Consider the following 72,089-nt stretch of genomic DNA (forward strand, 5'->3'; position numbering starts at 1 on the left):
GGAGACAGAGAGAGACAAGTATCATATGATATCACTTCTAGGTGTAGTCTAAAGATGGATAGAAGTGAACCTCTCTCCCAGAGAGACACAGTCTCACAGACTTAGAAAAGAACTTCCAGTCACCAAGAAAGTAAGATGTGGGCAGGGAGAAGTGAGATGTTTCAGACTAACGTATGCACGCTACGATTTATGAAATAAGTCACTAGGACCCAGTGTGTAACACAAGGAAACTTACACAACACAGGCTAATAACCTATACAGAGTAAGAGCTCCCCTCCAAAAACAAAAACATGTATACATCTATGTGGAAATGAACCAGTTGCAGGAGATTGAAAAGGAAAACCAAAGATGCCAACAAGATAGTAATTCACCTATATACTCCAGTTCTATGATAGGATAAAAAAAGGAAAAAAAAAGGAACAGGCTGACTCTCTTCCCCTCAAGCCACAGTGACCAGGGCTGGCATCACGTCCCTGAAGCCAGATTGGCTTGGGTCCCAAGGCTGGAGTGTCCTGGGGCTGAGGGAGCTGGGAGCACGTGGCTGGTAGTGTAAAGAACCTGAAGTGCCTGTTGCCCCCTGCAGAGCCCCCAACCTAGAGACAGAGGTGGGAGAAATTAAGAGCTTGGAATTAACATATACACATGATTCCTGGGTTGGGAAGATCTGCTGGAGAAGCGATAGGCTGCCCACTCCAGTATTCTTGGGCTTCCCTTGTGGCTCAGCTGGTAAAGAATCTGCCTGCAATGTGGGAGTCCTGGGTTCTGATCCCTGGGTTGGAAAGATCCCCTGGAGAAGGGAAAGGCTACCCACTCCAGTATCCTGGCCTGGAGAATTTCATGGACCAGTCCATGGGGTCGCAAAGAGTTGGACAATACTGAGCGACTTTCACTTTCACATTAATATATATCAAATAGATGATCCAAAACTAATTACTGAAAAGCAGAGGGAAGTGTATCAAAAAAAACACACTGTAAACTCCTATAAATGAAAAACAACCAGAAAGAGGATTGATTAATGCCTATGTACAGCTGACTCAAGTTCCTGTACACTGAAACAAACATCAGAAACTGATTCTATTCCAATGCGAAATAAAGAGGAATTTACAGAAAAACAAAAAACCAAGTGTGGCATGAAGAAGTGCTGCCACCATGTGGCCATTTTCTGTAATAACAACATTTAGCTCTCTGTTGCAGGGCATTTAATATTCACAAGGATTCAAGATCTGTAAGAAAAAACAAATACCCTCACGGAATGTCTTAGGGGTTGTCATCGAAAAAGAATTCAGAACGAGGCAGGTGTTAATGAAACCAATTTCAAGACCTAAGTTTAACTCATACCCTTTAAAAAAAAATCACAAGAAAAGATGTCAACATTGCTAAATATTAGAGAAACGCAAAGCTAAACTACAGTGAAGTATCACTTCACACCGGTCAGAATGGCCATTGTCAAACACTCAAACAATAAGTGCTGGAGGCAAGGGGACCCTCCTACTGGTGCTTGGGTTGTAAATTGGTAGCATTCACTGTGGAGGACATTGTGAAGTTTCCTTTGACCATGAGAATGAAATTAGAAAATTCCTTAACATCATACACAAATATAAAGTCCAAATTGATTAAATATCTAAATGTAAGGATGGTTACTGTGAAGTTCTTGAGAAAAATATAAACAGGACCCAATTTAACATAAATGCAGCAAGTTCTTTGTGGATTCTCCTTGATGGATGAACGCTTACCGTGTTCCACCAGATTCGTGGTCTCCGAAGGATAAGGTTTAACTCAGGGACCAAAGACAGTCTCAGTCACTCAGAGCTTTGTGTAGTAGAATTTTTATTAAAGTGATAATGGCAGAGAAAATCTTCTGACATAGACATCAGAAGGGGGTAGATTACCGCCTTGTGAGTTTTAAGCAGGGCATTATATACTTTTCTGTTAGCTGTTGAGAATAGGGAAAAAAGAAAACTCATGGCTGTGAAAATTTTTCCGACACCCTTTCCTGTAACATACATCCTAGGATGAGATGATATTAGCACGAGATTAGCCAGAAGGAATGGGTTAACCCAGAGCTCAAGGCTGTGGAAGTTTTACCTGGCCCTTCTCCCATAACATACATTCTGAGCTCAAAAAAAGCATGTCCTTGAACAAGAGATACCACAAGGCCTACATGTCTAAGTCAAAAGAATGTGAAAAAGAATGTTCACCTCCTCCTTAAAAGGACATTAGGCTTGGGCTCCTTATCAACCTGCCTAAGTTAACTCTCTCAACCTCCTAGAATAATGAAAAATAAACCACAAACCAGAAAATGGGACAGAATTGACCTTAAAAGTATTTGCATACCAAAAGAAAACTCTTAAGGAAAGCCAAGGACAATCCTCAGAACAGGAAGAAATATTTTCAAAGGAAGATACCCACAAGGGATTCATCTCCAAAACATACAAACAGCTTGTGCAACATAATATAAAAAATACATACAACCAAGGACAAAATGGGTCAAAGATCAAAATGGATATTTCTCCAGCAAAGGCCTACAGGTTGCATTTCAGTTCAGTTCAGTTGCTTAGTCGTGTCCGACTCTTTGTGACCCCATGAATCGCAGCACGCCAGGCCTCCCTGTCCATCACCATCTCCCAGAGTTCACTCAGACTCACGTCCATCGCCTTCATTCTTTCTGGAGTCATTTCTCCACTGATCTCCAGTAGCATATTGGGCACCTAATGACCTGGGGAGTTCCTCTTTTGGTATCCTATCATTTTACCTTTTCATACTGTTCATGGGGTTCTCAAGGCAAGAATACTGAAGTGGCTTGCCATTCCCTTCTCCAGTGGACCACATTCTGTCAGACCTCTCCACCATGACCTGCCGGTCTTGGGTTGCCCCACAGGCATGGCTTGGTTTCATTGAGTTAGACAAGGCTGTGGTCCTAGTGTGATTAGATTGACTAGTTTTCTGTGAGTATGGTTTCAGTGTGTCTGCCCTCTGATGCCCTCTTGCAACACCTACCATCTTACTTGGGTTTCTCTTACCTTGGGCACAGGTTGCATTTAGGTACATGAAAATGTGCTCAGCATCACTAACAGAGAAATGCAAATTGAAAGTCCAATGAGGTAAGCACTCACATAGTTCAGATGGGCCACCTCAAAACGTCTTAGAGAAAAAATGCTTGAAAAGGTGTGGAGAAAAGGGAACCTTCCTGCACTATGTTCACAATACACATTGATACATCCATTAGGGAAAACAGTATGGAGGTTCATTTACAAATAACAGAGAAGTACCTGAGGACCCAGTAATCCCACTGCTGCTGCTGCTAAGTCACTTCAGTCATGTCCGACTCTGTGCAACCCCATAGACAGCAGCCCACCAGGCTCCGCCGTCCCTGGGATTCTCCAGGCAAGAACACTGGAGTGGGTTGCCATTTCCTTCTCCAATGCATGAAAGAGAAAATTGAAAGTGAAGTCGCTCAGTTGTGTCTGACTCCCAGCGACCCCACGGACTGCAGCCTACCAGGCTCCTCCATCCATGGGATTTTCCAGGCAAGACTACTGGAGTGGGGTGCCATTGCCTTCTCCTAGGCACACCTTGGCATAAATCCCACACCTGGGCATAAACCCAGAGAAAACCTAAAATTTAAAAGACATGAGTAACCCTTGATTTTGGCCCCACTAGGTACAACAGCCAGGCCTGGGAAGCAAGCTAATTATAGAAATCACAGATGAATGAATACAGATGATGGGTACATATACACAGTGCAAAATTTATCCATCATAAAGAAAGTGAAGTGAAAGTGAAGTCGCTCATTCGTGTCCGACTCTTTGCGACCCCATGGACTGTAGCCTATCAGGCTCCTCCGTCCATGGGATTTTTCCAGGCAAGAGTGCCTGGAATGGATTGCCATTTCCTTCTCCAGGGGATCTTCCTGACCCAGGAATTGAACCCTGGTCTCCCGCACTGCAGGCAGACGCTTTACCGTCTGAGCCACCAGGCATAAAGAAGGAGGAAATAATTCCAAATCTAGCCAGAGGAAAGAAAGTAGAGATCATCATTCCAAGTTAAGTAAGGGAGACAGGGACAGACAAGTATCACTTGACGTCACTTCTAGGTATAATCTAAAAGTGGATACAAATGAAGTTCTTTATCAAAAGAGACATAGCCTCAGACTTAGAAAAGAAACTCCAACCACCAAGAATACAAGATGTTGGCAGGGAGAAAATGAGCTGCTTCAAACTAACGTATGTGCATTACTATTTATAAAGACATCACCAGGACCCTGTGTGTAACACAAAGGAACTTACTCAATACTGTGTAATAACCTACATAGAAAAAGAAACCAAATATATATATACATATACACACATATATATATATTTGCTTCTATGAGGAAGTAAAGCAAGTTGTAGTAGATTGAAAAGGAAAAAATAACCCACAAGATTGTAATTCACCTATATTATTTGATAAAAACAGAAGAAAAAAAAAAAAGGCTGACTTTATCCCCCTCAGGCCATAGTGATGTAGGCTGGTATCACATACCTGGAGCCTGAGTGGCTTGGGTATCAAGGCTTGAGTGTCCTGGAGCTGAGTGACCTAAGAGCATGGGGCAGGCAGTGTGCCTCCACAAAGAACCTGGAGTGCCTCTTCCCTTCAGAGTCCCCAACTCCAATACAGGCGGGAGAAACTAACAATTTGAAACTAACAGATACACATTAATATATATCAAATAGATGATCAAAAGTAACTACTGAATGGCATAGGGAAGTTTATGCACACACTGTAATCACCTATATGGGAATAAGAACCCACAAGAGAATAAACAAACATCTATGTATAACTGAATCACATATCTCTACAACTGAAACAAACACCATGTCAGAAATCAACTATATGCCAACATACAACTACAGGAAATTATAGGAAAATAAGACTGAAGCCTGAAAAAGTGCTGCTCCCTTGTGGCCTTTTTCTGTAACAACACCATGAAAAGCAGTTCAGTTCAGTTCAGTTGCTCAGTCGTGTCCAACTCTTTACGACCCCATGAATTGCAGCACGCCAGACCTCCCTGTCCATCACCAACTCCTGGAGTTCACCCAGACTCATGTCCATCGAGTCGGTGATGCCATCCAGCCATCTCATCCTCTGTTGTTCCCTTTTCCTCCCACCTTCAATCTTTCCCAGCATCAAGGTCTTTTCCAATGAGTTGGTTCTTCACATCAGGTGGCCAAAGTATTGGAGTCAGCTTCATTATCAGTCCTTCCAATGAATATTCAGGGCTGATTTCCTTGAGGATGGACTGGTTGGATCTCCTTGCAGTCTAAGGGACTCTCAAGAGTCTCCTCCAACACCACAGTTCAAAAGCATCAATTCTTCGGTGCTCAGCATTGTTTATGGTCCAACTCCCACATCCATACATGAGTACTGGAAAAACCATAGCTGTGACTGGATGGACCTTTGTTGGTAAAGTAATGTCTCTGCTTTCGAATATGCTCTCTAGGTTGGTCATAGCTTTTCTTCCAAGGAGCAAGCATCTTTTAATTTCATGGCTGCAGTCACCATCTGCAGTGATTTTGGAGCCCAAGAAAATAAAGTCTCTCACTGTTTCCATTGTTTCCCCATCTATTTGCTGTGAAGTGATGGGACCGGATGCCATGATGTTAGTTTTCTGACTTTTAATCCAACTTTTTGACTCTCCTCTTTCACTGTCATTAGGAGGTCTTTAGTTCTTCACTTTCTGCCATAAGGGTGGTGTCATCTGTGTATCTAAGGTTATTAATGTTCCTTCCAACAATCCTGATTCCAGCTTGTGCTTCATCCAGCCTGGCATTTCGCATGATGTTCACTGCGTATAAGTTAAATAAGCAGGGTGACAATATGCAGCCTTGACGTACTCCTTTCCCAATTTGAACCAGCCTGTTGTTCCATGTCCAGTTCTAACTGTTGCTTCTTGACCTGCATACAGATTTCTCAGGAAGCAGGTTAAGGTAGTGTTGTAGGTAAAAAACACCTGCCCTTGAGATATGTCCTAGGGGTTGTCATTGAAAAAGAATTCAAAACAAGGCAAGGTGTTCAAGTCGCCAATTTCAGGTGGTAAGTTTAACTCACACCCATTTAAAAAAATCACATGAAAAGATGTCAACTTTTTAAATATTAAAGAAAATGCAAGTCAAAACTGCAATGAGGTATTTCCTCGCATGATTCATAATCACCATTGTACAAACAATGTATAAACAATAAATGCTGGAGAAAGTATGGAAAAAAGGGAACACTCCTACACAGTTGCTAAAAAAGGTAAATTAGTAATAGCCACTATGGAGAATGGTGTGCAGGCTTTTAAAATGATAATAGGACTGAAATTAGAAATGAATGAAATATGTCTAATGAAATTAGAAATTAAGAAATGATAATAGGAATTAAATTAAAATATTCCCTAACAGCATACACAAAATTAAACTCCAATTAAATTAAAGATCTAAATAAAAGTATATATACAATGAAACTCTTGAGGAAAAGAGTATATAACGTGCTTTGACATAAAATGCAGCAAGTTCTTTTTGGACCCACCTTTTGGAATCATGAAAAACAAAACAAAAATAAATGGGAACTAATTCCCCTTAAAAGTGCTGGCACAGCAGCTGCCGCTGCTGCTAAGTCGTTTCAGTCGTGTCCGACTCTGTGCAACCGCATAGATGGCAGCCCACCAGGCTCCCCCATCCCTGGGATTCTCCAGGCAAGAACATTGGAGTGGGTTGTCATTTGCCTTCTCCAATGCATGAAAGCGAAAAGTGAAAGTGAAGTCGCTCATTCGTGTCCAACTCGTAGTGACCCTATGGACTGCACCCCACCAGGCTCCTCCATCCATGGGATTTTCCAGGCAAGAGTGCTGGAGTGGGGTGCCATTTCCTTCTCCGCTGGCACAGCAGAGGAAACCATAAACACAACAAAAAGACAACCCTCATAATGGAACTATATTTGCAAACAAAGACACCAACGAGGAATTCATCTCCAAGACATACATACAAATAGCTTATGCACCTCGATATCAAGAAACAACCCACAAGATTTAAATGGACATTTATCCAAAGAAGACATAGAGATGGCCATAAAGCACACAAAAAGATGCTCAGCATCTGTGAGTATTAGAGAACGGCGAATCAGAAATACAATGTGGTATCAACTCACGCAGGTCAGAATGGTCAGCATCAAAAAAATCTACAGCGATAACTGCTGGAGAGAGTATGGAGAAAAAACAACCCTCCTCCCTATTGGTGGGAATGAAAGTCAGTAAATCCACGAAGGAGAACAGAGCAAAGATTCATTAAAAACAAAATAGAGAAGTACCAAAGGACCCAGCAATCCCATTTTTGGGCATAGATCCAGAGAAAACCATACTTTGAAAAGACAGGCACATTCCAGTGTTCATGGCAGCGCTATGAACAGCAGCCAAGGCATGGAAGCAACCTAAGTGGGTAAGGACACATGAATGGGGAAACAAGACTGGGTACACAGAGCAGTATCACTCAGCCACTAAGAGGGTGACATCATGCCCTGTCAGCAACAAGGAAGGAAGTAGAGAGGGTCATAATGAGTGAAGTGAGACAAAGAAAGACAAGTATCATATGATATGACTTAGAGGTGAATTCTAAAAATGGATACACAAGAACTTCTTTCCAAATAGAAACGGCCTCACACCACAGCAAAGCAACCTCATGGTTGCTGAAGGGGAAAGGTGATGGGCAGTGAGAAATGAGCAGGTGGAGATGAACATACAAGAATAATCAACAAGGACCCCTAATCAACACTGCATAATAAACTATATGGGAAGGGAACCCAAAAAAGGACATGTCCACATCTATGCAAAGGGAATCATGTCGCTGTAGTAAACACACCCTATGACATTATAAGTCACCTATTCACAAATACAAATTATGAAAAGAGAATGCCTACTCCGTTCCCCTCAGGCCCTGGTGCCCTGGGCTGCTGGCACATCCCTGAAGCCTGGGCAGGCTTGGTTCCCAGGGATGGACTGTCATGGGGCTGACGGAGCTGGGGAGGATGTGCCAGCCAGTGAGCCCTGCCCCATGGATCTGGCGTGCCTGCTCCCCTATGCAGGGGCCCACAACCTCCAGATCCAGGAGGTCCTCCTGCAGTGAAACTATGCCTACTGCACCTGAAGGATGTCGGGCCTCTGGGCTGGAAGAGCTTTGAAAAGCCCCAAGGGCTCCATGTCTCCTGGTGTTGGGGTTCCCACCTCCAGCCTCCTTCCTTGGGGTTCCCCCACCTATGGATGAAACCACCCTCCACAGAGTGGGTGTTAAAGCAACTGGGATTTGTCCAGGGGATGGGGGAAGGAAGAATGAATGGGACACAGGCCTTGGGTGTTTCTCCTGGCACTTCCCCCTCCGACAATCCAGGAACAGGACTTTCCCTAAGTCTCTGGTTTCCCCAGTAAGCAGGGTTGGGCATCATGTCATGCTGCCCTGTGGCCATTTCCACAACAACTTTGAAACCATTGCTGATGGGCACTGAATACTCACAAGGCCTCTGGTGCTGTAAGTAAAACACACCTGCCCTCAAGAACTGTCCTAGGGGAGGTCTTCAGAAAAATATTCAAAACAGGGCAGATGTTCAAAAAGCCAATTTGAATAAGTATGTTAATTCACATTGTTTATAAAAACATCACCATGTAAAGATATCAACATCACTAAATGTGAGAGAAACATAAATCGAAACTTGAGTGAGTTATTATCTCACACTGTCAGAATGGCCATAGGCAGAAACTCTATAAACAACAAGTGCTGGAGAGGGTGTAGAGAAAAGGAACCTTCCTGTACTGATGCTGTAAATGGAAACTGAGAATAGCCACTCTGGAGGACATCAGGCAGGTTTCTTAGCAATGAAAATGAGGGGAATTAGAATACTTCCTAACACCATACTCAAAAAGAAACTCCAAATAGATTAAAGATCTAAATGAAAGGACAGCCATTATGAAACTCTTGAGGAAAAAAGCAGAACACGCTTCGACATAAAATTCAGCCTTTGTGCTCCACCTCTTAGATTCATGAAAAGTAAAACAAATGTAAACAAATGGGATCTAATAAACATTAAAAGCATTTGCACAGCAAAGGAAACCATCACTGAAAGAAAAAGACAACCCTCAGAATGGAAAGTATTTTTGCAACCAAAGATACTCATAGGGAATTTATCTCTAACACATACAAAACACTCCTACAGCTCCACAGCAAAACAAAGCAAAACAAAAAAACACCTAATAAAAAATTGTCCAAATATCTAAATTCACATTTTCCTAAAGAAGTCATAGAGATGGCCATAAAACACATGAAAAGATGCTCAGCATCACTACTTCTTAGAGAAAGGCAAATCAGATATCCAATGAGGTATCACCTTACAATGATCAGAATGACCATCTCAGAAAACCTACAAGTATAAATTCTAAAGAGGGTGTGGAGAGAATTGAACCCTCCTACACTGTTGGTGGGAATGTAAACCGGTGCACCTACTGGGGAGAACATTATGGAAGTTTGAAAAAAAAAAAGTAGAAGTACCACCTGACACAGCAATTTCATACCTGGGGTAGATCCAGAGAAAACCAAAATTTATAAACAACACCTGCACCCAAAGATCATGGCACCACTGGGTACAATAGCCAAGAAGTGGAAGCAACTTAAGTATTCATGGGTGGATGAATGGATACATAAGATGGGATATATACACACAATCAATATTACTCAGACATAAAGGAGGATGAAATAATGCCATTTCTAGTTACAGAGAAGAAACTACAGGTGATCATAGTAAGTGAAGTTGAGACAGGGAATGACAGGTGTCATATCATGCCACTTCTGGTGGAATCTAAAAATGGATACGAATGAACTTCATTATAAACAGAAACAGATTCACAGACTTAGAAAAGAAACTTACGGTTACCCAAAAAGAAATACAGCAGAGGGCAGAGAGGAATTAGCTGGTTCTGATCAACATGTACACCTCAAAACAGGTGCTGCTGTTGTTCAGCCACTCAGTTGTGTCTGACTCTTGGCATCCCATGCGCTGTAGCCCCACCAGGCTCCTCTGTCCGTGGAATTTCCCAGGCAGGAATATTGGAGTGAGTTGCCATTTCTGTCTCTGGGTGATCTTCCCAACCCAAGGATCAAACCCGCATCTCCTGCAAGTCTCTTGCAAGGCAGGCAGTTTCTTTACCACTGAGCCAGCAGGGAGGCCATCAAACAGATGCTGAAGGGCTTCTAATAGTCACTAGTCCAACAGGGCTTTAAATGACACCTGCCCTCAAGAAATGTCCCTGAGTAAATCATCGCAAAAGAATTCCAAACAGGGCCAAGTTTCAAGAAGTAAATTGCACTCACAAGGTGAAAAAGAATAAAAGCACATGGAAACGTGGAAAGACACTCCACACCAATAATTATTAAATCAACATCAATCAAAACTACAATAAGGTATACCTCACACTGGTCACAATGACCATCATCAAAAAGATCTACAGAGAATAAATACTGCAGGGGACGCACAGAAAAGGGAATCCCCCTGCAATCTTGGTGGGAATGCAAAAGGTGAAGCCACTGTGGAAAACAGCACGGAGCCTCCTTGAAACACTAAGCATAGAGATAGCGTATGACCCTGCAATCCCATTCCTGGGCTTGGATACAGAGAAAATCACCATTCAGAATGACATGTGCACCTCAATTTTTAGGGGAGCACTATTTACAATAGCCAAGACATAGAATCCACCAAAAAGTCCATTGACAGAAAAATGAAGACTAAGTGGTACGTCTGTACACTCGAATACTGTGCGTGCGTGCGCAGTGACTTCAGTCGTGTCTGACTCTTCGCAGCCCTACGGATTGCTGCCCACCAGGCTCCTCGGTCCACGGGATTCTCCAGGCAAGAATACTGAAGTGGGTTGCCGTGCCCTCCTCCAGGATCTTCCTGACCCAGGGATAGAACCCACGTCTCCTTCATTGTAGGCCGATTCTTACTGATAAGCCACAAGGGAAGCCTTACACTGGAATAATACTCAGCCATAAACCAAAATGAAATAATGATACTGGCAGCACCACTGATGGATTGAGACGTTTTCATACTAAGTGAAGTAAGTCAGAGAGGAAAAGACAAATATCCTAAGATATCACATACTGGTGGAATCTATAAAGTCATACCAATGAACTAATTTACAAAACAAAAACAGGCTCACAGCCTGAGAAAACCAAATTATGATTATCAAAAGAAAGTTAGCGGGAGGAATAAATACGATTTCAGGATGAAAAATGCACACTAATATATATCAAATTGATCATGAAAAAGGACCTACTGAATAGAACAGGGAGCTCCATGGGAAAAAAAGAAAAAACTGTAGCATCCTATATAAGGAAAAAAACAGAAGAATAGATATGCTTCTGTGTATATCTGGATCAAGTTCATGTACACCTAAAACAGACAAAACATTGGAATTGGAAATCAACTCTATTCCAATATAAAATAACAATAAATTACAAATTAAATTACATGAACTCAGTCTAGAGGAAACCAGACCGTGGCGACGCTATGAATTAGATATGTGATATGCTATGCTATGATATGAGGTTTTCACTCAGCAGAACACAGAGCAGCAACTCACTCAAAAGTGCCTGACCTCAAATGAATGCGATAGGATGACGAGAAGAAAAAGGACCACATGTCAATCAGGGCAACAGCCTCAATTCAGACGCTGGGAATCTCAGAGGGGATAAGACACACTGCAGGTAGAGAGCAGACGTGGGGTCTCCAGGTTCCTGACCCATGTAGCTGGGATGAGACCCACACAATCCCCAGACCTAGCACCTGGGGACACGTGTCCACAGTCTCCAAGGTGACACCTCCTCCCCAGGCCCTGCACCTAGGGTGGCATGACCCTTGGATAGGACACCAGTTTCTGCTGGTTGGGTCCTTAAGATAGAAATGAGTGGGTTGCAGTAACCTTCTGGGATGGTGGAAAGAAGTGCAGGGTCGGTCCCCTCTCCCCACACTTTTACAGAGAAGTCCTCCTCTGTTCCCTTTGGTTCTGTGTGATATTAACTGCTTTTACAGCTGTCATGATAATGCTGAACACACTACTTACTTCTGGCAAGCTTGGTCCTTTCTTTTCCCACTGAAATGCTGAGAAAACACAACATATGCAAGGCAGGAAGACGAGGGGCAGGTCTGGTTTCTGTTGAGTAGAAATAGTCAGTCTGATGAAGATCACAGCAGCAACTTCACCTGCTGCCCATTGACTTCTTGCCCGATCCATGTGCCCTGCAATCAATTCATCAGGTGAACCTGCCTCGCTACTAAATGTGAAGGTGCTGGAAAATTGGAATAATTACCAGGTAGCCCATCTGAGGAGTCTCCATGAGCCCCAGGGAGGGGGAACCTAGCAGGGGGAGAGACTCAGAGCCCACCACAGCCCCAACCCTGGGAGGGCCACAGAGCCCCCTCGGAGAAGAGCACGCTGCCCAGAGCAGCCACCTCAGCTCCAGACCCCAGACATCTGAGCGCTGACATTCAGACGCAGGCGCGGAGTTTTCCAGGACAGAGGCAGGCCAGGTCCTACCCAGGTCTCCAGTCCTAGCGCACAAACAGGGGCAGGTGTAAATGTTCTCATTGTAGAAAGCCCATGGTCTCATCTACACATTGTCAGTGTAGACAGGACTTAGGGGTGTAAACCCACCATGTAGACTGAACTTGGTCAGGTTTTAACTAGCTTAAAGGTGCTCTCCCAGGAGGCACAGGTCACACACAGGCAGAATCACTCATTGTTGGAGGGGGTTCACCTTCATGTGGGAAATAGGATGTACATTTCTTGAAGAAGGAATCGTCACTGGGCTCCACACTTCACCTACACCAGGGAACTGAAAGAATCCGTGTCATTGCAACAGGCAAAAGAAAAATGTCACCAATTCCTCTGACCATGTGATGGTCAGGATCCAGGGGAGAGCCAGGAACGTCTTACAGTGCAGCCCAGTGTCCTGTAAAGACAGGAAGTGACCTGATGCCAACATTCCAGGCTTCCAGCAAGAGGCAACCACACTGGAAGCCTTCTGGATATTCTTTATCAGAATTAAAATATATTGTTGAGATTACAGGTATACTAGCTATCATTTGCAAACCTAAAATATTCTTAAAAGCTTGCCACCCTGATCTTTGTGGTTCCCATTGGTTCCTTGGTATTCAGATTTTCTAGGTAGAAGCAAACCATCATTTCAAATTAGTTTCTTCTATTTATGTTATTTCTTATCAATAGAAAGCCACACTTGAAAAAAAATAAGAAAATTCCTGGAAACAATTAGTGATTCAAAGAGTCTGTAAGCTGTGTATACTTCATCTTCTAACAGTTTCATTTTCTCCCTGAAGAAACCTGAAAAAATAGGCCCTCTGATTTTTTGCTTCTCTATTCAAACTGAGCTAAAATGAAACATAGTCATATCAACAAGTAAGAGTTTCTGAGGTTTGAGATGTCATACCAGGGTAACAGTGCCTGGAGAAAAGGGAATGCTCTTACGTTATTGGTAGGCAAGCCACATCCTAAAAATAAAGCTTTTGGGTGCAACGTGATTCCTTTAGGATCTGTTATGGGCTGAACCATGTCCCCCTGCGACCCAAATTCTTATCTTGAAGCCCTCACCCTCAGCACTTCAAAATGTGACAATATGTGGAGATAGGGTCTGTAAAGAGATAAGTTAAAATGAGGCCAATCTGACTGGTGTTCTTAAGAACACAAGGGATGATGTGTGTGCAGAGGAAATATCATGCAAAGACACAGTAAGAAGGTGGTCATATGCAAGCCACGGAGAAGCCTCAGAAGAAATCAACTCTGCCAACATCTTGGTCTTGAATAGCTACCCTCCACAACTGTGAGAAAAACATTTCTGTTGTTTAAGCCACTTAGCCTGATGCTGCAAGAACACTGGAGTGGGGTGCCATTGCCTTCTCCAATGCATGAAAGTGAAAAGTGAAAGTGAAGTCGCTCAGTCGTGTCCGACTCAGCCACCCCATGGACTGAAGCCTACCAGGCTCCTCTGTCCATGGGATTTTCCAGTAAGTGGGACTGACAAGTGTTTTCAACCCAGAAGAACTATGTGATCTTTCCAGGACAGAGGACTGGTCAGTCTTGGGCTTAAAAGTTTCATTTTCAAAGCTCTTCCATATGCCAAAGCTATGCACTAACAAGAAATCTGGGCACTATTTTTAATATTCCTACTGAGTCTCTGTGTGATTTTGTAGCCCTCACTTTTTCCAACTGTAAAATATTGTCAGAATATTTCACCAATTGTTATTACTGTTTAGTCACTAAATCATGTCTAACTCTTTTGCAACCCCATGGACTGTGCCCACCAGGCTCCTCTGTCCATGGGATTTCCCGGACAAGAATACTGGAGTGGGGGGCCATTTCCTTCTCCAAGGGATCTTCTCGACCCAGGGATTGAATCTGACTCTCCTGCTGGCAGGCAGATTTTTACTTCTGAGCCACCTGGAAAGCCCATTTCACCAATAATTGATAATAAATAAACACGTAGAAGAGGAGTCATTTATTATCATCGTTATCATTATATTTTCTTTATAGGGACAAACATCCTTTTAGTGGCCCAAGAACATTAAGTTTCCAATTTAATGGCTCTAACCCTGAGATTGGAAATTATATTAACCCTGGATACCATGAATGGAATAGTATGAATGAGAATCCTAAGAAAATTCAATGTCTGAGAAAGGAGGATGTGAGGCAGGCTGAAAAAGGAAAAGGAAGGGAAGAAGGGGAGCAAGAGGAACTGAAAAGGAGAGGTCTGAGAGGCAGCAAAAAAAAGAAAACATCAAAGTGATGATTCCTGACTTTACACCAAATGCAGAAATTCTAAACTTTTGAGCATCAACATATGCTCACACTCAGCTGGCAAAGGCTGTTGGTCTTTTGGCTCAGTGGTGTTTACACCCAGCTGGAGGTCAGATCAGTTCTGAAGATGCACACACGGAGTCCACTCCTGGGTGGCCTGTCTCTGAAAGTGAGCAGAGATGACAAAGGATTTAGGAAACCCTACAGAATGGCATGTCCAACTACGTTAAGGAGAAAACCTGACCTCAAAGTGGTCTGTTCTCCAGCTGATAATAATTACAAAAATATATCAGCTTGGTGCTGAGCCAAAGCTAAATCCCAGGAGGGAAATCTTTTTTTTTCCCCTTTCTTCTTTCTTTTCCTGTAAATAACACCCAAAAGGCTCTGATTTTATTTTTACAAGCAAAGACCACCACCACTTGGCTCACTGTGAGAGTCAATATGTGCTTTCTGCCTGGAGGAAGCTCATACTAACCTACCAGCCACGCCGCCCACACACCAAGGCGGGAGGGCCAGGTTAGGAGCTGAGGGCACAGGCCAGCATCACGGGCCTACCTTCCTGTTCTTGTCCTCTGTGACCTTCTTCATATTATTCTAGGAGCAGCAGTGGTCATTCCATTCTCCACGGGGCCTAATTGCTCGAAAAATATTTAATTCATATCTCCAGAGGCATCATGCTTTGAATTGGCTTATTACAATGGCATTCTTTCTCATTCTTGAAACCAAGTCCATCAGAGGTGGCACAGGCCAGGGCTGGGGACAGAGGTGAGGATGACTCTGACCCCTTCCTCAGTTCACCCTTTAAGACGGTGATGGTGAGTGGTGTCTCCAGGCTATGGAGCAGCAGCGAGGGACTGGCCTTCGCGAGGATGAAGCTTGTCCTGAGACTCCGAGTCCAGCACTCTTTCCACCTCACTGTATTTCTACAGTTTCTTCTTGTCCCCACGACTCCGTCAAAGAATTTTTAAAATGTGGCTGGTTTTATATGTGGTGCACGTGTGACAGGAAATGTGGCAGATGATGGAAAAGTCTCAGAATTCTTCCTCTACAATTGAACCACTTATTTCCCTGCTGCTGCTGCTGCTGCTGCTGCTAAGTCACTTCAGTCGTGTCCGACTCTGTGCGACCCCATAGACGGCAGCCCACCAGGCTCCCCCGTCCCTGGGATTCTCCAGGCAAGAATACTGGAGTGGGGTGCCATTTCCTTCTCCAATGCATGAAAGTGAAAAGTGAAAGTGAAGTCGCTCAGTCGTGTCCGACTCGTAGCGACCCCATGGACGGCAGCCCACCAGGCTCCTCCATCCATGGGATTTTCCAGGCAACAGTACTGGAGTGGGGTGCCATCCCCTTCTCCTTCCCTGATGCTAAAGGACACCAAAATGGTCCCCTAAAGGCAAGGCTATTCCATGACGTGTCAGGGGCAGGCTCCATGGTGCCGACCACAGCATGTTACTAGAGCACCACGGGCACCCACCTCTTCTCTGTAAGGCTGACAAAGTATAAGCAGCAGGACTTGGGGAGGAAGAGGCAAAGCCAAAACTCAGACAGGTCACACATGGACACGCCCGGCCACGAGCAGCGGTGTCTGGCACAGGTCTTCCCATAGGGAGAACTGACCAAGGCTGAATGAGCCACCTCCACCGCGTGTCTCAGACCACGTGGCAGTGCCCTTGATGAATCTGGGTGCTGAGTCAGGGAGTCAAGGTGCTACTGTGAGGGAGGGGGCCAGCTTGGGATCCCACCTGGAGAGTTCAGACAGGCCCCCAGCCAGGAGGTCTGCACTCAGACACAGAGGACAGAATCCTACACACAGGGATCTGTGGGGCCCGAGAGCCCAGCCTTAGCCGGAAGCCGACAGAGAGATGGCAGTGGGGCGAGCATGGAGGCGTTTCACTGCACGAGTCACCCCTTGGACACCCTCCTTTGCACCTTGGCTGGGGCGCCAGCTCAGCAGACGCAGAGTAGGAGCCAGAGGGCCAGGTCAGTGTCTAAGTCCCAGTGTCATCTGGCTAGGAGACCAAGCTCCAGAAGGACAAGGACCCCACCCATCTAGACAGTGGTCTGCAAGGGAAACGGGTATTCTTCCTAAGAGACTGGGGTGGGCGGCGGTAAGGCTGCCAGTTGGAGAATGCATGTCAGGGTCAGCAAGGGAAGGCGCAAGGCCTGGACACGCACCAGCAGCAAGCGTGGGGTCGGGGCTGCTTGTGGCTCAACCATCACCTGCTGAGGAGGAGAACTGAACTGCTGGGGTTTTTCTCAGAACAGGACTGACGCCCAGCCTGCTGAGGAAAGAGCCAAGCAGAGGGGCGGGAAGGCCTGGGTGCTGCCGGGGTTTCACCCTGTGGGTTGGCTCCAGCACCTTCTGAACGCACTGCCCCATCCCAGATCCCATCGGGGGTGGGGTGACCATGCGCCCAGCTGGTTCACATCTACATCTGTGTTTATGTCCAAGAGGTACGGCCCCTGGACTTGACAGGCCTCCTGGTTCCAGGAGAGGGTGCCGCCCACATGGGGGCCGGTGGGCAAGGGGAATCGGGGCCGCGCAGGCCCAAGTCCCCGCCAGGCTGCCCCACAGGGCAAATCCCGGTGCCCACACTTGAACCAGCATCACTGCGCACACAGGACTCAGAGCATTCTGAGGTTAATCTCATCAGTAGAAGGAAACAGCTGTACCTGGAATCCAAAACAAATACCTTAAAGGCAGTTTTGCTGACTTAGAAAGGCCTCACAGAATGTTTAAGTGGATTTAGCCCAGCTGAAGACTCAAGAGATCTAGGGCAAAGAGATGAAGTCTCAGGGGACGCAGAGCCCCCTGCCGACCCCCGGGGAGACAGCAAATCAACAGAAAACTAGAACACATGCAGAGTGCTCAACCAGAGGCAGCAATCCAGTGCTGCAGCAGAGAGGCCTTGAGGAAGAGCCGGCCTCAGAAGTAAAGCAACAGAGGAAGGAGAGGCCCCCAGTCTGAACCAGGACGGTGTCCGGCTGAGCCTAGGGGCCCGGGTCGCATGAGAAAGAGGCAGAGACACAGCCCTGAAGGGTGATGAGCCTCACCTGACCACTGGCCAGCCCTGCGGTGAGGCCTCCCCAGCACCCCACAGGTCCCTTGACATAAGTCAGTACAGCCTCTCACTAAGCTGGATGGTAGGCCTTCCTGGAGACTTGCGGCTCTATCCTCTGCCGCACTCTCTGCTCCCTGGCCGGCCTCCCTCCCTCATCTATGCAGCCCCCACTAAGCTCAGGCCCTCAAGTCCCCACCTCCATCTCCCCCCACCCCTCCACCACGGACACATGACCTCAGGGCAGGTGTTGGAGGTGGAGGTCTCCAGCAACCCTGGGCCTCCTCTGCTTCCTCCCAAGGCTCGAGTCTCCTGCTCCCGCATCTGGAGGCACACAGGACTCACCCCCAGCACAATCTGATGTGAAACTGCTCTAGAGAAAGACAAGGGAACCTACATTTTTTATAACCCCCCCTGTCCCTGAGTGCCCATTGTCAATGAAGGGCAGTGGGCGCCCCCAGCCCCTGCAGCTGCTGGTGACCACTCTCCCACAGCTGTGTTCCCACCAGCGTCCTCTCCGGGGCTGGCCTCAGCACTGGGGGTGCCTCCTGCCCCTTCCAGGACCACTTTTACAAGGCCGGCAACCCACCAGGTCTTTGAACCTTCAGTGGTTCCCCTCGGCTTCCGAAGAGTGGTGGTCTTCTCCAAAAGCTGAGCTCTGCAGTCACATGTGGGACCGGTGTCTCAGTTCACCACCGAGAGTCTAAGTATCATGGGCCAGTTGGTTAACCTTGTAAAGCCTCAGTTGCTTAGGTCAAATGGGGGTTCTAAACTCTCCTTCCCTGGCATTTGTGAAGATTAATTTAGTACCTGCATCAGCTGTTACCAAACCAAACTTGGGTCTGCTGGGGTAGGGGTGGGGGGTGGGGGGTGGGGGAATCAATAAAGCCACATTGGGAGCTCAACTCGGTACTCTGTGACAACCTAGAGGGGTGGGATAGGGGTTCAAGAGGGATGGGACGTAGGTATACTTGTGGTTGATTCATGTTGCTGTATTGCAGAAACCAATACAACACTGTAAAGCAATTATTCTCTAATTTTAAAAAAAGCCAACCTATTGATGCCAGGTTGTTGGAAGAAAAGCTCAGCATTTATTGTAGGACCTGGCCAGAATTTCAGGCAGCTTGTGCTTAAAGGACTCAGAGGCCCCAAAGCCTTTTTTTTTTTTTTTTCTGATTTTTTTTTTAATTGAAGGATAATTGCTTTACAGATTTTAGTTGTTTTCCTCCAAATGTTCCCCAAAGGCTTTTAGTTCAGTTCAGTCGCTCAGTCGTTTCTGGCTCGTTACCCAATGGACTGCAGCACACCAGTCTTCCCTGTCCATCACCAACTCCCAGAGCTTACTCAAACTCATGTCCATGGAGTCGGTGATGCCATCCAACCGTCTCATCCTCTGTCGTCCCCTTCTCCTCCTGCCCTCAATCTTTCCCAGCATCAGGGTTTTTTCAAATGAGTCAGTTCTTCACATCAGGTGGCCAAAGTATTGGAGTTTCAGCTTCAGCATCAGTCCTTCCAATGAATATTCTGGACTGATTTCCTTTAGGATGGACTGGTTGGATCTCCTTGCAGTCCAAGGGACTCTCAAGTCTTCTCCAACACCACAGTTCAAAAGTATCAATTCTTTGGTGCTCAGCTTTCTTTATAGTCCAGCTCTTACATTCATACATGACTACTGGAAAAGCCATAGCTTTGACTAGATGGCCCTGTGTTGGCAAAGTAATGTCTCTGCTTTTTAATATGCTGTCTAGGTTGGTCATAACTTTTCTTCCAACCAGTCCATCCTAAAGGAGATCAGTCCTGGGTGTTCATTGGAAGGACTGATGCTGAAGCTGAAGCTCCAGTACTTTGGCCACCTCATGCGAAGAGTTGACTCATTGGAAAAGACTCTGATGCTGGGAGGGATTGGGGGCAGGAGGAAAAGAGGACAACAGAGGATGAGATAGCTGGATGGCATCAATGACTCGATGGACATTAGTTTGGGTAAACTCCAGGAGTTGGTGATGGACAGGGAGGCCTGGCGTGCTGCAGTTCACAGGGTCGCAAAGAGTCGGACACGACTGAGACTGAACAGAACTGAAAATAAAGTCTGTCACTGTTTCCATTATTTCCCCATCTGTTCGCCATGAAGTGATAGGACCGGATGCCATGATCTTAGTTTTCTGAATGTTGAACTTTTAGCCAACTTTTTCACTGCTTTCCACCAAATATTCCCCAAAGGCTTTCAGGGGACATTTTAAAGACCAGGTGATGGAAGGGGGTCAAGAGGCATGTGGAACCAGGTTGCAGACATTCTTCTGACTGGTGAAGTAATCAGGAACCAATATCCTCAACCTGGTTCCAACCCACCCAGGTGCTTGTGAGCAGTATACAGTTAACTTCTTCCACTTGGTGGGGGTTCGGTCTCTGAAAAACAGCTCAAAGGACATGGCTCAGGGTATTATCTGTAGCACCTGAGGAGGAGCTAAAGTCCTTGACTTTGTTTAATGGTTAAACTGTGATTTTGTTTCGGTTGACTTTCTGCATTTTCTCACCTCATTACATTTATCCTTTGACTAAAGTTTTCTACGGACGAAAGACAGGCGGAGGGTATGGAGCAGGGGTGCGTTCTGGGAAGGCCCTGTAGGGTCCTGCTGTTACACTAACTGCTAGATAAATGCTAACCGCTCACCCTTCACTGGTGAGCTCAGTGCTGTTACTGTTGCGTTGGTTTCTAAGCAGACAACGCCCTGTTTTCTCCCTAGACCCCATCGGTCACAGTTCAGGGGGCGCATGGAGCCTGGCCGTCTGGTGGGCATGGTGACAGAGGTAGTGGGACGAGGTGGGGGCATCCAGGGGCACTGGTACCCGCTCTCAGGTGGAGCCCAGGTGGAGGGGCGAGCCCTCTGAGCACAAGTGGATTTGGACACAGATGCCTTTGGTGATGAGGGAGCCCCACCAGCACATGGCAGTCGTGGCTCTGCTTCCTCAGCACTCACCTTGTGCTGACCGAGCACCGAGTGAGGACTTAACCCAAATGATCTCATTTAAACCCTGCAGCTCCCCTGACGGAGGTGCCTGTCTCCTTCCCAGAGACAAAGGTTCTCAGAGTAGCTTACACAGCTGCTGGGATGAAAAGCCCAAGTCAGACCCCAATGGGAGGGTGAGCGGCAGTGAAAGGAGCAGGCAGCAGGCGGGGCAGCGTCTTCAGGGGTCGGGGGAAGGGTGGCGGAGAGAGGGTGGGATTCAGGGGCTCTGCGCTGTGAGAGGGGGCCCTCGGGCACAACAGGTGGCTGGGGAGGAGCTGAGGCTGTGAGCGTTGGTGTTTGGAAGGCAGTCAGGGCAGCCGTTGGGTCCTACAGGGGAGCTCGAGGAGGGAGGCCAGGCTCTGGCATCGCCCTGGGCCTGGTGGACCTGCAGCTGGACATGCACCCACCGTTGCTCAGCTTCTCTACTTGAAGGCCTTTGCTAATCTTCTGCAAACCATTCTCCTGACCAGGGACCAGCAGTAATACATCCAGAGAGGAGAGGAAGTCAGAAGCCTGTCCCTCCAGACCAGGACACACACCCCAGGGAAGTTGGATGGCATTGAAAGCCCCAGACCAGGGGAACAAAGTAGGCCCTGGTGGTTACCAGAGCTATTCCCTCCTGGGCAGGGCGGGGGGGGGGGGGGGGGGTCCCACCTGAGGTCCCACCTGAGGTCCCACTGAGGTCCTAATATTTCCAGGCCCTCAAAGGATTTCCAACCCACACAGGTACTTCCCTGCAAGGGAATGCAACATCTCCCACATGAGGCAAGTGCCACAGGGCCCCTGGGATGTTCAGCTCCTAGAGCTGGAAAAGAAAACCAAACTGAGTCTGTTAAGTTCTCAGAGGGTGCATGGCCATTCACCCACACTTTAAATGCTCACCCATGGCAAGGGGCTATGATGAATAAAACTGTTGTATCCATTTGTGTGCAGACTTTTGTATGAACATCAGTTTCCTTTGCTCTGGGCCAAATGGCCAAGAGCACAAAATCTTGTTGTATGTTGTGGCACGGGGAGAAACTAGCTGTTTTCCAGAGTTGGGCTGGACCAAAAATTCATTGTAGGAAAGTTTTCTTTCTAAAGTTTTGTTTTTAGACTTAGTGGGGGTACCATGGACCACTCTGTATTACCTGTGCAACTTCCTGTGAATCTATAATTATTCCAACAATAAACTGGAGAACACGTCTCTATTTCTAAAATGATGATCCTCAAATCAGTATGGCATTTGGAATCTACTGGGGATGCAAGAAAGTGATGTAACAGTTTTAAAAGTGTTGATATTTACACCAGCATAGCAGACAGATTCTTTACCGTTTGAGCCACCAGGGAAGCCCACACACCAGAAATCACATACCTAATAACTAAACTTACTTAACGATTTTTACTTAAGGCCTCCAGAATTCTTTCAGTGAATGTGTCAGGTAAAACATCAACTGGTGTAACTGCATTCGTGACCACAGGGTATGAAGGCGATGCTTGTGTGGTCACGGATAAACCGCAGTGCATGTCACTCAGCAATCCTGTCTGAGGTCTGGTTTTCGGACTCTCGAACCATGAGCATCAGGGAGTCTGCTCTGCTACCTGACTGAAGGTTAGTGAAGACAGAAAGTCAGTCAGGGTGACGTCAAGATTTCCCCTTTACCAAATCTAGCATTTTTATCTCGGGAGATTCCTACAACTGAATATGACACGAGGGCCCTGCGTGTTTGTATTCCCACTGTTTTTCATTTTTCCCACATCCTCTCCATCATCACTATTTAAAAATATTGCTTATCCTGGTACAACATATACAGCATAAAATTTGCCATTTTAACCACCTTCACATGTATAACCCCAGTGGCAATCCATTCACGTGTGCAGTCAACACCACCATCCATATCCACAACTTGTTCATTGTCTCAGACAAATTTGTCCCCAGCAAACGGCAGCTTCTACTTCTCCAGAACCCGGCCCCAGGCAACCTCCAGGCCACTGTCTCTGGATTTGCCTACTCGAGGGACCTCACTAAGTGGGACCCTACAGTGTTCGTCCTTCTATGTCTGACATTTCTTGCGGGGGTGGGGGAGGGCGGGTGCGGTTTCCAAGGTACATCCATGTAACAAGCAGCATCGTTCCACTTTTAAGGCTGAAAGATATTCCACTGAACATGTACAATCATCCCTCGGTGATGAACCAATGCCTTGGTGAACCAGGGCATTGGTTCCAGGACACCCCTCAAGAGCAAAATCCATGGGTGCTTAAGGCCCTCATATAAAGTGGCCTAGTGTTTGCATATAACCCACACCACCTCTCAAGTACTTTAACTCGTCTCTAGGTTACTTATAATGCCTAATATAATGTCAGTGCTATGTAAAAAGTTGCTGAGGCTCTGAGTGCTGGTGCTCAGAAGGTGGTCAGGGGAGCCTTCCAGTCTTGCAGGGGAGCTGGAGGAGGGTGGCAGACACACACCTGCTCATGCTCCACCCGCCCCAGCTTCTCTCCCTGAAGGCCTCTGCCAACCATTCCCCTCACCAAGGACCATCACATTCAGCTCAGAAATCAGCTACATGGTCTCACTTGGGCTGATGCTTCCCCTCACAGGCCAGTCCCTTCTGACCCAGTCCAGAGATCGTGCCGCCAGGCTTGTTAGAAGCCCAACTGACTGCCTCTCCCCGGGAGCTGCCACTGTGAGCAGTTCCTTATAGTCAGTACATAGCTTCCTATGTCTGATGTCAAAATCCTGACTATAATATTTTCTGTTATTTGTAAATTTCAAACTTTATAATAAAGATTCTTCAAATGCATAAAGGTTAAGCATGAGTACAGTCTCCCAGTACTTTTAGCACAGGGCTTTTATCAGTAGTCATTTAACAGACAGAATGTCTGAGAAGAATACAACAAAATATTTTCCCTTAGGGAAAAGGGACCCAAGCTTTGTTTCAGGTCTTCATCTCCCCCACAGCAGATGTCTTAGCACAGACTGCGGTCCCTGCTTAGAGAAAACCCGTGTGTTTTTACCAGAGCAACGGGAGCACTGCTTTACGTCTAACCCACTGAGGCTGTCCCTGCGGTGGAGGGGGCCTTAGGTCCCTCTGCACCACCGATCTCCTTAAAACACTGGTGGGTGTGTGCTCTGTCCAAGAATGAGTAGAAAGAAACTGGGCTGGCTCAGGTTTCATGCCAGTTCTGCGGGAGCAAAAGCACAGGGTTTCTGTGTATGTGTGCCGCACGTGGAGTGGCAGTAGCATGCGAGAGTGGATGCTGTCCTGACCCCCGGCTTCCTGTGTGTGAGTGGACATGTGTGCACATCTGCCCAGCACACTCCGCACGTCTGCTCAGCACACTCCGCATGTATGCACAGCGGGCTCAGAGGGTGGCCCCTAGGGAACGCCCTCACCTCTGTCCAGCACTTCGAACCCAGGGCATGCCTGACCCAACGCAGGAAGAAGGGAAATGAAGAAGCCGAGCTGCTGCCTTTTTTTTTTTTTTTAGAAGCTTTTATAAATGAGGTTTAACAAACACCAACGTACAGGTGTGTTAGTAGCACAAGTCTGTGGCACTGGGCACAGCTGCAGCCACACCAAGGCCACAGCGGCAGGTACGGCCTCCAGGCTCCATGTTTACACCTTAAAATCTCCCGAGGCTCCTTTTCTGTCTGCATGTCTGCAGTGATGGGCAGCGACCTTCCAGACCCACACTCATACCCCTCTCCTCTGTCAGAGCCATGGCATGGGGCAGCGGGGTGGAGGTTTTAGGGTCCAAGAAGGCCACCCAGTCACCAGAGCTGCCCTCAGGACAGAGGGTGCCTCCCTCTCCAATGAGAGGAGCTGAGAAGGAAGGATCCTCTCAGGTCTGTGCTTTCAAGTCACAAACTCAGAGAAGATGCTACCCCAGCAAGATGAGGGGCTGCCTTCTGCTGCTGCCAGTTCTCATGGCAGAGTGTCCACACCACTTAGAAAAGAAAGGTCAACACAGTCTTGAGTGTTCAATTAAAAAACCCAAAGTATAAAAAATTATGACACTAAACATTTAACCCCATGATGACTATGTTCTTCTTCGTGAAAACCATCCGGTGACAGATGAGCGGGCGCAACCTTCTGTGAAGCTCCTGCTCCAAAGGGCTTCATGTCGGGAGTGAATGCAGTGCATGTCTGAGGCTAGGAACGCCAGTTCACAAGGAACAAAGGCCTCTGGATGGTGTTCCTGACGCCCCCTGAAGCAGGCAGCGGGTCGGGTGGACAGAGACTTCATCACCACCAGGAAACTGTCTTGGATCCAGGCTCATGCTTTGCCCACTGTCAGTTGGGCCGTCGCCTGGCTACCCTTCCTGCCATCATCAGGGGCTGGCTTCACAACCCTGAACAACAGCCTCCTGGGAGGTGAGATGGAACCTGCGCTGTCTTCATGGCAGAGGGACAGTGGGGGTCGCCGTCTTGAAACAAATGTAAATGTGGTTGACAGGTTTGATTTCAAAACTGCCTTTGGCCCTGGACCGTCCCATGAACTGCATGAGTAAGTTGTGTGTGTGTGTGTGTGTGTGTGTGTGTGAAAGTCGCTCAATCGTGTCCAGCTTTTTGCGACCCCATGGACTATACAGTCCGTGGGATTTACCAGGCCAGAATATTGGAGTGGGTAGCATTTCCCTTCTCCAGGGGATCTTCCCAACCCAGGGACTGAACCCAGGTCTCCCTCACTGCAAGCAGATTCTTACCAGCTGAGGCACAAGGGACGCCTGCATGAGTAAGTAGAAGGAATTTAAAGGCCTGACAGCAGGGCTGCTGGGTTTACTGAGCCACGCACAGCTACAGAACTTGGGCCCAGGGAAGCCAGGCTGGGGGGCCACATGGAGGACCCCACCCTTCCAGCCCCCTTGGCGCTATCCTGGGTCGACCTACATGGCAGGTGAACGGTACTGTCAGAGCTGTTCCGCCCACGGCCTGTGTCGCGGCATCAGGTGGATGAGGGCAGGAGGGCTGGCCTGGAGACTCAGGAGCCAATACTGCTCCGAACAGGCGTGCGGCTGGCGCACCTGTGTCTTAGGGCCTGGGGTAGGCCCAGGGAAGGTCACCCAGGAGCCCTGTGTCTCTTCTGCACAGACACAAATAGACCATGAGGTTACTCAGCTGGAGTTTTCTCAAAGGTTTCCTAAGCCACCAGTGGTGTTTCCAATTGAACAGGAGCAGTTTGGGCTCCTAGTTTAAGTTGAACTTAAAAAAAACAAAAAAGATACAGTATTTAACAGCATATGACAACTTATTTACAATTTAAATAGAAATTTTCAATAATCAAAATACATCTTTAGCAAAAATTTAGACTGTAAAATTTTATAAAATAAACACCCATAGAAAAGCAGAACATCATGTCAGTACCATTTCAGATTCAGCAGAAGATGAAGGCTCTCCAATGCTGGGACCCTCTATAGATGAGCAGGGTTCCCACAGCTAAGAAGATCCCTCCTTCTAACAAGCTGTTTACTGTCCTGATTTGGGCTGCTGTTATAAAATGCTGACCCAAAAAGAATCCCCCGGATGGACACCAGGACTATCTTGGCAAAGCCTGGGGATGAAGTGGCCCCGGGGCCACCGTGAAGCCCCGTCACTGCAGCCAAGGCTCAGGTCATGACCCTGGCTGCCAGCCTTGGATGCTCATGCTGGTGTGGCCCCACCATGGGACAGGTCACCATGCCTCCTGAGCCCAGGCGGCCCACCTCAAGGCCGGCAGACCCCACGGGGTTGGCTTCGTGAACCCGGCCACTTCCTCGCCTTCTGGTGACTTGCTCATCTCCAGGAAAACTCTTTTATTCATGTAGCTTGTTAAAAAGTAAGAAAGGAGTAGCGGTCAACTTTGGCCAAAACAAAAGCTTTTGTGCGTGTGTCTAGCCCCATCCGGCGCCCCTTGCAGGGCTGCTCCTGGCAGTGTTCCCCATGGAGGTCTCTGCGTGTGCACACAGCTGTGCCACCATCTAGATCACAAACGAGGACTTGTGTCTGAAGTCGCCCTGAAAGGCCAACACAGCAGGTTAGAGGGTGGCCAGCAGGTGGGAAAGGAGCCTGACACCACTTCCCTCAATGCTCTCTTGGATGGGAATGGCCACAAGGCCTGCAGACCAAATGCCCCACGAGCACACCGCCTGGGGGCATGCTGAGGGGCTCATGTACTGGACATAACTCAAATCTCTCTCCCAGGGACCCGCCCGGTTTTTGGGGGGATGCCATCTTCCCTGCTGGAGTCACCGTCTCCAGGCTTCCTTACCTCCTCATCTGTCCTGATGTAGTTAACTCCATCTGGCTTCCCTGGGTTCTTGTAGCTGAAACAGAGCAGAGGAGCTGGGTGACGCCTGACAGGCCATAGCAATGCTCAGGGCACGCTGTTCACGCAGGACAGGCTCACCTTTCCCCATTCCGGCTGTGGCTGATGAAGTAGCCACGTCTATAGGCACAGCAGATGCCCCCTGTGATGAGGGCCAGGACGGTCAGCACGACTAGGACCCCCCCGATGATGCCACCGATGTTGAGGTCATCTGGAGAAGGCGAGGGGTGAGAAGATGCTGCCCCCACCTCCCAACACCGCCCCCGTTCTGGAGCAGCTCTGCCCACAGGCTGTGACACCCACCTGCTACACCATAGCTGCTGCAGCCACGGAGCATGGCCTGCGCTATGGGGAGTAACAAGCCTCTGGGCACATCCTAGAGCTTTCTTACTGAGAAACGGCTCCCCTACAGAGGAGAACTAGGAGCCAGAGTCCTGAGGAAGAAAAACCCCTAAATTTCTAGGGCTTCTCTTTGTTGAAGATTATTTAGTTTCAAGTGGTCATTAAAAGGGCAACTAGGAGGTAAGAACGTGGCCTTGCAGCCGCCAGCCGTCCCTCAAGGAGACCCTCAGCTGCACTCTCGAGCTTCAGTGTAGGGCCTGAGGCTGCACGCTTTGTGCAGGTAAAAGCACAGTGGAAGCCACGCAGGGGTTTATCGACCAGTGCTGTCCAGGCTGGGGCTGCTGCAGTTCTCCCTTGTCTGGCACAGGGTTCTTGGACGTGAGCACATGGTTACTTAAAGATGCACTTGAATTCTGACTTCATAACGTCAGTTTCCAAGCTCCCTCTCTCAGGTCAGGAACTCTGGGGCACAGCCCAGGAATCTTCTTCCTGCCCAAGATCAGCTCCCCAAATCTGGCAGCAGCCGGGGAGTCCCCTGGGGACCGGTTCCACAGGTGGGGTGGGCCCTGGACCCTGCCCCCCTCCACTGAGCCCTGACAGTCCAGAGGAAGAATCACCCCAACAGCATAAATTACTGTGGTGAGCCCTAGTTTCCGCTTAGTGCAAAAAGGTCAGACTGGGTAAATACCTAAAGACCTTGCACAACCTTACGTTTCCATGATTCTATCAGTTACCAAAGAAATGGAGTTCAGGATACTTCAGTGAAAGCTGTGGGTAGAGCAGAGAACCGGTGGGTCAGTCCTTCAGAGGGTCCTCCCACCAGACCCGGCAGACTCCAGGGAGCCCGTGCGCCCCGCAGAGAGCAGCTGGCACTGAGCTGAGGGCACCAGCGAGCATGACCGGCCTGCCAGCCCCCGGGTCGAGGCTCAGCAGACACTCACACACTTCCATGTCCTGCTCCTCACAGCGGGCCGAGCCCGCGTCGTTGGATGCAATGCAGTAGTACTGGCCCGAGTCCTCCTTGTGGACGGCGCTGAACACCTGCCGGGGGTCGGGAGTGAAGGGAGACCCAGTGCCATCCCACCTTCCCACCAGGGGCTGTCCCCAAACACGACAATGTGGCTCAGTCTTGCCCATGACACAAGCAGCCTGCACACACCAGCAGTGTCGCAACGTCATCGTGTGGCCAGTGAGCGAGGCCCACTGCCTCCCGACTCTGCTCCAGATGGCGCTGGGCGGGCTGCCCTGCACTCCCCTTGGCCACTGTCCCCTCAGCTCTGCCTGCCCTCCTGCACCCGCTTACAGGCTTTCCTGTCTATAAAGGGCGGGGGGTGGGGGTGGCTCCTGATATTAGGGTCTGTAGCTCTGGTCTCCTGTCTGCTCACAGGAGCTCTGCCCACAGCACAGACGCCCATACCGCACCTCTTCCTGGCGCTCTTACCAGAGTGCCCGTCTCAGGGTTTAAGACGAAAGAGGAGTTTCGGAAGCGCGGGTTGGCCCTGGAGTCTGTGGGCAGTGGCACGTTGTTGCGGTACCAGCTGTAGTGCGGCCGTGGGAAGCCCTCGCCCTCCTGGCAGGAGAGGGTGGCTGCCTTGCCCACAGGCACGGCCCTTGGCACCCTGCACACCGGGGCCACCGGCTTCACTGTGGGAGGAGAGTGGGCAGGGATGAGAACCAGCAGCAAGGCCTGCTTTTACCCAAGCCCACTGAGAAAGCTGCTCCACAGCAGGAATCCCAGCCCCCGCGAAGACCCCCCAGCCTTTCCAATGCCTCTGGCTTGTGAGGGGCGAGGCAGAAGCTCCACTTCCCTCCCCGCAATCGACCTGGAGCTCTCAAAAGCCCTCCCTGCCCAGCCCCTATGGGTCCTGCCACACCCACAGGGACGTGGCTCTGGAAGAAAAGGAAGCTGGTCTTTTCCACCAGCAAACGCCGAGTGGACGGCAAGGGGCCTTCGCCCCGTGTGCACCCCCACCTTGCACGGTCAACTCGATGACGATCTCGTCGATCTCCTTGCGGTCGTTCCGGGCAACCACCTCACAGCGGTAAAGGGCCGAGTCTGTCCTTGTCACGTTCCAGATCTTCAGAGACGTCTTCCCCAGCAGCTCTGCACGGTCGGTCAGGTCTCCTGTGGAGAGGAGAGGTACTGAGGGACTCCCTACAGATGCCTGGCTCCCTCCAAGGCTTCCCTGTTAAAGGAGAAAACTAGTCACCCAGCACTAAAAGACAAGGAGCGTTCCACAGACAGTGCTGCGACCACAGGGTACCCCCGTGCAAGAGCGACCTAGACCCCGACCTCGCAGCCCACACCATACACAACACACACCTTACTGCATAACCTACAGCTCAAACTCTTAGGAAGAAAGAGATGTGAACAACATGACCTTGGACCAGACAGTGATCTCTCAGATATGACGCCAAAAGCACAAGCCCTGCACAACCCCTAACACACACAGTTATATTGTTCCAAATTGGGAAAGGAGTACGTCAAGGCTGTATATTGTCACCCTGCTTATTTAACTTATATGTAGAGTGTGTTATGAAGCTCCCTATGCTTCCATGTCATTGTGCCCCACGTGCTCCTGGCTCAGCACCCCCTGTAGAGAGTCAGACACAACTCTGCACCCCTGCCTTGCTCTCCTGCGAGGTGCTATCGGCATCCGGGTATATGCAGTGGTCACTGCTGTCCCCCTGCTGCTGACATCACTGAACTTGTAAGTCATGGCTCACGAGAGGGTGGTGGCCTCAGAGAACGTTCACTAGATACCTCGAAGAGATGCCTGCACGGGAACTAAGGTCCTCCTGAGGAGGTGATATTTACTGAAGCAGAGAGGCAGCTATAGGGAGGCTCCACCCCTATCCTCACCACTTCTGCATGCTTGAATTCTCCATAGGAAAACAGACAGAAAACCAATGCCGGCTACAGATGTAGGTCCACGGAGAGCCAAGCCTTGGCCGCAAGTGCACGCCTGGGCCTTCTGTACAAGGAGGAGGACCACAGGACCATACCCTGAATCTTGTTGTCGAAAAACACATAGGTGGTTTGTTCATCCTGGATCTTCTTCCATTCAATCCTGGGGTCATTTGTCTGTGAATCCGTAATGATACAGGATAGTTCCACACCTAATGAGAAAGGGGTTAAAAAAGAGAGAGAGAGAGAGAACGTGGAACAATTTCAGGTTCACCTGTATACCCAGACCCTATGAGCTATGTCTATTTAGGTCTGTCGTGTAGATTAAAAATCCAGCTAGTGCCAGACTCTGAGAGAATTTAATTTTAGCCAGAAAAATAATGAAGACGATTAGCAAAGAGAGCGCACGTCCCCCTCATCCTGTGCATCTATGTCAGAATGCTCTTGGCCATGTAAATGCAGACACGCCAGGGACCAGGTGGTGGCCAGCAGGGAGCCCGCCGAGTTGCTGAGAGCCACTGAAGCTGTGCTGCGCTGACACGCATGCACACCAGGGGTGCCGACGGGCCTCTCGGGCATGCACGTCTGTGTGCCTGTCCTGCGTTGGCCGCCAGACCGCCGAGTAATGCCCCTTTGCCTCAAGCCTCCCTTGTACTTACTTTCAAATTCCTGAACCACTGGGGTTCGGTTGCTGGATTTGAGATTCACAGCCCCGATCATGCAGCCTGAGAGGAGAGAGAAAAGTCAAGTCAGAGACGATGCGGCTCTGAAACAGCAGAGAGCCGGCACCTGAGGCCAGATTTTTCCTTCATGGAGGCTGCAGTCACTAGCCACAGGGGACGGAAGATGTCCTATTCCAAAACCAAGTCTCTTAAGATACAGCAGGGTGACAGCTTCCTCTCAGTCTGACCTTCGCCAGAAGGAACCCAGAGAAAAGAGGAGAATTTCCAGAGTGCGCTCTCTTTCTTCGCCCCAGAATAAAGACGCCAGGGCTTTCAGGACTTTCCTTCTAAGTATGTATTTGTAAGGGACTGCAAGAGAATATCAGGAAGAGCTACACACTGACAAACTGGACAACCTCGAGGAAATGGACAAATTCTTAAATTCGTACAACTTTCTAAGACTGAATCACGAAGAAAGAAAATCCAAATAGACCTATCACTAGTAAGGAGATTGAAATGGTAACCAAAGCCTCCCCTAACACAAAAGTCCAGGACCAGACAGCTTCCCTGGTAAATACTAACAAACATTCAATGATTTGATACCTGTCCTTCTCAAACTACGCCAAAACGGAAGAGGAGGGAAGATTTCCGAACTGATTTTTCAAGGCCAATATCACCCCCATACCAAAACCAGACAAAGGTGACACACAAAAATAATTTTACAGGCCACTATCTCTGAGGAACATAGACGCAAAAAACCTCAGTAAAATATTAGCAAACTGAATGTAACAATACACTGAAGAGGTCCTACACCACGAACAAGTGGGGTTTATCCAGGGATGCAAAAATGGCTCTACTCAATATTAGATATGACTGAGCAATTCCTCCACTCCTGGATATTTATCAGAAGAAAACAAAACATTAACTATAAAAGATATATGCACACCAAAGTTCACTGCAGCGTTATCTACAGTAGCCAAGATATGGAAGCAAACTAAGTGGCCACCAGTGGAAAAACAGATAAAGGGTGTGTGTGGTGGGGTGGGGGTAGGGGGTAATGTGTATGTATAAATCCGAGTGGGATGGAATATTACACAGCTATACAAAGGATGAAATCTTGCCATTTGCAACAACATGGATGAAACTTGAGTTGTTATTCCAAGTGAAACGTCAGATGGAGAAAGACAAGTACCGTGTGAGTTCAGTCACTGGTGAAATAGGAAAGCAAGCAAAGGAAATGAGAAAATAAATGAACAAACCAAAGGATAATAGATCAAGGAGAGAGAGTAATGGTTGCAGAGGGGGTGGGGACGGGTGTAGGGGTGAGCGGTACAGTGACAGATGGAAACTAAACTTTTGGTGGTGAGCAGCTGTAGTGGAAACAGAAGTAGAAGTATAATGTTGTACACGTGAAGCTTATATAATGTTATAAATCAATGTTACCACAATAAAAATTTTTTAAAAAAATTTTATCTTGCTTGGAGTCACTGTTAATCTTTCTGTCGTCTCCCAGACCCACATGGGCCTTCCTGTCATTCCTCCCTCTGGCCTGGTACCTTCCCAGTAGGATGGCATAGACATTCTGGGTACAGTTACCAGCCAGGCAAGGGTTCACTTTGCTGGATCTGCTGTTTATCTAACCTGTGGTTCCCAACATTAAAGGCTTTCTCCAGCCTTGAGTGAAATAAGAAAAACAACATGGTGATTTTCATGAAGTTTAGTTTTCATGAAGTTTAGCTAATGGATAAAATCAAAATATGCTCTTTGCATGGTGATGCCTTTCAAAACTAGCTCCTGACTCTCCATGAGATTAAACAATGTTGTAATCAGTTATCATGGTCTCAAAATGTTTTAGCCGATTTTCTTGGGTGAAAAGATTAAGTAGGTACACTGACCACCTATGAAGAGTCCTTTGGCTACTTGGCCTCTAGGAAAACCTGCCATCCCCAGAGAAGGCCTTCCTATTAACCCTGGGCCTCAGCTGACAACACAGGTCAGAATACGTGAAGACCTGTACTCTGAGCTCCAGGTCACAACCATCCATTCAATAAGCCAGAGAGATGGTGGGGTGGGCACGGAGGCGTTTCACTGCACAAGTCACTGCTTGGACACCAGTCTTTGCTCCTTGGCTGGGGTGCCAGCTCAGCAGATGCAGAGTAGGAGCCAGAGGGCCAGGTCAGAGTCTAAGTCCCAGTGTCATCTGGTTAGGAGGCTGAGCTCTGGAAGGACAAGGACCCCACCCCTCCAGACAGTGGTCTGCAAGGGAAACGGGTGCTCTTCCTAAGAGACCAGGGTGGGCGGCGGCGAGGCTGCCAGATGGAGAATGCATGTCAGGGTCAGCAGGGGGAGGAGCAAGGCCTGGACACGCACCAGCAGCAAGTGGGGTCGGGGCTGCTTGTGGCTCGACCATTCTCCTGCTGAGGAGAACTGAATCACTGGGGTTTTTCTCAGAACAGGACTGACGCCCAGCCTGCTGAGGAAAGAGCCAAGTAGAGGGGTGGGAAGGCCCGGGTGCTGCTGGGGTTTCACCCTGTGGGTTGGCTCCAGCACCTTCTGAACGCACTGCCCCCTCCCAAGTCCTGTCGGGGGGCGGGGTGACCATGCGCCCAGCTGGTTCACATCTATGAGCACAGAACCAAAACCAGAAGCCAGGAGTTTCAACGCACAGTCCCTACTTCACTCCACAAACAGTCCCTTATTTACAGAGAGAGCAGCAACAGCAGGTGAGAAGAGGATCTGGGGCTGAAGGAAGCCTGAGTCAGACCCTGAAGTCCCGCTCACATTCCTCCGTTCCGCAGGACCTTTCTTAGCCAAGAGGCCAGGGAAACAGCCTTGAGGAAGCCTCTGGAAGGCATGGCAATGGTGTCCCATCTCCAGCGCTCCCTCTTCATTCTGGGAAGCCGGGACACCGAATCTGGGGAGCAGAGGAGTGGGCAGGCGGGCAGGAGGCCTTGCTGGGTCCTGCAGCCTCCTGTCCCCGTCCCCCACCATCCAGATGCCTGCGTCGTTCTCCTGGTCTGGAACAATGCCACAACTCTGAGCAGCAAGTACATATTTCTACTTTGTTTGGTGAGACCCCCAGGCCTGGGGGTCTGACGCCAGGCAGGCTGCGGGGGGATTACTTCAGGGCCCCATTTAAAAGCCCACTTCCCACTCCACCTCCTTGGCCCAAGAGCACATACCCCGAATTCTAACTCAGCAGGCTGGGAAGGGCCCAGGTCTATGTCTCTCCAAACCCCTCATGTCAAGTCAGGGCCACCCCAAGTGCAAAGCCCAGTCCCCAGAAGCACAGGCATGTTGCTGGGTGTGAGGACTCGGCTTGCTCCCCCTTTGCTTTCTCAAGAATCACTGGCTACCAAGTGCTTCTGGATCCCCAGGCCGAAAGAACTGATAACAATAAAAAACAGTCGTAGAAAAGCAGACTGTGAGCTGGAAGCAGCTGCTGAGGCAAGGCCATCTCGGCCGCAGGCAGCCAACTCCACAGAGCGTGCCCTGCTCTGGACACTTGCCCTGGAGCACACACCGGTGCCTGTGTCCTGATGCAGTCTGAAACAGAGGGAAAATGAAACCCCAAAGGCACCACCCAACCCACATCCATACACATCAGGTGTCGAAGTGCAAACTGCCTGTCTTCTCCTCCCGTGGAAACAAAACCAATCTGAAGAGCAAGACAGGCCTGCTGGCTCCTGGGCCAGGCCAGGCAGGGGCCTTCCTTTTGCCTTCTGAGTGCCTGCAACCATCTTAACTGCAGACAGCTCTCAATGAAAAATCACACTGATCTGAGTTTACATTCATTACTGTAAACCGAGAGGGGAAAGCGACTCTGTTAGAAAATGTTTCCACTAAAGCCGGATGCTTGGCTCACTCGGGACTCGCCTGCCTGCGTGTGTCTGTAAAGAGTTATATTTAGCTGCTGACATTCCGTCCAGTCCAGCGAGCGGGCGCGGGTGCACAGCGGCTCCACTGCGAGCCGCCTCGCAGGTCCCAGGACTCCGGGCTAAATATAAACAGCAGTGCAGGCCCTCCAGTGAGAAGGCTGCACATCCGCCCTTGGAGACCACGCCTGTGTGCCTGCTGAGCAGGGCCTGTCCCGGGAAGAAGGCCTCCCATCACAGCACGTTTTCAACATTGCTTCAGTTCCTTAAGCAAGTTTTACAGGAATTTAGGAGCAGGGGGAGAAGGTCCATGTCAGTGATATTTTCCAGACACACTGCAGAGGGTTCTGATGAGAACACAGGCAGCTGAAGCTCTGGTTAAAGCTGGTCTGTTGTTACTCTGGCTCAACTAAATGGTTATCCAAAGAGACCCTTACAAATCAAGTATGACGAGAACCAACCAAGCATCATGGAGTTCCAAATAAATCCAACTGTGATGGTCCAAGTGTCAACTTGAGAGTGTTTGTGTTTGTGTGTGTGTGTGCTAAGTTGCTCCAGTTGTGTCTGACTCTTTGCGACCCTATGAACTACAGCCCCCGAGGTTCCTCTGTCCATGGGATTCTCCAAGCAAGAATACTGGATGGAGTGGGTTGCCATTCCCTTCTCCAGGGGATCTTCCCCACCCAGGGATAGAACCTGTATTCCTTAAGTCTCCTGCATTGGGAGGCGGGTTCTTTACCAATAGTGCCACCTGTGATTAGTATTAAATTGTGGACTTTAACTGCACTGTCCTCTGTAATGTGGGTGTGGGGTGGGCAGCACTCATCCAATCAGTCAGGAGGCACCAACAAATCAAAAATGCTAGTCTCCCAGGCAGGAGGGCACCCTCAACCCTCCTGGTCTCCAGCCTGCAGGCCTTCCCTGCAGAGTTTCAACTCACCAGTCTCCATAACCACACGAGCCAGTTCTTAACAGTAAATCTCTGTATGTGTATAGAACATACATACGTAAAGGAAATGCATTCTGTTCTAGCCACTCACACACACCCTGTTTGCTCCATTTCTCTGGGGGGCCCTGACTCACACCCTGGCCACAGAGCATCTTGTCTTGAATCCCAGATTTATTAGGAACAGCATGTATACCTCCGTGACTCTAGACAGAGCCTCAGCACTATCACATCCTGCTCCTGGGCTCCGCTAAGCAGCAAGACGTCAGCAAGGCGCTGCTGACGCCAATTCAGATTGCTGTTTCCTTTAATTCATTTCCAGGCCAAAGCCATAGAGGATTCCTGACCACAGCTCCCACTAACCAGGCCAGGTCACAGCAGATGAAAAGTCCATCAAGCGATAACCTGGACAGTGTCTGAAGAGCTAATGCCCTGGAGGGAGCCCTCCCCTCACCCTCCCTTCTCAGGCAGAGGGGTTCACACAGTCCAGGGAGCTCTTCCAGGGTCACAGTGGGAGGAGTCCCATCACTAAAGGAAGCTGAGGGGGGCAACCTGGCGAAGGGGAGGAGGAATGGCTGGGTCCTGTATGTCCCTCAGCATCAAACCACCCAGTAAACCAGAGCCTGGGGGTTGGCCTAGAAGGGTAGAGGAAGGGGGGCACAGCCAGGGTGGGGGTGGAGGTGCTGGGGTGGGGAGGGGGAGGGGTCTGTGCACACTGGTTTTAATGCTGCTGGACCTCAGGTGGAAGAACACATTCTATTCTGTAACACGAGTGTATGAAAACCATTTTCTACTGATGACGTCTGAGTCATACACATAATAAACAAATTATTGTGAAGCAATTTAATTTGCTTTTTCTTATCTTAACAAAGAGTGAAACATTCAATCTACTTATATTTTAAGTTCAGACCAGATTATACATTCAATAAATACAGCCAATGCAAAAAAAATAAATATTTTAAATTTTACATTAAAGCTAGTTGTAAGGAGACAGAAACAGGGAAGTATGAGAGAAAAATCTAGAGTTTAGAGACAGAGGCACAGTCAGGACAAAATACATAAACTTTACTATATAAATGTGCATAAAAATAAACACAGAAAAAGGGAAAAAGTGCAAAACTGAAAAAAAAAAAAAGTAGATAGAAGAGGAAATGGAATACAGACCAACAGTCGGCAAGAGAGATTACTGAAACATCTTCAGGGATGGCCTCGGTCTGATTTTTTTAACTGGGCTTCACCTGCTCCACCAGGGACAGGAAAATCAGACATGCCTGTCTAGAGAAGAAATTCTTCCCTGGGAAGCCACATCAAAGACACTATCATTCTGCGACAAAAATCGAGTAAACCCATGGTCATCTTCACTTGTTTTGCTAACAATTTCAACCTAACAAAACAAGGACACCAGCCCCGGCTGACCTGCAGAGTATTTCATGTCAAAAGCCACTCTGAAGAAACGCTTTAGCATTACGTGTTTTATTTTAGTAGAAAAAAAGAAAAAAATACACTATAAGCACCCATGAAATCATTTATTCTAATAAATAACTTCACTTTTAAAAAAAAGAGGTAAGGGGCTGCCTGATAGACGTAACAGGGTGTGGTGCTGTGATGGTGCATCCGTGGCCAAGTGTTCACCAAACCCTGCAGAACCGGATACCACGAAGAGTGAGCTTTATCCTTCATGAACACTGAACAGTACAGGGACTTCCCTGGTTGCTCCAGTGGTCAAGAATCCACCTTGCAACGCCTGGGATGCGGGTTTGATCATGAGATCCCATGTGCCCTGTGCACTGCGTATGGAGAGTCCATGCGCTGCAATGAAAGAGCTGTGTGACACAGTGAAGACCCGGCGTGCTCCGACTCAGACCCAATGCCGACAAAAACATATATGCATAAACATATATATATATATATCATACAAGATGTCCTGGGAACCAGGATGGAATGCAGACTCTGGCAAATGAAACTAACTGTATTACGAGTAAAATAACCTCACTTAAGGGGGAGGGGAAGAAAGGAATTGACAAAAATAACTTTGGAAAATATGTTCTGACTGGATATAACAAGGCTAAGAGAAGAACGCTGCACAAACACTGCACTCTAGTTGATAAAGTTACATCACAGCAGTAAGGTGAGCAACTCTGAAAATACTTGACACATATAACTGGGTTGAACAAATAAAAACTGTTAGGGCCACCATCAATGAGAGCCAAATTCCTCACTGTCAGAACAAAAAAAAAAAAAAGAAGTTATGAATATGCAAGGGGGAAGCCAGAAATAGCTCTGTAGTGCTAGATCAGTCAGAGGCACTGATACAAACTAATGTTTATTTCATATACACAAGTACAGAAACAAATACAAACGTGTGTGCATACATGGGTCACTATAAACACACACACTTCCTGGCCCCGTCTACCAAGAGCCTAGAAGTCCTGACACCTCCACAACAAAGAACACACTCAGTACTCAGATCCTGATTTCTAAATACCATTCCCCGGTGAAGGGAACTAGAACTCCTTGGACAAATGGCTAATTCTGAGGCTGGGGTGGGGAAAATATTACAAGATAAGCCGGGAACATCTTGTAGTGCCACAAAGTGAGGAAGTGTGAAAACAAACAAACAAAAATATCAAAGGACCAGGAGCCAAATTGAAAGAGCTTCCAAAGACTAAAGCTGGAAGATCTGAGCACAAAAAATAAACGACAGACTGTGTTACAACATGAAGAATAAAATAAATATCCACGGGTCCATATGATATGCATATGCTAATGAATACGCAAATGGATGGGACAGAGAGCACTTTATTTATGGAAGAATCCCAATTAATAATGTAGAATGAATGAGGGAAACAGAAAACCATCTTTAGAATAACAGAGTAATAGTTGCTTCAGGCAAGATCCATTGATGGTTGCCAAAATTAGTGGGAAAACTTTAAGGAGAAACAGAACATGGGGACAGTTTCAGAATATCTGATCCCCCAAATATTTAATAGCTATTGTGGTGGTTTTACATATGAACACAGATTATTTGATATTCTGCCCTGCAGGAGGGGAAGTCTAACACCCATCTCCTTGAGATAGGCTGGCTGAACCTCGAATGGTGTTAAGGAGAAAGAGTAACTTCACAGGGTAGGAACCCAGAAGCCATCACCGAAACCCAGAGACCCAGGCAGCATTATCAATGACATGTCATGGTGACATAATAAGAAGGGTGCTGTACCTCTGTGGCATTTGCCCAGACACCCCCTTAAAATCTATGATAGAAGTCTAATCATTAGAAGACATCAGAAAACTCTGAGGAACATTCTACGAAATATCCAACTGCTACTCTTTTTCTTTTAATTTAAAAAAGTGATTACAGGTTTTTCTATTACATCCTAGTTTAGGGCTTCCCTGATAGCTCAGCTGGTAAAGAATCTGCCAGCAGTGTACGAGACTCCAGTTTGATTCCTGGGTCAGGAAGATCCTCTGGAGAAGGGATAGGCTACCCACTCCAGTATTCTTGGGCTTCCCTTGTGGCTCAGCTGGTAAAGATCCGCCTGCGATGTGGGAGACCTGGGTTCGATCCGTGGGTTGGGAAGATCCCCTGGAGAAGGGAAAGGCTACTCACTCCAGTATTCTGGCCTGGAGAATTCCAAGGACTGTATAATTCATGGGGTGCAAAGAGCTGGACACAACTGAATGACTTTCACTTTTGTTGATATAGAGTTCTATTATTTTTCTGTTGACCAATCAAGATACAATGGTATTAAGTGAGTAATAGTTATATAATCACAATAAGTAAAAGATGTTTATCAGTTTTCACAATCAATAGCCAGACAAAAAATAAAAAATAATTTCAACTGCAAGCCATAATGGGAATATGATTAACAATATAAGATAATTACATACAATCAGGGGAGGGGGCTCAAGCAGAGTGATCTGGTAAGTGGAAGTGTATAAATGCACACGTTTTCATCTACCCAGCCAGTCTATGTCTTTCGGTTGGTGCATTTAGTCTATTTACATTTAAGGTAATAATTGATACGTATGATCCCGTTACCGTTTTCTTATTTGTTTGGGGTTTATTTTCTGTAGGTCTTCTCCTCTTGTGTTTCCTGCTTAGAAAAGTTACTTTAGCACTTGTTGTAAAGTTGGTTTGGTGGTGCTGGATTCTCTTAACTTTTGCTTGTCTGGAAAGCTTTTGACTGCTCCATCAAATCTGAAGGAGAGTCTTGCTGGGTAGAGCATTCTTGGTTGTAGGTTCTCCCCTTTCATCACTTTAAATATATCTCGCCATTCCCTTCTGGCTTGTAGAGTTTCTGTAGAGAAATCAGCTGATAGCCTGATAGGAGTTCCCTTGTATGTTGTCATTTTTTTCTTGCTTTTTAAATATTTTATCTTTTTAAATTTTTGTCAGTTTGATTACCATGTGTCTCAGTGTGTTCCTCCTTGGGTTTATCCTTCTTGGGGCTCTTGGTGCTTCCTAGACTTAGCTGATTATTTCCTTTCCCATGTTTGAGAAGTTTTCAGCTATTATCTCTTCAAATATTTTCTCAGGTCCATTCTCTCTTCTCCTTCTGGGACCGTTATAATGTGAATGTTGGCACATTCAATGTTGTTCCAGAGGTCTCTTAGGCTGTTTTTATTTCTTTTCTTTCTTTTTTCTACATTCTGTTCTGTGGCAGCGATTTACACCATTTTGTCCTCCAGGTCATTTATCTGTTCTTCTGCCTCAGTTTTTCCACTATTGATTCATTCTAGCATATTATTCATCTCAGTTTGTTCTTTAGTTCTTCTAGGTCTTTGGTAAACATTTCTTACACCTTCTCAATCTTTGCCTCCATTCTTTTCCTGAGATCCTGGATCATCTTCACTGTCATTATTCTGGATTCTTTTTCTGGAAGGTTGCCTATCTCCACTTAATTTAGTTGTTTTTCTGGGGCTGTATCTTGTCCCTTCATCTGGGACATAACTTTCTGCTTTTTCATTGTGATTAGCTTTCTGTAATATGGTTGTTGTTTTAGCTGCTGTGAGACTGTGCTTCTTCTGTCTGCCCTCTGATGGATGAGGCTAAGAGGCTTGTGTAACCTTCTTGATGGGAGGGACTGGCATGGGTATAACTGAGTCTTGCTCTGGTGGGCAGGGCCTTGCTCAATAAAGCTTTAATCCAATTATCCGCTGATGTGTGGGTTTGCACTCCATCCCTTGTAGTTGTTTGGCCTGAGGCGACCCAGTTCTGGGGTCTGTGATCACTTTTAAAAATCCAGATGCATATCAGAATTACCTTAAAATTTTTTGAAGAATACAAATGCTCAGGTATTGCTTTTTTTCTCCAGAGCTCCAGATTTCTAATGAGCAGTCATGTTTAAAAACAACTAGACTATATGACGATCTTTTACTTTTATCATTTGTTTCACTTTTTCTATTTCATATTCAGTGCTATTTCATTTAGTTTATGTTCTCCAATTTCTCCATCTCTTCATTTTTTTTGATGTTCTTTCTCAACTTTTATCAAGTGTAGTATAAAAGCTTGTGTGTATATATATATAAAAATACATATACATATTTTAGAAAACCTATGAATTTTTGCATAACTAAAAAAATATTTTGATTCTGCTTGTTTGACTTAGTATGAATAGAATGCTAGGTTTCTAATTAAAATATATTCAATAAGCAACAAAGGTTTACTGTATGGCATAGGGAACTACAGTCAATATCCTCAAATAACCTATGATGGAAAATAATTTCAAAAATAATATATGTGTATTTGTATAACTGAATCACCCTGCTGTGCATCTGAAACATTGTAAGTCAATTATACTTCAATAAAATATACATTTTTTAAAAAATCACAAATTAAAAGCAAACTGTATACAAAATAAACAACGATGTCCTACTGTATAGCACATGGAATTATATTCAATATTTTATAATAAGCTACAAGGGAAAAGAATCTGAAAAAGAATAGAAATATATAACTGAATCACTGTGCTGTACATGTGAAACTAACATTATAAACCAACTATATTAATTTTTTAAAAATAAATTACATGGCATATATACACGCTCTTTAAATACATTTGATTTTTGTCAAAAATAATTTGTAAAATGAAAAAATAAAGCAAACTGGAGCTTGGGAAAAAAGTGTTGTTCTCATTCTAGATAAACAATAAAGCAGGAATCTCTGTGTTCTTTTGAGATAATTCATCTCAATGGAGAAGGATGTCATTTTTTGCTTCTGTAGACCCACAAATTCAGAGAAGGAAATGGCAACCCACTCCAGTATTCTTGCCTGGAGAATCCCGTGGATGGAGGGGCCTGGTGAGCTGCTGTCCATGGGGTCACACAGAGTCGGACATGACTGAATCGACTTAGCATGCATGCATGCATTGGAGAAGGAAATGGCAACCCACTCCAGTATTCTTGCCTGGAGAATCCCATGGACAGAAGAGCCTGATGGGCTGCCATCTATGGGGTCGCACAGAGTCAGGCACGACTGAAGCGACTCAGCAGCAGCAGCAGACCCACAAACTACCAGGACACCCGGACACCCACACACCCGATTTCCCTCTGTTGTGACGCATGTCCAGTGTGCTCCCTGAGCCAAGCCACAGGGCAACAGGGGCCCAGCCTCTCCTCCCCCAAACCTCCTTATCACACGGCTGTGATTTCAGAACCCATAGAGGGCAACAGGTCTCTAGAAACAGAAAAATAGCTTGTACGTGACAGGGCCCATTTCATGTGGCAAAATTTAACAGTGGAGAGCAATTTAAAACGAGCTGTACACTCTGGATTAGAAATGATGTGCAGGTTCCAAGTCAAACTACAACCACAATCTAAACAAGAATGCGGTGTATACACATGACATGAAGTACACCTGTTCACACAGATACATAGGCTGTGCGCCATCTCACACACACACACGCCCACGTCCCCAGGAGCACTCTTACCTGCCGAGTGCTGGGCACCCCAGGAGGCAGGACTGTGCTGACTCTCTCTCCCCCGACAGAGAGGCCACTGGGGGAGAGGGTCAGCCGTCGCCCCGGACATGTGCTCTCGCCCAGGCTTGTGACTTGCTGAATCCCCAAGGGCTATTCTTCATTTTCTCCCTACTTTCCCGGGACCTGCCCCTAGCTAGCGCTCCCACGGTCACCCCAGCTCCCCGTCTCGGGATGTGGGATTCCTGGGGACACAAAGGCCTGTTTATTCACATGACATTCTCCTGAACTCATCCATTCTTCATACTTATTCATCTAAAAAGATGCTTATTTTTAATGTAAACACACGGATTTATATTGGCAGCTTCTTCACTTAAAGATATGCTGGAATTTCCACTGAAACTTTTTATTATTCAAAGTTTGCTAGCGCAGGCATAAGAATGTCCCCAGGCAAAAGAGGTCTAATCTCTACAAACATCGTGGAACCACTTTTGAAATACAAGAAAGTCAGATAATTTCTTCTTCTTTACTCTTGAAACTTAAAACTAGACTTCTGGGTTTTTTGTTTTTTTTTTTTAAAGAAAAAATCAGGACACCAATCTGTACTTTAGATGAAATGTCTTTCCTATATAGAAAAAGTAAATGTGAAAACTTGCTGTCTCATCAAAATAAGCCATCAAGGATGCTTCGATATGAGAAAGTTCCTCTAAATTAGGACTGTAGCCTAAAGAACCAGAAGATTAATGAAACTCTAGGACTCACAGGGAACAAAGCCAAGAATGGTACTGTTTACATCTGCACAGCATCTTATAATGTACAGACCACTTGCACACACAGTCTCGGCTGAACTCTGGTAAAAACCCTGAAAAGTGGATATTATCTCTTCCCCACAGATAGAGGGCTCAGATACACTGCTGCTGTTGTTCAGGCACTAAGATATACTAGCAGACAGGTGTAGCTTCAAAACTTGAACATATCAGAGACCAAAGTGGAAACCAGGTCTTCTGACTCAAAATTATTTTAAAATCACAGTTAAGAAACACACAGGAGGCATTGCAAAGGGCACAGCAGGGATGGGAGTAAAGTAGCCGAAGGTAATCAGTTGGCTGACTCTCAAGCCAGAAAAGCAGCACTTTACGAAACCCCTTTAAAAAAAAAAGAAAAAGAAACACACAGGATTTCCCTGATGGTCCAGTGGCTAGAACTCCATACTCCCAATGCAGGGGTCCCAGGTTCCATCCCTGATCAGGGAACTAGATCCCACATGCTACAACTGAGAGCTCACAGGCCACAGCTAAAAGAGGTCGTAACAAAGATCCTCCGAGCCAGAATGAAGACCCAGCACAGCCATGTAAATAAATAATATTAGAAAGGGAGGAAAGGAACACACGAATGAGGCCATGGTTTCTCATCTGTCCGGGCTATTATACGTTTGAACAGAAATCTCTGTCAGCCCCTTTCTAAAATGGCCAGTGAAACCCCTGCCTCTTTCCCAAACAAACACTAAGGACAGACGCTCGTCTCCCGGTGCTGCGCCAGTGCAAGGCCACCCAACGGAAAGAGAACAGCAGAGGGAAGAAGAGGACATTCTTGCCTGATTGTTGCTAAGGCGGCTAAGCTCTGCAAATCTGAGGATACTGCTAGGATCAAACTCGGGGTGTGAAAGGGGCCTCTTTGTAATAGTGGAGTCCAAAAGCCTAAGCCTGATGAGGTTCACTTTCAATTTGCCTCTGAATAACTGAGGATCAAACGCACTGCAGTAACACAGTTATGGGCTTCCCCAGTTGCTCAGTGTTAAAGAACCTGCCTGCCAAAGCAGAAGATGGGGGTTCATCCCTCGGTCGGGAAGATCCCCTGGAGAAAGGCATGGCTACCTCCTCCAGTATTCTTGCCGGGGAAATTCCATGGACAGAGGAACTTGGCGGGCTATAGTCCAAGGAGTCACAAAGAGTAGGACAGGTCTTAGCAACTAAACAACAACATAGTAATAGTGTCATCAGCAGCAGCAACAGTTAGCACTGACAGTAAATCTCTACAACCGAATGCTGAGAGCGTAGCATCTGCCTGACCTCTGCTAAGCACTTATGCAATTACACTAGTAATTGTAATTTTATTATATTAATTGGTGTAATTTTTGTTACCACTCATGCAGACACTTTGAGAGGAGCAGCATACATAGTCAGTTCAGTTTAGTTCAGTCGCTCAGTCGTATCTGACTCTCTGCGACCCCGTGAATCGCAGCACGCCAGGCCTCCCTGTCCATCACCATCTCCCGGAGTTCACTCAAACTCACATTCATCGAGTTGATGATGCCATCCAACCGTCTCATCCTCTGCTGTCCCCTTCTCCTCCTGCCCCCAATCCCTCCGAGCATTAGGGTCTTTTCCAATGAGTCAACTCTTCGCATGAGGTGGCCAAAGTACTGGAGTTTCAGCTTTAGCATCATTCCTTCCAAAGAACACCCAGGACTGATCTCCTTTAGAACGGACTGGTTGTATCTCCTTGCAGTCCAAGGGACTCTCAAGAGTCTTCTCCAACATCACAGTTCAAAAGCATCAATTCGGCGCTCAGCTTTCTTCACAGTCCAGTTCTCACATACATACATGACTACAGGAAAAACCATAGCCTTGACTAAACGGACCTTTGTTGACAAAGTAATGTCTCTGCTTTTTAATATGCTATCTAGGTTGGTCATAATTTTCCTTCCAAGGAGTAAGCGTCTTTTAATTTCATGGCTACAATCACCATCTACAGTGATTTTGGAGCACAAAAAAAACAAAGTCTGACACTGTTTCCCCATCTACTTCCCATGAAGTGATGGGACCAGATGCCATGATCTTAGTTTTCTGAATGTTAAGCTTTAAGCCAACTTTTTCACTCTCCTCTTTCACTTTCATCAAGAGGCTTTTTAGTTCCTCTTCACTTTCTGCCATAAGGGTGGTGTCATCTGCACATCTGAGATGATTGATATTTCTCCCAGCAATCTTGATTCCAGCTTGTGCCTCATCCAGCCCAGCGTTTCTCATGATGTACTCTGCATAAAAGTTAAATAAGCAGAGTAACAATATACAGCCTTGACGTACTCCTTTTCCTATTTGGGACCAGTCTGTTGTTCCATGTCCAGTTCTAACTGTTGCTTCCTGACCTACATATAGGTTTCTCAAGAGGCAGGTCAGGTGGTCTGGTATTCCCATCTCCTGAAGAATTTTCCACAGTTTATTGTGATCCACACAGTCAAAGGCTTTGGCATAGTCAATAAAGCAGAAATAGATGTTTTTCTGGAACTCTCTTGCTTTTTCCATGATCCAGTGGATGTTGGCAATTTGATCTCTGGTTCCTCTGCCTTCAGTATACATAGTCACTGGGCTGCAAAACAATCCTACAAAGTTATATGTTTTTCTACTCTTTTATGGATAAGGATGTTGACTTGGACAGGTCAAACAGTAGAGCTGAGATTCAAACTTCATTCTAGCTTATGTTCTTCCTGCTGAACGTGAATTCAGAAAGGAAGAGATTGCTCCAGGCTAGAGAGCTAAGAAAGGCTTTATGGAGAAGTATGCTGAGCTGGATACTAGGAAATGAACAGGACTGAACAGGAAGAGGGTGACCTGCATTGGGGTGGATGGGCCGTGATGATAAAGCAGAAAAACAGCATATAAGGTGACTCAGAAACCAGTGATGAAATGCCTTACAGAGCCCAAGATCATGTTCCAGATTGTATGATTCCCTGATAAAACTGAATTAAGTAAAAACACTGTAGTGATCAATTTTTCTCTTTATGACATAACCATAAACTTATAAAAGAAAAGGAAAATGCTCCGTTTCTCTAGACTCCCAACTCCTCTATGGAAAGGGCAGGTGTGGAGACCCAAGTGCCTCGACTTCATCACCCCAAGCCCAAACCCCGTGAGTTCCCACAAAGGCGGTGTTCCCCACTGGAGCCCAGGGCTACAGAGCCCAGCCCCCACAGAGGTGGGGCAGGCAGGAGGACCAGGACAGGGCACCCCAAGTCGAAGCCTCCAAGTGCCAGTAAAGCATCTTCCTCAAGGGTTCATGAGAAGAAGTGTCAAAACTGAGCTGCTCATGAGGACAGAAGCACCAAATCCTAACAGGTTTTATTTACTCTGCGTTACTCTGCACGTAGAAAGCGTTCCTGATGAGGACAGCACAGAAAGCAAAATCTGTGAGCTGAAGGGAGAACATCACACATACAAACACAGTCCTCCTGGGGAAAGCGACCAGCCTGAGGGTGCTGTGAGGGTAGGGGTAGGGGGTTAGCCACATGGCCGTCAGGAAGGTGTGTGTTCTGGCTTCTGTGAAGGCCAGATCCCTCACCCGACGTCATGAGAGGTCCTTTAGGCCTCTTCCCTCATCCCCATTGCTTACGGCAGAGACAGACAGACAAGGACACTGAGGGAAATGGAAGGGCAGGTACAGCGAGGGTTTCACTCTTTTTCCTATGGCCTCATCCTGCACGCCTCCTGGAGCTCTGCTAACATGATGAAGCACTGCAGAAACCACAGACTGAAATGTCCCTGCTGCTGCTGCTGCTGCTGCTGCTAAGTTGCTTCAGTCGTGTCCAACTCTGTGCGACCCCATAGACGGCAGCCCACCAGGCTCCCCCATCCCTGGGATTCTCCAAGCAAGAACACTGGAGTGGGTTGCCCTTAGTCTTCTCCAATGCATGAAAGTGAAAAGTGAAAGTGAAGTCGCTCAGTCGTGTCCAACTCTTCGCGACCTCATGGACTGCAGCCTACCAGGCTCCTCCGCCCATGGGATTTTCCAGGCAAGAGTACTGGAGTGGGTTGCCATTACAGCCATCTAAATCAAGTCTTCCCTCTGAACCACAGAGTGAGGTAAACTGGCAACGTACGGAGATTATGACCAGATGTTTCACACCAACAGTCACCATCTGTAACACAGCCTAACAGAAAATTTGGGCTGGAACAGAGTTAAGGGGAAGAAGAAACAGCAGAATAATAAAATAACCCTCCTGGATGTATGCTGGTCCCAAACTCTGCAAACAGTTGGCATCAACTCAGAAGACAGGCCCTGTGCCCTTGAGCAGGCCGCTCCACCTGAGGTGACCTTCTGGGGGTTGTAACCCACCCCCCAAGACAGCATATAAAATGTCCATATATGTACATGAAAGTACCATGTGCAGGGAAGGGCCATGAGTTCCATCACCTCCTACAGTGTTCACGACTCTGCAACATAAACGACTCTAAAACAGCACCCGGTAAATTAAAGACACGAACACTTGTTCTTACTCAACCGCTGCTTCACGGATTCATGGCAAAGGGATTCCACCAGCAGTGGACTTGAAAGCGAGAGCGAATTTGGTCAGAGCGAAAACTCCACAATCTGATGCGAGATATCAAACAGTAATCACCAACCCAACCAAACAGTGGTCCACTGTTTCCTTCCTGGCAAACAAACATAGGAACTCTCAAAACACTAAATCTAGTAAGTACAGTCACAGCAGATTAAAAAAAACAGAACACCTGAGGTTCTGAAAGTCGAACTGTCCTTGAAACCAAGGTTGTGTGGGTGTGCCAAGTCACTTCAGTCATGTCGACTCTTTGCAACACCATGACTGTAGCCTGCCAGACTCCTCTGTCCATGGGATTCTCCAGGTAAGAATACCGGAGTGGGTTGCCATGCCTTCCTCCAGGAAACCTTCCTGACCCAGGGATCAAACTGGTGTCTTTTGAATTCTGCATTGGTTTCCTGGCTCTAAAAGCTTCTAAACTTTCAGAAGAGGAAGACATTTCTATGAATTAGGCTTTCAAAACTTTCACTTACCCTTGTAATTAAACTAATTCAACGAATCCGTGAACAGAAAAGTGAATGTGTTGGTGGGAGGGGAAGAGGAATGCTGCTTAAATTACTTTCAAGTGACTTGGATTAAAACCAGTATAATTAATATTTCCCCAAGGTCCCCAAATGAATCACATGCAAAGCTGGGAAGCGGGTCCAGAATGCCTGACTCCCACACGGGCTCCCTCTTCCACCCAGAAAAGGATCTGGGAGGCAGTGCACAGTATAGCCTGGGGTGGGCTATCCCTCTCGCCTCATCCAGCAAGAATCTGGGAAGCTCCTTCCCTGTGGAGAGGGGAGAGCTCCTCCACCAAACACTTGTCCAGTGTGCAACAGCAGTAATTCTCTAAATTTCAAGTTGCTGGGTCTCGAATCATTGATGCTCACTGCTCTTCAGACAAACCCACCCGTGGACGGGGATGACAGCCGTGCAGTGGGCTGCGTGTGTGTCTACAGGACAGTACAGCCCCATCCTGGCAGCACTGATGCTCAGCAAGGCTCCTTCAACCCCTTCCCCTAAACCTATCAGGACCTCCGTGGGGGCATATGTGCTCCCCCTGCTAAAAAAGCCAGTATTTTAACTTCATCTTATACTTGAAAAATGAAAACAGAAGCATTACTTTCATAATATAAAAGTTTGAGGATGTGTGTGACTTAAATTTTTCAGGAGGCCAGGGTTCCTGTTTACAGCAGTGGTTTAACTACACTCCAGTGAGACCTCATGCAGACAAACTGTAGTTTTTACTGTACCTCTGGGCTCATGGGAAACAAGTAAAATAGCTGTAGGCTGAACCCAGGAAGTAATAGGATGGGTGGGCCCTGACCCTGAGGGTCATCATGGAGACTGCGCAGCTGGGCCAACGGGAAGGCAGAGCTGAACCTGAAGTTTCCAAACAATGCCAGGGAGCCTGAAAGCCCTCCCAGACATCTGCCGCCCAGCAAGAGCACATTCTCTCACAAAACGCATCCCAGAGCTGCATAGATTGCGATCAACCAGACACGTCAGTTTACGTTTACAAGGAAAGAGAAACAAGCCGCTACAGTAACGGTCACGAGAAACAACAGCATTAGGTTTAGACTCCAGAGAACTTCAGATATTTGAAGTCTCACATGTAGAATATAAAACAGCTTTGTGTGAAATGTTTAAAAATAAAAAAAGAAATGAAAAAATGAGCAAGCAAAATAAACTAGATTATAGAAAGAACCAGGCAAATTTTTTGAAATTAATATAATGGGTTAAAAAAAAAAAAACCACTTCATACACTGGTTAAACAGATTACAGACATGGTTGGCAAGAGAAACAGTTGTAAAACAAAATTTAATAAATAACCCAGAACAGCAACAAGAAAGAAGAACATGAAATTATGACAGGAAGGTTAACAGTCTTGGAAGATGAAAGACTGAATATATCCAATCAGAGTTCTAAAAGGAAGGAATTAAGAAAATAGAAGCTAGGCAGTGTTTGAACTGACCCTCCCTGAGAATTCTCCAGAAAGATATAAACTCAGAGATACACAACTTATAACAAATTAACAAGGAGAATAATTAAAAAGAAATGCCTCTCAGACACATGTAGTAACACTGCAGGATGCCAAAGAAAAGACGAGACCCCTAAAGCAGGTGGAGCAGCTTCACAACAGGAGCAAAGGAAGCCAGACAGCATCAGCATCGGGGAGCCCAGGCTCCAGGTCAAAGCAGCTGTCAACCTAAATTTATGCACCCAATAAATCTATATTTCAGGAACAAAGGTAAAAATACACTTTCAGATATGAACAAGACTGAATTCAAGGGACTTCCCCTAAGGGGAACGGGCATGAACTACTCTGGAAGCTTCCTAACTAACTCTCCCTCTCCAGCCTTCTTGAATGCAGTATCAGGCCAACACACCTAAAAATATTCGATCAGATCAATTCCTGCTCCAAACTGCCATATGAATTTCTAGAACCTACATAACAAGGTCCACATTTTTCAGCCCGGCATTGAAAGCATTTTTCAGTCTCACAGTCTAATTACTCGGTGACATTCTCTTCCATTGGTGATCTGACTCCTTGACTTACCAGCTGTGACCGGGGCCAGGTGACTAACCTGCCCAAGTGTCAGGTTCAGCACCGCAAAGTGAGGCCTATAGGGACTGACCGCTCAGATGGACTAAGATTCCTGTGAGGTGGCGCCATCAGCAGTGCCTGGTGCAGCCTTCTAATAACTGGCAGCTGTCCTTAGTTATCATTACGATAACTCACTGGTCCCAGAATACAACACATGCATTTCCAACGCCTCTGCTCGTGGCATTTTCTCCACTTTCCTGGCCCCTAACACCTCCACTCCCCCAAATCTGCACTAAGTCAACCAAATTACCCCAAAAGGTGCTGCTTCTTGAAATGTCCCTCTACCAGGTCAGCCCAGAGTTAAGAGCTCTCACTTCCAAAGGGCTGCTCTGTTTGTTAACCATCTAAACCATGTACTGCTCCTGGTCTGGGCAAAAACTTATGTTAGATGTCCCTGTTTTGCTGATGTGAAAATGAGAGATTGTGAAATAATTATGGATTGGCTGATTAAGCTCTAGCACCCTCGTAGAGATGCTCCAGAGGAGAATCAAGGGACCAAATCTTAAAAAAAGAAAAGGCAGTTGTCTTAGATTGTGCGGCATTATTTGTAATCCTCCAGACAGCTGCACTTCATTCTAAAAGACGTCAAAAGTTTCCCGTAGAGAAAGACATCCAAGGAGGAAGTCGTGGCAGGCAGGAAGATGTGATAAGGGAGCTTCAGCTCTCGGCTGACTCCAGGAAACATCTTTCGGAGTCAGTTTCCCAAGGAAGTCAACTTGACCTGGTATTCCTATCACCCAAGACAAAGAAAACTGGCCCCCCAGGAGCTGCCCGGCTGGCACAGAGGAGGGGATCCTCTAAACACGGGCTTGTGCTGAACAGGCAGACCAAACTGGCTACTTGGATGATTTCACCTGTTTGTTCAAAAGCAGGGAGAGGCAGGTATTCTCATCAGCGCTCTCTGTCTTCCCACCAAGCACTTGCTGAGGACACCACAGCTGGCACCCCGACCCAGAAGCGGTGACAGCAAGTCTCTCAGATGAGTCACAAAGGATGCCTGATCAAACCAAGCTCCAAGGCTGCCCCTCCTCCTCGCTCTGCAGCTGGCATGAACTCCAGAGCCAGAAGGAGCCACAGTCACAGGCTAACACATTAAACTGTTTTCCCATTTTAAAAGAAAATCCTTACCAACTGTCAAACTTAAAAGTCCACTATGTTATTGGAGGACCCCCCAAATGAAATTTTTTCCATTATATATAAAAAAATTCCTTATAAAATAATCAGCCAGGTAAATAAGGGAAAAGTAGAAAACAATCAGCCATAAGACCTGCCACTGTAAAACAGAACCCCCATCAACATTTTGATTACCTTTCAGTTTTGATTATCTTTTCAGTTCCTCCAAACATCCCCCCCAAGATGTTTTGTGTTGTTGGAATCCTAAGATATATGACTGTATCACTTAAATGACTTCACAAGCATTTCCCCATGTTTTCCTTCTTAACCTCATATAACCGCATAGAGTGGGTGAGAGAAGATGTTTAAAGTAAACCAAGTCGAGAAATACCATCCTTCTTCTTCCACAAAAACTACAGTAGTAAAAATCAAGAATCTCCAAAAGTTTCTGGGGTCACTGGAGATAAGATACATAAAAAAAAGCCTGGATGCATTGGAAGTGTTTAAGAAATGTTAACTGACTTTTAAGTGACAAAGACAATACTTACTATAGCCATCCCTGGAAAGATACACAAGAAATTCAATTCAGCCTCTGTTCCCAACGAATTTTTAATAACATTGAGAAGATAAAATGCATTTACACCCAACAACAAAAGTGCAATGTAATTCGGTGGGCAGTCATCCTGGCTTGAGGAGCTTTATTCCTGTCTGCACCCCTAGCACAAAGGACATATTACAGATACACAGTCAATGTCTGTTGTACTAGTACAGACTACAAGCTATGCTGTTTAGAAACAGGAAGGATCACTGTGAGCTGAGTGAAGCTGGGCAAAGCAGACAATATGCACATGGCAGAACCTGATGTGGGCAATATTCTACAGAAAGAACACTGAATCACAGAAGCCTTGGGATACTTGGAAAATGAAAGATGGTCTAAGAAAAAGAATGGACTTCCTCGTAGCTCAGTCTGTAAAGAATCTGCCTGCTATGCAGGAGACCCGGGTTCAATTCCTGGGTTGGGAAGATCCCCTAAAGAAGGAAATGGCAATCCACTCCAGTATTCTTGCCTGGAGAATCCCATGGAGAGTGGAGCCTGGCAGTCCATGGGGTCGCAAGAGTTGGACATGACTTAGCGACTAAACTGCTACCAATCTATTAACAAGTTTTATGTTTCTACATAACTAGCTTTGAAACCTCAGCTGTTCATATTAACTACTCATAGGAATATAATACATAACACATAGTTCTTGTTTTGTCCCTAAACTGTGTCCAACCCTTTTGCAAACCCTTGGATTGTAGCCTGCTGGAGTCCTCTGTCCATGGGATTTCCCCAGCAAGAATACTGGAGTGGGTTGTCATTTCCTTCTCCAGGGGATCTTCCAGACCCAGGGATTCTTTACCCCCTGAGCCACCAGGGAAGCCCTGCAACACATAGTAATACTCCTTAAAGACAAACACACCAACACAAAGTACAACAGTATTCCTAGACATCAGAAACAAGGGTTAGTTCTCAGAAGGCTTTCTGTGTGTCAGGACATGTTGGAAAGATGCAGTAAATTAAGGCTTTAGAACTCCATATAGAGAATCACAGTGGATACTGTCCTTGCCAAACTGGGTGTAAAAGAATGTGCTTACCACCAAAACTTTCTTTCAGGAATGCTTTAGAATCCACTGAAGCTATTTGTATATATTGTGAGGATCTAGAAAGTAGATACAAGAGACGTGAAATCTGCGCTCGGCCCTGTCAGCATCACATTCACCACCTGATCACAAACACGTCTTGAGAAGGGTCCAACTTCACGACGAGGGTATCATTCAGCAGACTCCATACCTCCTGACTTCATCCACACACAAACTTCTCTTTGTTTTACCACACTTGTGCTTGTGAAAAAAAATGCAGAGAATTTGTGGGGAAGGAATTTGCTAATGTTACATCTCTAACAGCTGCTGGCTGGATTATACTAAATCCACAGCCTCTACAGTCACATTATATGGCCATCTCAAAAAGTGGGTGTTAACACACATCAGGTTTCTTTCAGAAGAAATGATTTAAGCCTACCCTGTGAGGCTGCTTAAGAGAAAGTTTCCCAGAGCTTGGGGTGGCATGTGTGATCTGTCTAGAGGTAATGCTGCAATTACTTATGGTTAAGTATCTGTAATAGCTTCCCACTCAGTTTCCCCAGACTGAAGCACTCAGAACAAATGCCTTCAACAGGCCCTCTGGGAATGAGCAGCTGGTCTGAAGCAGTGCATGCTTCAGGGCAGGTGGTCCTTGTTTTTCTGCACACACACATGCACACACATGTCTGATAACAATTACACCAGATATAATTAATTCAAAAGACTGAAGACAACAGGAAAGAAGAGGTCATTTTAAAATGTTTCAGAAGTCCAAGCAAATGCAAATGGAAAATTTAGAATTTATTTCAAAGATTTCCTGAAATCGTGTTTTTCAGATTTTGCTAAACTTTAACAAACTGTCTTACCCCAGGAATACAAACTGTAACTCCTTACCTCTAATGAAGCATCTCGCTAAGACATTAGAAGATTTGGAAACCCAATGGCAAACACCACATAATCATTCAAAAAAGACGTGTGGCATAACATTTGCAAAGAGGAATTGCACCTGTCACCAACTCAACAAAAGAATACTTTATCTACAAACCACACAGCATTGAACATTTAAAAATTTGGTTAAAATGATCCATAATAAGAACTCCACTGTCAAATGGAACAATTTAAGTAACAACAAAAAGGATTAACACAAATGGTTTACGATTTCCAAACTGACATGCGAAGGGTGTCACTCTGAGCAAGTTACTAAATCTCTCTGTACTCAAAATGATACGAACAACCTCTTAGAATTGTTATCTATTAAATTTTTATAACAGAGCTTGGCAAAGGGTAATAAAAAATGTATTATATCAGGGACCAGATTTTTTTAAATGAGATCACTCAAAAATAATAGCAATTAAGAGTAATCATAAAAATAAAAGAGATGCAGTTGTGACGCCCTGTGAATGAATAATTTTCAAGGTATTATTGTATAGTTACAGCATAAACAAATAATAGAAAAGAGCTCCCTATTAAAATGACAGCCACATCCCTTCAGAGCATATTAATACATCCTACCACTTCTACTCTTTGTCATTAATCCTACTATGCAAAATCTGATTAGTCCTCCTATGCTCCACAGGTCAATTCCAATCTTTAACATCAAGGAAATCACAAAAGTAGCATTTCCAGGAAACCAAAATAAGAAGTTAATAAAAATAAGTTTACTGGGATTTCCCTGGTGGTCCAGTGGTTAAAGAGTCTTCACTCCCAATGCAGAGGGTACAGGTTCCATTCCTGGTCTGGGGACTAAGATTCTCCCATGAGGCATGGCTTGGCCAGAAAAAAAAATTGTTTAATTAAAATTAAAAAAAAAAACAAACAACGAAGCTGATGTGAAGGCCTCAGCATCCACTAGTTTTACTAACAAACCACCAACTTGAAACTCATTCCTGAACTAAACTGCCAAACGTTTCTGCAGTAAAAACTGCAAACTTTCATGTGAACAGATCTTTTCAACAATGGCGAGTTGTTCCAGTCTGTGAATAGGACAGTGTCCGTGTGACCAACAAAGCGGGGAGGGGACATTCCTGACACCCTTGTCCCCTGGCTAGCCTTTGATCATTTATCTCTCCCAAATACACGCTTAAGGAAACCGCTTTCAGGCGCAGTATAGGGACATGTATTCCCTGAACTCAGCCCTCACCAGAGAGTCCTGCTCCCCGGCTTCTGCCGGGACCCTCACTGTTCTCACCACCCCTGAGGATCACTCCCCTCACTGAGCCTTCAACACAGCAGCCTTTGTTTTCCTGGTGCGCCCACTCCACCCCCGAACAATCACTTGGGGCCTCGCTGTGTACACTCTGAAAACACCATGGGATGACAATGGCAAGTAAGCAGACAAGAAAGTGACTCGGAGAACTGGGAAGTCCTGCGGATGCCCCAGGCAAGCCGGCGCGGCGCCCGGGACCGGGTCTGAGTGTCCGTCCCCTGCTCCTCAGTATGCTTTCTGGACACTGCGTTGAGGACTCCCTTGGGACCGCGGTCTCGAGCGCCCAGCGCACGCCCACGGCCCCCAGCGTGTGGTCCCGCTGTTGCGCTGCCCAGGGCCTCCAGCCGGGGCGGGGGTCGGGGGACAGACCAACGCCCGGCTCGGGCGGCCCCGGCGCCACTCCTGGGCGGGCTGCAGGGCTCGGGGCCGGCGGGACAAAGCGGGCCGGGGACCAGTCGGCTTTGTTCGCAGAGGGACGGAGCTCGCGGCCACGGGACCCGACCCGGACCCCGCACCCCGGGACGCCCTACACCCAAACCCCCAGATCAGATCCCTTGGACTCCCGACTCCGGGCCCCCCGGCCCCCGGGACTCCCCTATACTCCCGACCTCCACACCTCCCGACCGCTTCCCCGACCCGTAGTGCCTATCCCAACCCCAGACCCGCACCCCCAGCCCGGGACCCGCATCCCTGGGAGCCGGCATCTCCAGGACCGCTCCCCGCTCAGCCTGAATGCCGGGACCCCCGTATCCCTGACCCCCGACCTGAGCCGGAACCCCTCACCCCCGAGACCCCACCCTGACGCCCCCCGAAGCCCTGAGCCCCAGGCCCCCGCGCCACCAGACCCGCTCCCCGCGCCTGGTTCCCTCGGGCCGCGTCTGGCGGAGCCCCGCGGACTCACCCCGCACAAGTAACAGCAGCAGGACCAACGAGGGCCTTCGCCTCAGCGCCATGTCGAGCGCAGCTGAGGGGCCGCGGGCCCGCTCCCCGCGCACGCGCCCTTCCCGCGGTCCAGCGCCCGCCCCGGTCACCATAGCGACCACGGCGGCGAGCCGTCGCCATGGTGCATGGGAAGCTCGAGTCTGGTTGCTATGGAGGCAGGGATGCTCTAGACCGGGCCCCTGGGGTCTCTTTCAAAGAATTTGGTGCGAGGAGGTGACGGAGCGCGTTCAAGAGTGGGCGGGGTTAATTCCCACATTTATAAAACGAATCCGTCACTACAGATCCGGAAAGGAATGCTCCATTAAAATTTGAGAAATGAAGTTCTTCTTATTTCACAAATAAGATTGGAGCCCAGTTGTCCTAGAAGTACTTTTGCCTGTGCCTTTTTTGGAAAGAAAAGTTAAAGTGTTAGTCGCTCAGTCGTGTCCACTCTTTGTGACCTTTCCTCCTCTGTCCACGGACTTCTCCAGGCAAAAATGTTGGAGTGAGTAGCCATTCCCCTCTCCAGGGGATCTTTCTTACACAGGGATCGAACCCTGGTCTCCTTCATGCAAGCAGATTCTTTGCCATCTGAGCCCCTTGGGGCCTGAATCTAAATGTGATGAGAGGGGAAAGTGCTGAAATCTATATAAAACACAAGGAAGACATGCATTATATAGTACATAAAAGTGATATATTTCTAAAATAAAAGTTTGTTAGATCAAAAGCATGGAAGTATATTTATTGATCTGTTAGTTCAATAAGCATGACAGTTTATTGTGCAGAAAAGCAAGGTAATTCTTTGCTCTTATTTCTGAATACTGAGAAATGGTAAGGTTAGGGAGAAAAAACAGAGAAGAATTTTATAAGGACAAGCACACAAGATGAAGAGAAGGATTACAGGTACTGAAAATTGGACCCAAGGATGTAGGAGATGTTGAGTGTCATTTAATACTGTGGGAAATGATTGAAATAACTTATTTTACATCCAACATAGTACATCTCTAGTGCTCCAGGAAACAACAAACTCAAAACAAAATTCTTAGTATGGTTATTAGTAAAATAATGCAGACTTTCCAACAACTAATATTTTTTAAATGTTTAACTTAGGAACGTCACTTTTCACACAGTCATCCTAGTTTTTAAAGTATTAATATTTTAGTTTTTACAAAGTAGAACAATGTGTCTATAAGTATGCACATACATATATAATTTACATATATACTAAATTATGGATGTCAAGAAACATGAAATAGATTGAAGTTGTTGTCAAGAATATGCTTCAATTGCCATCACTATGTGATTTTCTTTATAAGTCTTTGTTCACACTTTTGTTAAATGTGAATTAATTATATTCCTTCAAATCCCATAGACAGAATAAAAATTTAAAAATAACTCAATCACCTGTTATGATTCTATTGTCTTTCCTTTCCTAAATCTTCTTTCTGCTCCAGATCACCGTGTTCTAAAATCACAAGTAAAAATATGTAAAAATTATTTTATAGTGGCAGCCTCTGTCCCATAAATAAACTCAACAGAGAAATTTAAAAGAGTAAAATTCTACTTAGGCCCCTGACTTTTTTTCCTTCTGCTCTTTCTCTGTTCTACCATTCCCTTTAGTCCTAATTATACACTCAGGCATATTTACCATTTTGGTGACCTAGGAACTATGACAAAATATCTGATTGTGAAAACAGCAGTTTTCAGAATCAATGCTTCTTCTCTACTGCTGAATTTCCTATGTTTGCACTGTGAGATTGTTCTGTCTGTTAAACAGTCTTAGGGAAATCTTTTGAAACTCAGAACAAGATCACAGAGAAAGGCTCAATGAATATTCTACATGGAGCAGAGATTCCTATGAGAGTGAATGCAGGACCTCATTGTAAAACATTGATTTTCCTCTACAGATGGAGTCTGCATGTCGGGACCAGTGGCTGAGACAGAATCCTGAAATGGAGACTAACTAGTGACATGGTAGGGTGCACTTGGCTGTCAAATGATCTCCTCTGATGACTTCACTGTTCTTGGGAGAGTTCTGACCCTGTGCAGAAGGGTGTCAGAGCTCTGGAGCATTCAGTGAATAGGGCTGTGGAGTCCATGCTTCTATCACCACATTATCCAACTGACTATGCTTGTTTCTAATGGTGGCTTACTAAGGAGAGACACAGGTCTTAAAAGAGCTCAGGGAGGGGCTTCTCTGGTGGTCCAGTGGTTAAGAATCTACCTGACAATATACCTGAACACAGGTTTGATCACTGGTCCAGGAATACCCCACATGCCATGAGGCAACTAGACCCATGTACCACAACTACTGAATCTGTGCACCCTATAGCCTGTGCTCTGCAACAAGAGAAGTCACTGCAATGAGAAGCCTGTGCAATGCAACTAGAGAAAGCCTTCACACAGCAGCAAAGGCCTGCTGCTGCTGCTGCTGTGTCCCTTCAGTCGTGTCTGACTCTGTGCGATCCCATAGACGGCAGCCCACCAGGCTCCCCCGTCCCTGGGATTCTCCAGGCAAGAACACTGGAGTGGGTTGCCATTTCCTTCTCCAACGCATGAAAGTGAAAAGTGAAAGTGAAGTCACTCAGTCGTGTCCGACTCTTAGCGACCCCATGGACTGCAGCCCACCAGGCTCCTCCATCCATGGGATTCTCCAGGCAAGAGTGCTGGAGTGGGGTGCCATTGCCTTCTCCGCAGCAAAGGCCTAACGCAGCCCAAAATAAAAACAAATAAATAACTTTTTAAAAAAAGAACTCAGGGAATGAAATATACTTGTGCTAAATTTGAACAACAGCCTTTGCAATACTTTTCAAACCAACACAAAGTGCAAATCAAGTAGTGAATGGGGAGTGGAATTTTCCTTCAAGACTTGAGACCAAGCAGGATACTATGGGGTTTCCTCAGGTACCAAAGCCTTTCCATGTTCCCGGTTTCTTGTCAGTCGTGTTGACTGGGGAAAAAAAAAAAAAAGCACAACTTTTAAATTCAGAGTTAGGTTTCATTTGGTGGACTTGCTCAGGACTTAAGCCTGGGAGGCAGCCTCTGATGACTCTGAGGGACCTTTCCGAAGAGGGCAGGGAGGAGCCAGGGCAGATATTTTTGGCAGGCCATTTCTATAACAAAGACCAGATAGTCAGAACATCATGAGATTAGTTAATTAAAGAAAAGCCAGATACCTCAAGTTAATGAATTTTGGGCTTTTCTGCATATGGGAAGAGTCCTGACTTACTGAAATCATTCCTTTGATATGTCTCTTAACTATCTAGGGCCAGTATCCTGTTTTTCTCCCTTCTGAATCCCCTCAGAGTGGGGGAGGCTGCATGGGCTAAAGGCTTGATGGCTGAAACATCCTTTGTTTACTGATATGGCAGAGAAATTCTTCATCCAAAGCAGGAAAAAGGCCTTCTAGACCTTCCCTGAATTCCAAAGGGCATGTTCAAACAGTTCCTAACTAGGAAAGAGAGAGGATGCAGAAACAGAGGAGGAGGAGTCAAGAAACAACAGTACCTCGATAAAGCAGGGTCCTGGTTCCTCCTTACGGGTAGTGCACAACATACCTTTGAGTCCTTCAGCAAGAACCAGGGTCCTTGCCCAGGTAGAGGATGGTAATTTCAGGCTGAGCACAAGGTTCCTGGGCATCACCCTGTTATCTCCCCACCAACCAAACAGAAGGAAGTCATACACACTGCAGCGCTCACTCTGAACTTTCCCTTTAAAAACTCTTCCTGCAAAATGATTGGGGAGCATAGGGTTTTTTACAGCATGAACCCCTTGATTCCTTGTGTGTCCCTGCAATAAACCTTTCTCTGTTCCAAACTTCAATGTTCCAGTTGGATTGGTCTCACTGTGAGTCAAGCATGTGAACTTATGTTAAAAATCAGATTCACCTTCAAACAGACTGAAGAGATGCTGGAAGCAGCATGTCCAAGGGAGGAACATGGGCTCTGACATCTGATGGACAATGATTCAAAACCTTGGATTTTGTAAACTTGGGAAAGTTGCTTCTCTAAGTCATGGATTCCTTGTCTATAAAATAGGGATAACAATATCCACCTCAAATGGTCACTTTGAAGATCATGTGAGAAAAGATTTTGAGCATACTAGGTGCTCATGTATGGACAGATAAGAGAGTTGGACCATAAAGAAGGCTGAGCGCCAAAGAATTGATGCTTTTGAATTGTGGTGCTGGAGAAGACCCTTGAGAATCTCTTGGACTGGAGGGAAATCAAACCAGTCAATCCTAAAGAAAATCAACCCTGAATATGCATTGGAAGTACTGATGCTGAAGCTGAAGCTCCAATTCTTTGACCACTTGATGAAAAGAAATGACTCATTAGAAAAGACCGTGAAGCCTGGAAAGATTGAAGGCAGGAGGAGAAGGGGATGACAGAGGGTGAGATGGTTGGATGGTATCACCAACTTGATGGACGTGAGTCTGAGCAAACTCCAGGAGTTGGTGATGGACAGGGAAGCCTGACATGCTACAGTCCGTGAGGTCACAAAGAGTCAGACACGACTGAGCGACTGAACTAAACTGAATCAGATGTCAACATCATCCACCTAGATCCAACCTGTCAGGGATCTGAGTGCGTGTGGGCAGCATACAGTTAACTTCTCCCACCTGGCTGGGGTTCCAGTAGCTGTAAAACACCTTCGCCTTGAGAAGGAAATAGGACCTGACCTAAGGCTGCACTATTGTTCCTTGACTTCTCCTCCCTCCTCTCTGCAGCTCTTCCCTTTTCTATTAGCAAGTGTTTGAACCTGCCCACTAGAAATGAGGGAAGCTTCCTGGAAGCTGATTGAAGCTATTTTCTGCAAACAAGAGAATGGAGGACACAGAAAGGCTTTTGTGCCCCAGAGCCCCACAGTGTCCAGCTTGGTTCCAGTGTGACTGAATTCTGAAAAAGTAACAGTAACTGGCTCCAGGTCCCCTCTCTTCAAGCCCTACCCTCTTGCAATATTTCCAATTCTGTTTTCTCACATTTTATCGTAAGTATCATCTTCTCTCTCTTCAATGTCTTTCCTTAGTTTTATTTGAGTAGGAGGACACCTCCCCATAATCTCAGAAAACAGTATATTGACTGGAAAAAAAAAAAAGCATACAACCTAAAAATTGCAAATTGTGGTGGTGTTTTTTTTTTTTTTTTCCAGGAGGGTTGGATTTACTGAGGATACAACCAGGGAAACAGCCTCTCATAGTCTAAGGGACTGCTTCAGAGAGCTAAGGGGAGTCAGGATGTATAAAAGTTTTTACTGAAAACATCACATGTAATCAAATGTTAAGAGATGAGTGCTAATCTCACACATACACATATACACACACAAACCGGACATCTCAAATTAATGACTGGTGCTTTTCTATTTGTGGGATGATCCAAGAGTCTGGGCTCATTGAAATCATTCCTTTGATAATGCATCTTAAATATCTAGGGCCTGAGAACTGTTTTCCTCTTTCCTCTCAGGGCTCACTGCCGGTGGGCTGCACTGGCTGATGGCTTGCTGGTGGGCAATGTTCTCTGTTTATTGAAATGACAGGCAACATTTTTTTTTGTCAGCAAGTAGCAGACATTTCCTCTAACAACGTAAGCAGATAGGGTAGGTGGTCCCTGGAGAAAGAAATCCAGGCATTGTTGTTGTATTGTTCAGTTACTGTCGTGTCCAACTCTGCAAGTCCGTGAACGGCAGCACGCCTGGCTCCCCCGTCCTTCACTATCTTCCAGTTTGCTCAAACTCATGTTCATTGAGACGGTGATGCCATCCGGCCAACTGATCCTCTGTTGCCCCCTTCTCCTCTAGACATAAAAGCAGCCGTGTTTGGCTTGAGTCTTTCTGTGATCTAATCTTGGCCACAGCGCCTGCCCTTGAACAGGTCTCAGTAATCAATGCTCTTAAGGGAAGAGACAGAATGCAGAAACAAAGGAGAAGGAGCCAAGAAACAACAGTGCAGGGGACTTCCCCAGTGGTCCAGTGGCTAAAACTTCACCCTCCAATACACAAGGAGTGGGTTCAATCCTTGGTTAGAGAACTAGGTCCCACATGCCTCGCAACCAAACACCAAAACATAAAATACAAACAATATTGTAACAAATTCAAGAAAAACTTTAAAAATGGTCCACATCAAAAAAAAAATCTTAAAAAAATTCTACAAAAAGCAAAACAAACAAAAACTCAACAGTTTAGCGGCAAAACAGAGTCCCAGTCCCTCTTCAAGGGAAATACGTAACCATCTCACATGGCCTCTGAGTTCTGCAGGAACTCATGCACCCACCAGGGAGGACAGAGTGATGATGCCGACTCTCGGGGCTGCCATCAACTCAAGCTTGGACTCTGCTGACTTTTGCCCCAATTCTATGCTGAGTTCACCTCTGCTCAAGCCCCTTCATGAAGATGCACGTAACCTTCAGTGCAAAACTTTCCCCATTTTGCTCTTTGGGGAGGAGCTGCTTGGGGAAGGATACCTCATATTCTCCTTACTTCCTGAAAGTAATACATTCTTCCTCCTCCCACTCTCTGGCTTGATTGTATCTTTTGGTTCCACACCCACCTAGAAGCAAACACAGTTTTGGGGGCTAAAAATCAGACATGGTGCTTGTGTTGGATTAGAAAGCAAAGTTGTACACCTTGATTTATTTGCACATTCCTCTCCACTGCAGTGGTTCACTTGAAGAAGGTCATATGAATATCCAACTTTGGGCTTAAAGGGGCTTCCTAGAGAGAAACTTTGTAACAAGCTATTTGGCAGGTCTTGCACGTCTCACCCAAAGGAGTCTGAGTGTCAGAAGCCAGAGTGTGTCAGCGTGGGGTGTGTGTTTAAGCAAAGGAGTCACATGTGCCGTGGGTGAGAGAGGAAGCCTCTCCCCTCTGCCTGGGGTCAGCATCACCCAGGGCCTCTTTGTTCACTGGCGCACAGGGATTCTTGACATCACCACCACCAAGGACAAACTGTGACATGCCCACATGAAACCTGACATGGGATTGGCTTCTCCCAGGATGAGGGCCTTACGGATGATGGATGCCAGCTCCCGGTCAGGGCTCAGGCTGTCAGCCACAGTGCCTTCTCTGGGTGAGTGGAGAAGCAGGGCTTGGGTGAGCAGAGGGATGGCGGGGGCCGGGGGGGCTGATAAACAACACTCCCCATCGCCTCCCAGAAGGACACCTGCCAAGAAATAAAACAGATCAGCTCTCTTTCTCTCCCCTTAGCCTCAAGAATATTTCCACTCTCCTGGGGAAAGCAAGAAACTTTTCCCAATCTATGTTTCGAGACTGGAGACGTGTGATCTGAGTTAGGGCCACGCCAGGGTGAGAAGACCAGGGCAGATGGGACCTGTTGCCTGGACGCTCCTTCCCAGATACCTGTCCTGCTGCTGTGTTTACAGACTGGAGGTATTTTTATCCCAACCCTCCCAATGAGAGCTAGTTTTCTCTTCACTCGAGTTGTATTCCCAGTGTTCACTTCCTGGAGGCACTGGAGAGAGACCAGGGCCTCGCCATTGCTGCCGGGCACCTGTGTGCCTCGCACTCCCTCCCGGGCACACCCCTACCTACTTAGAGGTTTGGGAAAGGGGACTCAGCTCCCCCTGCCCTGTCATTCTCTTTATCTTGGAGTCTTTGTCCACAGGTGGGAGAAGGAAATGGCAACCCACTCCAGTATTCTTGCCTAGAGAATCCTATGGACAGAACAGCCTGGTGGGCTGCTGTCCATAGGGTCGCACAGAGTTGGACATGACTGAAGCGACTTGGCAGCAGCAGCAGCTGTCCACAGGTGACAAATTCCAGGGGTCCATCTGTCTCCTGCCTCAGTTGGGTGCAAGGTTGTGGATTGCTGTTGTTGTTTAGTTCCTATGTGGTGTCTGACTCTTTGTGGCCCCATGGACTGCAGCCCACCACACTCCTCTGTCCATGGGATTCTCCAGGCAAGAATACTGGAGTGGGGTGCTATTTCCTCCTCCAGGGGATCTTCCAGGCCCAGGGATCGAACCTGCATCTCCTGCACTGCAGGTGGGTTCTTGACCACTGAGCCACCTGGGAATCCCTTTTAAGGTTTTGAATATTCACACAATTAAATTTATTTATTGTGCCACTTACACATCAATATTTTTACCTTTTTTTAAAAATTTAGCTATTCATATCTGGGAAAGTTTGGTTAAATATCACGCGGTGATTATGGATTTCTCATCATTTTGTTTCTGTGTCTGTGCTTCTGTCTCCTGCCTCGGCTGCCTTGGCAGCCTCTTCCCCTCAAGTCCCTGTAGCCCGAGCTGCTCTCCCAGGTAGGCCTGCTGAACATTCTCCACCAAACACACACAGTGCTCTCTGTGAGTGAAATCACGGCAAACCACCTCCACGCCACGGCCTCCAGCTGGAGGGCCACGGGTCAGTGCTGGCCTTGTGTCGCGTCTTCTGAGGGCCTGCGGCATGCTGCTTGCTTGATGGCCACATTAAGAGTGTTGAGGCACATCGATGTCACAGTCATAACATATGCTACAGAATCACCTGTAAAGATTTTTCAGAATAAAATAATACCCGTGTGTTTGGAATGATTGAAGAACTCTTCCTGGAGATGTGAAAAGACCTGCATAACCTTTGATGATCACCTTCCATCATTTAAGTATCCGTCCAGTCCAGCAAACGTCACTCTCATACTGTGTTTGTCCCCAGAACTGAGCGAAGGACCGGAGATAATTCAGGCATAGTTTCCTTCTTCCAGGAGTCTGTAGTCCCATAGGAGAGACAGAAGGAAAAATAATTGTGCCTTAGGCGTCTAGCAACTCACAGAATGAGCCACTGTGGATCTCCACTGCTCCGCTGCATCACACAGGGAGATTCTGAATAAAATATAACATGAAAATTAACATGTACATTGAGCTTGAAATAAAGAAATCCTCAAGCGACAGAAAAAGGAAGGAATTTAAAGCCAAAATAGGAAGTCTGCAAATTGGAGCCAATGCACAGTGAACAGGAGGAGGGTTTGCAAAGCCAGGGGAGTAGCTCATGACCCACGAGGACGGGGACAGGCCTAGGACCGTCTGAAGCAGGACCCTGGACCTGGAATTCTGGCTCTGACAGGGGGAGATGGCTAAGAAAAATCTCCATCCATCATTGTCTGCTATAGGCTCTGGAAAAGGGAAAAAAAAAAAGTTTCCCGTGAAAAACTCAAATTTCCAGGTGTGGGGTGTGACCTTTCACTCTCTCTCAGGGTGTGGGAATCCCCAAGCCCCCAAATTAATGTAAAAATTGTTCTCACACTGGGGCAACCTGTGGGCAGTCAGTTGAAGCAAACCCACAACTGTTCGTGGTGTGTCCTGAGAGCACAAAGGCCCCCATGAAGGGAACAGTCCCACAAAGATGCAAACCATAATTTGCAAGTCCTGGGAGGAGATGGCCCGCCTCATACAGACGCAGCATGTGACCGGCAGAGGAATCAGCCTTGAACCCTGAGATAATGAAATAATCCAAAAGGGACAATAAAATAAGTTGCCTTACAAAGTGCACAGAGATAAGAGGGCTAGAAAACACAGAGAAACACAAGGGCACTGGAAAGATGAGGGAGACAAGAAAGAGCTACATAGGGAGTTATTAGGGGCTTCCGAGGTGGCTCAGTGGTGAAGACTCCACCTGCAATGCAGAAGAACTAAGAAACCTAGGTTCGATCCCTGGGTTGGGAAGATCCCCTGAAGGAGGGAATGGCTACCCACTCCAGCAGTCTTGCCTGGACAGAGGAGCCTGGGGCTACTGTCCATGGGGTTGCAAAGAGTCAGACACGACTGAAGCGACTTAGCACGTATGCACTTGCAGAATTAGTAGGAATGAAACCTTTAGGAGGAAAAAAAAAAAAAAAAGAACTCCATGGAATTGACTGGGGACTTCCCTGGTGGTCCAGTGGCTAAGACTCTGCACTCTCAATGCAAGAGGCCTGGGTTCCATCCTTGATCTGGGAACTAGGTCCCACTTGCCACAGCTGAGAGTTCACACGCCATAGCTAAATATCCCACATGCCGAACCGAAGACCCAGGGCAGCCAAAAAAATAAAATATAATTTTAAAAAATTGTCTGAAAGAAAATTAACGAAGTGAGAGATCTTAGATTATGCAGGATCAGACACAGAGAGGTAAAGACATGAAAATTTGAAAAAGATGTTAAGACTTGTAACAGAGGATAAAAACTGCAGAGGAATAAAATAAGAACAAGGAAAAAGCAGTAAGTGAGGAGACAATGACTCAGAAAGGCCCAGAATGGATGAAAGACACAGATCCTTAGTTTGAGGAGGCATCCTGCCTGAGTGCCCAGGAGAGAGAAATGTCTCCTTCCGTTTAGTTGCCCAGCCTGACAGGCCATCTCTAGACATAACATGGTAAAGTATCAGAACCTCAAACCAGAAGAAACACTGGTTAGTTACACTGAAAAGACAGGACATCTACAAGGGAACAACAGCAGTAAGAGAGGCTGGAACAAAAGAAAATAACTGTTCCAAAGAGCTGAGGAAATGAGAGAACAGTCCAGGACTGCATTGCCCGCTAAATGAGGGCTCAGGAATAAGGGTAAAAACAGGTGACAGCTGATCAGCTGTTTCTGTGTTGAAAGAAATACTCGAGCATGATCTAAAAGAAAAGGAGAAAACGATCCAGAAGGAAGCCATGGGGTGAAAGAAGCAAAGAGGAGCAAAAACGTTGGTGAGCAGGTAGGCAATCTGCAGGTAAGCACTGGCTCTAAAAACAGATGATAATAACAGTAACCTACGCATGAGTTTTTAAAAATAAACCTAAAATACTAGGCACTAGTAACATTAAAACCTATGGTTAGAAGAAACTTAGAGCATAGGGAGGACAGCAAATGTTTAAATTTAGACTTTTGGAATTAAGAGCGTGGAGTTGGAACATTCAAGGTGCTCCTTAAAAGAAAAGAAGTGCATGGCTTCCAGATCAGTTGAGCAGGTGAAGGGGTCCCTGCAAAGAACCCCGGGTGCCAGGCAGAGAGCTTCCTAATGCATCTGGAAGGAGATGAGGTTAGGAAGGCTTTCTAACAGGGGAGCGAGTCCTACCTTTATCCTCCCCACCACCCTGGGCAGAATTAACCACTTACTCCTGTGTTCCAAAGCATGTATCTCTGGGCAGGGGATTCTCTAGGAAAGAATACTGGAGTGAGTTGCCATTTCCTCCTCTAGGTAATCTCTCTGACCCAGGGATTGAAACTGAGTCTCCTGTGTCTCTTGCATTGCAGGTAGATTCTTTACCCACTGAGCCATCGGGAAGCTCTAGTGTCTATCATAGCTTACTACTATTTACATAGGTGTGAACGGTATGCAATTGTCTTTCTTCTGGACTGTGAACCCCGAAGGGGAAGAAACATTTCAGTCTGATGCCAGGCGCTTTCTGTGAGTAGTAGGGGGTGCCGGCTCTGTCCTCCTCTCCTTCGGTTCCTCCCTCCAGTGGTGGCTGCCTGGAGCCCCCAGGCCACTCTCCACCTGCTCAGGGAACCCAGTGCCTGGGAGTCAGCCCGTCCCGGTGGGGAGGAGCTTCTGTTGCAGGAGGATGAAGCCGCAGCCGCTAAGGCTAGGGGTGGGGCTTTGCCTGAAAGGCACACTTTCCCTCCCTTCCCTGACGGCTCACCACCCTCTGACTATCCCAGGGAGCACATTCCTCCACACAAATCTTTATCACCCCAGGGTCTGATTCCTACTCACCTGGGACGAGGCTGGGGTCCTCAGTTATCCTGGCTCTGCCCCAGCCAAGGTCAGAAGTTCAAATCTTTCCAGCTCTTTTCTTTTGTCCCCTCCCCACCTTCCTCTTCCCATCCCCCTCCTCTTTCCCTTCCTCTAGGAGTAGATGAGTCACCATCTTCCAGGGCTGTTCTGGGCTGGACTGGGCTGGGCGCAAGGACCCCAGAGTCATCCACTGATTCGTCAGTCCTGGGTTAAATCCTCTCAGTTCCCTGGGTTTGTTTTCCTAGTTCTTTCATGAGAATAACTTGGGTCTTCGGTCTCTCAGAGGTGTTCTGTGATGATCTATATAAAACAACAGACAGGAATGAATTTTGGAAGAAGGAAAGGCAAAGGGCACAGGTACAGAGAGGATGGGTATTCTGGGCAGGGAGGTAGAGAAAGTTTCCAGCCTCCTCCTCCCCTTGGCTGGGAGCCCTGGTGTGTGAATGCCGGGGCCTGGCTGAGGAGGGCCGCCGGTCCCTCTGCAGGGCTGGGAGCACTAATAGCAAGCGGGAGGATTAGCCATATGCCACTTAATTCCTGTTAATCAGGATTGAGAAGAGCTTGTGCTTGTAAGTAACAGCTGAGCCGCCATAGCGGCACTCAGGCTCCCCGCCCCCACATTCTCAAAACCCTCCTCCTCCCCCCCGCCCCCCGCCCCGCCCTGGATTGGTCCTCCTCCGGCCCCTCTCGGCTTCCATCCCCTCCCTCCTCATCTGAGATTTCAACGCGGTCTTTGTTCCCAAGTTCTGCGACGGGCTTCTTGTCCCCAGGCGCTGCTCCCACCTCTGCGGTTTGGTCCTTTCCTCCTCTTCCTGGTCCTTCCCTTTTTTGAACACCCACAGCTTCAGCTCCACGTTAGTGTAACTTTCGTTCTTGCATCAATAAACTCCCTGATCGTTGGCTGACCTGCGAAGGCTAAGTTCAAAGGCAACCGTTCCTGGCTCCTGTTGGCACAGGCGCGTCTCCCTCATCCCTGACCTCACAGAAGATTCCAAACTGTGACTCCCTCTCCTTAGGGCTGAGGACAGACCGTCCCGTTTCTGCTCCACGTCCAGGTCCAGCTCCCTGTGATGAGCTCTGAGCCAGCCTGTGTGAGATGGAAACAAATCTCCCACCCAAGGTCAAAGGGTGTGCAGCTCACCTTGGGTGGGGGACAGCATCACCCTGTGTCTGCTGTCTCAGGGTGTGTGTATGTGTAAGTGCGCGTGTCCACGTGTGTATTCACGTGCACACACACTGGCACGCATCTGCCGTCCCACGAAGAGCGATGCCTGTAAGATAATGTGCACGAACTCTGTGTGAGAAGCGTGGGGCGGTGATGTGTGTGGGGGGGGGGACTCGGGGCTGGCAGGAGGATGGACCTGTGTGCACAGATGTGTGTCTGAGCTGTGTTTTGCAGAAAGCTGTTGAGAGGGGGTCTGGAAAATGACATTTATAGAAATGCATATTTAGCCACAGAAACAAACTGAGATGGGTGAAGCGTGGACTTTGGGAAGGCTGGGTTCTGGATGAAAAAACAAGAGAAGGAAGCTTATTAGACGCATCCAAACCCTCACAGGATAGCCCCTTCAAATGTCCGATTATGGGGCAGCAGCAGATATCCAGGGTTTGGCGTTTGTTTCCAAGAAGCTTATCAGGCTAAGAAAAAAGGCATCTTTGACCTTGCCCCACCCCCACTCTCAAACTCCAAGGACACACACATATCCCTCCTCCAGCACACCGCACCACCCCACACACTGTTCTCCCACTGAGCAAGATCCAGTCGCGTGGTCCTAGATGGCTGACAAAGGAGAGGAGGGGGCTGAGAGCAGCCCTGGTCTGGTTCTCCCCGGCCAACCCGCCGTGGCGGCCTCGGGACGGCCGCCCCGCCGCCGCTCCGACAGCAGGTGTCGGCAGCTAGCGGGCCAGCCGGGCGCCAGGCTCATGGCGCCACCTCGTGGCCGCTCTCACCACCACAGCCCTAACGCCAGAGTGGGGGCTTCCAACCCAGGCGTTTATTCTGGCCCCACTGTTCAGAGGGAGTTCTGGGGACCCTCGTGCACGCGGCACAGAACCAGACAGGGTTAATCCTGAAACCCACGGGTCCGCATTCTGGATGGGGTGAGGAAGAGGCTCTGGGCCAGCTGGGAGAATTCCAGGTATTTCAGGCTGGACTGCGCTGGGCTGGTCCTTCACCCAGGCCTTGAGATGACTTTTGTCCCCTCTTTAAGAGCATTTCCATACCCATCTAAAAATGCAGGACTAAGAGCAGGGCAGCCTGCATTGACAGCCTGGGGTCTACCAGCCAGGAGCGGGGAGCCCCCCTCTGGCAGGGGAGAGGGAAGTGGGCCATGGGGAGGGGCCCAAAGCCTGGGAGGGGGCACCTCCCAGCCTAGGGCCTGCAGAAGGAGTGCTGAAGTTGAACTCAAATTGATTTTCTACTAATTCGGTGACACCGAAAGAATTCCTTAGCCCCTCTGGGCCTCGCCTTAAATTTCTGAACCGCCTGTTACAAGGCCCCCCTCGATTTGTGTTCAAGCCACACCCACCACCATCAGGTCCTCTTCCGTACTGGCAGTCACACAGGTCTATTCTTGTCCCCCAGACATCACTGGCTCTTAAACGTTGCTGGTGTCATTAGGTTGGCTTGCAATGTGCCCCCCTCATCTGTACCTCTAAATTCCATCCACCCCCACCACGAACCCAAATTCCACTCCTTCCCTGGAGCTTTTCCTGGTCTTCCCACCTTTCATCCTCTCCTGGGCCCGCCCTGGGCCTCACTGACCTTTCCCTTGGGTGATGCCTCACACATGCCTCCTTTCAACTTACGTCCCCTGCCAGGTGACCAGCTCCAGTGGTGGCCATGATGCTGACTTGTCTTCATGAAGCCCGCCTGGCCCTACTCTGGCCACACTATGTGCTGAGCAGACCCCTAGTGAATGAAACGGGATGTCCCTCTTTTGTCTATGTCAGCTTAGATGTCATTTCTCCCAGTAAGTATCCATGAACCCACCCCCACCCCCGTCCCACCCCATGTCTGCTGCTTCTTGGAACCTGCCTTCCGCCCCCACCTCCCTACTTAGTGTTTGCCCGCAGCTGCCTCCTGGCCTGTCTCACCAATGTGGTGATGAGCTCCTTGAGCAAAGACTGGTCTTCAGGTCACCGTTGCCCGGACTGTTCATGGCACATGGCAGGAGCCTGGTGACAACTGGTGATGGAACAGATGGATCCAGCTGGGGATGGGTGGTGGTTGTTGCTAAGTCGCTAAGTCGTGTCCGGCTCTTCTGTGACCCCATGGGCTGCAGCGTGGATGGGTAACTCTCTGTAAACAAGGAGAGCGGGGAAGGGGAAGGGTGGTCTTGAAAACCCCTTTACAAGCCAATATGAACTTCTTGGAAGGAGAGTTGCCCCGACTACTTGAGAAACCACACAGCCAACTTGGTGGCGTTCGGAGGTGGCCGTCCCTTGAATGGACGTTGTTGGCTTCCGTGGGCATCTGGCCTCCTACTCCACGGGGAATTTCGTGTTCCCTGGGCTCAGCCTGGCCCAGAACTTGGCAAGATCTCTGGGGCGTTCGTTTTGTCACCAGCCCCAGTGGGAGGGTGGACGGGTGGGTGGGAACCGTTTTGGGAAAGAGTGTTGGGGAGTGTTTGTGTGTGTGATGAGTCAGGGCCAGGGAGCTAGTGAGGAGCCCTAATCTCTGCCCCCTCTCTGTGGGGGGAGTTCTCACCCCTTGGAGGGGGTGGAGGGCCACCAACT

At 47.3% G+C, this 72,089-nt stretch overlaps 1 protein-coding gene across 1 annotated transcript; it reads right to left on the reverse strand.

Annotated features, from left to right (window-relative positions):
* Positions 1 to 25,423: 25,423 nt before the first annotated feature.
* On the reverse strand, positions 25,424 to 56,713 carry JAM3 (junctional adhesion molecule 3). The gene is made up of 9 exons (XM_052661674.1): positions 56,631 to 56,713; positions 31,125 to 31,190; positions 30,564 to 30,677; positions 29,530 to 29,682; positions 28,999 to 29,201; positions 28,499 to 28,598; positions 27,297 to 27,426; positions 27,159 to 27,213; positions 25,424 to 26,904 (listed from the first exon to the last, which is right to left on the reverse strand). Exons 1-9 carry the CDS (start codon positions 56,680 to 56,682, stop codon positions 26,869 to 26,871), a joined length of 909 nt encoding a protein of 302 aa, XP_052517634.1. The 5' UTR covers positions 56,683 to 56,713; the 3' UTR covers positions 25,424 to 26,868.
* Positions 56,714 to 72,089: the final 15,376 nt, after the last annotated feature.

The sequence above is a fragment of the Budorcas taxicolor genome, chromosome 25 (genome assembly GCF_023091745.1).
Source record: "Budorcas taxicolor isolate Tak-1 chromosome 25, Takin1.1, whole genome shotgun sequence".
Lineage (NCBI taxonomy): Eukaryota > Metazoa > Chordata > Mammalia > Artiodactyla > Bovidae > Budorcas > Budorcas taxicolor.

Coding starts and splice junctions, on each gene's coding strand:
- JAM3 (XM_052661674.1), bottom strand. CDS start 56,682: ATGGCGCTGAGGCGAAGGCCCTCGTTGGTCCTGCTGCTGTTACTTGTG. Junction 29,683..30,563: donor TTTCGACAACAAGATTCAGG/GTATGGTCCTGT, acceptor TCCTCTCCACAG/GAGACCTGACCGACCGTGCA. Junction 27,214..27,296: donor CACAGCCGGAATGGGGAAAG/GTGAGCCTGTCC, acceptor GCTCTGTTTCAG/CTACAAGAACCCAGGGAAGC.